Genomic DNA, 59,143 nt, shown 5'->3' on the forward strand with positions numbered 1-59,143 from the left:
CTCCCCCACACCTCCCTGGGGTGGCCAGCTCTCACGTCCACCTGCCTGTGCCTGGTCACAGTTACACGCAGCGAGAAAGGAGATGCTCTCGTCCAGGGCAGGGCACGCGGCAGCCAGACCTGTCCAGTGTGCAGAGCAGAGGCTTGCACGCGGGAGAGCTGCACCTGCACGTCTTGTACTGGGACTTGAATTCAACTCACCGTTTTTGAGACGTCTGTGCTGTGCTTTCATGGGAAGTGACAGTGCTGAGGGGGGGCCTGGCAGGGTGAGGCCAGCAAAGTGTTCCCCTTTGGTCAGGGAAGGCCCGGATCCAGGGCTGTGCCCGGTTGGACGGGGCAGGCACGTGGACCCAGGCTGCAGTGTCTGCAAGCTGCAGGGGTCATTGCAGCAGCCTGAGGGCAAGCTGCAAGGCAGGCCAGGGGGGTGCTGGGAGCCTGTTGGGACAGGGACCCCAGAAGGGCTCGTGCCTCTGGGTTTGCCTGAGCCTGGGGCAGATCAGGTGTGGCTGAGCCCTAGACTCACAGACAGTGAGGGTTGAAGGGAGCTCAGGAGGTCACATGTAGTCCAGCCCCCTGCTCAAAGCAGGACCAGCCCAAAATGCATCATCCCACCCAAAATATATCATCCCGCCGACCCCTCGGGCCTTGCTGTTAGGCAAAATGTCTCACGGGAGGGGTCTGGACTGTGAGCTTGGCCCCATGTCTCGGCCCCAGTGCTCTGGAGATCAGGATGCAGCATGACAAGAGCGTGGAGGGTCCGATCCAGTCGGCGTCACTGCATTATTGATGTTCAGACCCTCCGTGTCCAGCTCAGCACGGACATGCGCAGCGCGGATGCACGGCAGGCTGGAAGCTGATGAGAGACATGCAATGTGTGTCACCGCCCCCACATTTGACAGCCCTGTCATTGAACTAGCTGGGGAGACCAATTCCAGAGACGAATGAGCTCACGTGTCCTGGCTGTGTTTGAGTGTGCGATGGGGCTCCAGCGCACCCATCCTGTGTGGATCTGATTGCAGGATCGGGGCCCCAGGTCACTCATCCTACTCCTCACCCCCGACGAGGGTGGGGGAAGCGTCTCTATTATGTGCCAGGGGGTGGCAGGGGGTCCGTGTCCGACAAGCAGGACACTGGTAGGAGCTGGGCAGAGAGTAGGGGGAGAGCCAGCCCCAGTCCCTCCCTGGCAGGGATTGAGCTGGCAGCGGGCAGGCCACGGGGAGGGGGAGGTGTGCATCGTACATCTTCAGTGCACATGTCCTGGTGCCCCCGTGCTCTGCTGGATCAGGCCTCTGAGCTATTCCTAGCGTGCTGGTACAGTGGGACCGGAGGATGTGAGCCTTTCACCAGCTCGGTCCTGGGCCGCAGGCACCGCGCTGAGAAGAAAGGGCATTTTCCTTCGGGAGAAGGGAAAGGTTGCAAATCTCTTGAGGGCAGCAGCTTCAATATTATAATTTGAATAACCTATATTGCTCAACTCTCTGCTTATGGAGTGCTTCAGCACCTGCCGGGGTTCCTGTGCAGCTGCTTCCTCCGGCCAGCTCGGCCCCTGCGGGGCACCCGCCCGCTCCCTTCCCTTCCCTTCCCTTCCCTTCCCTTCCCTTCCCTTCCCTTCCCTTCCCTTCCCTTCCCTTCCCGGCGCTCTGCTCACGGGCACCTCGCTCTTCCCTCCTTGCAGCTCAGCTCTGCTGCATGTAGACCTTGCAGGGGTTCGCGATGCTGAGAGAGAAAGAAGATAGACACACCCAAACCCGTACACCGGTCTGCAATGGTGGGGGAAGCAGGGTCAAGAAAGTGTCTCAGTCGTACAGAGTCTCATTGTGGGGGTCCTCTTTGGGGGGCCGCGCCGCCCGGTCCGGGGCAGAGGAGCTGCAGCCCTTGTCGGTACTACAAACACCCGCTCTTGTGGTCACAGCCCAGGGCCCGGGGGGTTTCCTGGCTCTGCTTGGCACAGGGGATCTCCCTGCCCACGTCCTCTGTGAGCCCAGGTAGGTCTCACTCCCACCCCACAGGACACGGCCCCCTGGCCCTGCTCACTTCAACCTGCAACCCCTGGCACTACCAGTGCCCCGTCCCCCCGTCCCACAGTCCCCCACTCCCCTGTGCCCCTCACTCCCGACCCCCAACCCCGCTAATGCCCCTCACTCCTGACCCCCAGTATCTCACCTCCACAGATGGGGACACAGCCCGAGTTGTCAGCTAGGAGCCTTCCTCAGCTCCACACTGCGCTTGGGGACAGGAATATACTGTACCCAGTGTAACTTGGGTACGTCCTCAGTTGGATGGGATAGGTGGACCGACAATAGCGCTGTGAGAGGGAGGCTGTCACTCACTCAGGAGGCGCTACTTCACGGTCGGGGCGGCTAGGAGCTGGAACCAGCTTCCAAGAGAAGTGGTGCTCGCCCCTACCCCGGGGGTCTTCAAAAGGAGGCTAGACAGCCACCCGGCCGGGGTCGTTTGACCCCAGCATCCTTTCCTGCCCAGGGCAGGGGGTCGGACTAGATGATCTGCTTAGGTCCCCTCCAGCCGTACCTACTATGAAACTAGGGTCCAGATCCTTCTCTCCCCTATAGAGCCAGGCCAGGCCAATGCCACTTAAGTAAATACAATGTATCGATTCATAATAGAAATATAGAGATACACTGAAATATAAGAATAAGTATTTACAAAGGATAGACAATGAACAGTACTCCAAAATCATTGTTGGTCCAGGAACTGACCCTCTGCTGGGGTGTCACACCCAGCACCAACACCTGATAGGGGGACCCTATAAGCAACAAGCAAGGGGAGTCCTGTAGTCACCCAGGCACAGAGGAGTGATGGATCCTGAAATAGGTAAGCACCAGTAAGTTAACACAGCAGGTGAATAATATTGGCCCAATGGGACAATAAACAGAATATGGCAGTGCAAGGGTGAGTTCACACACAGAAAAAGTAGCAACTAACCAAGAATATATATATATATATATATATATACACACATATATGGTAAGACATAACAATAAACAATTTGGTTAGCAATGGTGTACAAAATATACAGAGCAACCTCCAAAATATTGCTTGGACACGTACCCTCTTTCAGGTGCAGCCAGGCCACGCTCCTGGCTCTGTCTGCCACCCTTGCACCCGAGGCTTTCCCCCGCCCTTCCTGCCCCGTGCTCCCCTCTGGGCACAAAGGTGGGGGGCCGGGGGCTCTTTTAGCTCTGCCAAGCCATGCTATCAGCTTCAGCTACCCGACCTCACAAGGCTGAACCCTGTAAGTGGCTCCCAAGGGCCAAGGCTCCAAGACTGGGTTGTGCACTGCAAGGTGGCCCGAGTGGTGTCGAACCTTTCCCAGGGCCAAGGCTCTGCACACTGGGTTGTGCACCGATGGAGTCTCTTGCCACTTGACTCCCTGAGCAGCATCTCCTCGGGCTCTTCTGGGCGATCACCCACTGGACAGCTCTCCCTGGCTCTTCTGGGCTCCGCTCGTCTTGAGTCCCTCGACACGTCTGCCTCGTGTGCCGAGCACGCTGTGCTTTTATTCTCTCCGGAGGCTCTGCTCCTGAAGTCTGCCAGACCTGCAAGGTGCAGTTCTCCATCAGGTCTAGGGCACTTTGCCCCTCATCCCCTCCAGGCCTGGGCAGGGCAAGTCTCTCCCTGCTATCACTTGATTGGTGGAAATACTCCACTAATCAGAATTGCCCTCCTTCAAGCCCAGCATGCCTGGCAAAGCGGCGAGCCTGACACACCAGAAACTAGCTTTGTATGGCTCAAAATACACCCAATAGATCCAGACCGTGCCATGACAAGAAATGTAAAACCTGCCAACACATCTCCACCACCCCCACAATTACTACACCCCACGACAGAGCCATCGGCATTCCTGGATCTTACACCTGCACCACCAAAAACGTTACATCTCTCTGAGGGCAAATACGTAGGAGAGACCAGACAACAACTGTGCACCGGAACGAATGCACACCAGACATCTATCGAAGACAAGAATTCCCATTACCCATGAGGGCACATTTCTCACAAGAAAACCACTCTTTCTCCAGTCTCTTAGTCCTAATCCTCAAAAGAGAATTTACAAAACACCTTTCACAGATGAGCCTATGAACTTCACTTCATCAACCTCCTGGATACAAAAAATTATAGACTAAATACAGACATTGGATGTATGACACATTATAACCTGCCTAACATCTGATCCCCCAGGTACCTCCACTATTTACCAGCTCCCTTCATTCCCCTTCCCACTCCACCATCCCTCAATTTACACCTTCACCGACCAGCTTTTTCACCTGCAGACCAGCCTCGGGCCTCTTTACTATCCACTCCATCCTGCAAGAGCGCACACCACCTGCAGATGCTTCCTTAGCCTGACGAAGGGCATTTCTACCTGAAAGCTTGAAAGAAGAATGTTTCCAAGCATTTGAGCTGGTCTAATAAAAGCCATCAGAGTTAGCAAAGAAACCTTGCCACTCTTTGGCTGGCATTCAGGTTCCCTCACTCACTCTGTGGGCTGACTTGTGGGATCTAATATTTCCTGTGTGGTTTCAGAGGAATTCATGACCACTTCAGGCTTAATGTCAGGAAAAACTCCTTTGCAGCCAGTGTGTCCAGACTGTGGAATGAACTCCCTGCAGAGGTGGGTCAGTCACCTACCCTGGAGGTTGCCAAGAGGAGACTGGACAGTCACCTCACCGGGGTCACGTGACCCCAGGTGTCTTCCATCCTAGAGCAGGGGGGCTGGACCTTCCAGTCCCTAACAACCTACAAATCTATGGAGGGAAACATAAGGGCAGGAGGATGATGCCAGGAGATGAACACGAGCCAACAGTGCGACGAGGTTGCCTGCAGGGCAAATAAAGCTCTGGCACGCATCAGCCGATGTGTGGCCAAGAGATCCAGGGATGTGCTTCTCTCTCTGCCTGGTGTTGGTGAGGCCATGGCTGGAGTAGTGTGTCCAGCTCTGGGCGCCGCACTTCAGGAAGGACGTGGTTAAGCTCGAGAGGGGACAGAGAAAGGCTGTCCATGTGATCGGAGGCCTGGAGGATAGGTCCTATGGGGACAGACTCTGGGAACTGGGCCTGCTCAGTCTGAGTACGAGAGGGCTGAGAGGTGACTTGTAGACACCTACAAGTACGTCGCGGGGAGCACCAAGATCTAGAGGAGCAACTCTTCAGGAAGGCACCTCACGGGAGGAGGAGGAGGGCCAACGGGCACAAGCTAAGGGAGGGTAAATTCAGGCGGGGCACAAGAAATAACGTTTTCTCTGTCAGGGTCGCCAGAATCTGGACCACGCTCCCAACAGAGGTGGTGCAGCCGCCCTCCTTGGAGCTGTTTAGGGTCAGGCTGGACCGGCCCCTTGTCGAGCTCATCTGAGCCCAATAGCGTCCTGCCCGTGGCAGGGGACCGGACTTGATGATCTTGCAGGTCCGGTCCGGCCCTTTGATTCTATGACACACACCCACCCACCCCCGCATCCCACCATGCACACACACACACTCACCCACCATACACCACTTCCATCCTCACATCCTACCATACACATACACACATGCCCACCATACATGCTTCCACCCCAGCACGCGCACACACACACACACACACACACACACACACACTACAAGCCACACTGTGCCACACAATATAAAAGAGTAAGGATTTATATTTGAGTTGTTCTGCAGTCCCCTCTACAGACAAACACAAACACAAATCATGACAGAAATATTTGTTGTAATACGATTAAAATAGGTAAGAGCAGGTGGTTGTAAAATGGCACCCCCCCCCCCCCCGTCCAAAGGAGTATTTCTGGGGGGCAAGGGCAGGGGCTTCTGGGCGCAGGGGCTAGGGCTGGGACTTCCAGGGCGGAGATGGTGCCCGGGGTTGGGCAGCTGTGTCTCCAGGCTGTCCGCACTTCGCCCCGTGCCCCGCGGGGCCGCGTGCGGACACGTCGCTGCCGGAGCCCGCTGCTGCGCCCAGGATGGAGCAGGGCAAACCCGCCCGGGACGAGCACCTCCCGGCACACACCGCGCTGCACGGGGGCACCGCAGCCTCCCCCCCACCCCCGCCCGATGTCCCTCCCGGGAGCCCCGGGCTGACGGCACCGACCGCGGCGGAGGCATCGCCCCTAGCGCGGCTTCACGTGCCCGACACGGGGCTTGCGGGCGCCGGAGTGTCCGGGGGGGGGGGGGGACCCGGGCGGACACGAGGGGAGCGGGGACCCCCCGGCCGGGCACGGCCGCCCCGAGCCGCGCAGCTCCCGGGCCTCGACCGTCCTCGTGCCCCCCCTCCCCCCTCCCCCGGGGGCAAACCCCCGCCGGGGCCTGGCCCGGCCCCGCACGCAGCGGGGGGAGTGGGGCAGGAAAGAGGAGGAGATTTCTCGGAAATGTTTTCACGACGAATGAACGCCCACAGTGCCTCGTCTCCTGGAGCTGCTAGTGCTAGTCAGTAGAGAACTGGTCTCGTGTCCCCCAGAAAATCCCACATTTTTTTGGCGTTGTGCCTATAGGACTACACTCACTGTTAACAAGTGATTAGTGAACACAGAACTAGACTACAGCTAATCTACTGGGGGGTTGGCCTCGACCTCTGGAGACCCCGAACCCATCCCTCCTTCTGTGCAACTCCAGCGTTCACGCTTGATCAAGGTCTGACTCGATCTTCCGTTTTTCAAAACACAGGCTCTACCTTTCTAATGGTATTTTGCCGTAACTGTGGTGCACAACAACACACAGACTGCCCTCTCATAACTCATTGCCCGTTCTTCATGAGCAGAAACATCAGTGCTGTGCTTTCCAAACCCCTGCTCTCTGTCACGGGTACCTGACCCGCGCCGTACTGTTGAGATCAGGGGATCCTGGCAAGCACTCGGACAAGTTCGGTACATTTTTGCACAAGGTTGATTAAAACGCTAACCCATCCAAAGCAGAGTTGCTAATCCAGTTTCCTTTTTTAGGAATAACACTGGCCACAGATGGCCCAGCACATACATCAGCCCAACAAACGGTAGATAGTGATGATTACAGCTCGCTGGAAGAGCCAACTTTCTGTGCTTTCCTTGAACTCACCATTTATCAGAGAGATTTCATTCCTGTCCTTCTCATAAAAGGACGAGTTTGTAATGCCACACCTGCTTACCTCTCACTTCTGCTACAGGGAAAGATAACAGTCAGGCCTCCTCCTCTGCCCCCATCCTCATTCTCCTGTGAGGGAGAGCTGTTGCTCTCCATCAGTGCAGCCCATGGGAAGGAACACCTTGAGGGGCTGGACACCTTCAGGCCAGCTGGCCCTGGCAGTTTACACCCCAGGGTACTCAAGGGGCTGGCCAGCATCATAGCCCAGCCCCAGGCACGGATCTGTGAGAGCTCCTGGCGCTCTGGTGAAGTGCCCGCAGACTGGAAGTACATCAGGGGGAACTACAGACCCATCAGCCGGACCTCTATCCCAGGGAAGGTCTTGAAAAAATCATCAGAGACCATTCTTGACAAGCCGGCTGATGGGAACATCCTGAGGGATAGCCAGCACAGGCTCCTTGTGGGTAGGTCTTGATGTCATATATCTTGACTTTAAAAAAAGCCTTTGATCTGGTGTCCCATGATCATTTCAAGGAAAAATCGGCCAACTGTGGCCTCGGCTATATCACAGTCCAATGGCTGGGGTCCAATGGCCTTGGTGAGGCCGCAGCTGGAGTTCTTCATCCAGTTTTCGGCTCCTCTATTCAGGAAGGATGTGGAGAAGCTTGAGAGAGTTCAGGGGAGAGCCACATGCATGATCAGAGGGCAGGAGCAGAGGCCTTATGATGCGAGACTGAGAGCCACGGGACTCTTCAGCCTGGAAAAGCGCAGGCTCAGGGGGGACCTGGTGGCTGCCTATGAGTACATCAGGGGTGTGCATCAGGATTTGGGGGAACACCTGTTCACCAGAGCACCCCAAGGGATGACAAGGTCGAAGGGTCACAAACTCCTCCAAGACCGTTTCAGGCTGGACATAAGGAAGAACTTCTTCGCTGTCCGAGCCCCCAAGGCCTGGGTCAGACTGCCGCCGGAGGTGGTGCAAGCACTGCTCTGGACTTCTGCAAGAGACATTTGGACGTTTATCCTGCTGATTTCCTGAGCTCAGCAGCCATCAAAATGGCAAACAAAATGTTAGGGATTATTGAGAAGGGAATTGTGAATAAAACAGAAAGTCTCATTATGCCCCTTTATAAATCCATGGTGCACCCCCACCTTGAATAGCTTGCCCATCTTTATTGCTCTTGTTTGCCAAGGTCACGCACCGGCACTCTCATTAGGAAGTCCTGCCTTTCACATTTGTAGCTGCTGTTTCCATGCTCCCTTCAATGCCTCTTTGCTTGCTAGTGCGGTCCTGCATTTTTCTTGTCTTATGGAGTCATCCAGCAGTTGGTGATATGGCTTATTGTAGCTTAGCATAGCCATGGCCTAGCACAGCTGGAACTCCTGCAGATATGAGAGCATTTTGTCAGGAAAGGGCTAGAGGTCAGACTGGACTGCTCTGCTTCCAGCTACCTGCTATTCTTCAAACGATATAGCTTCAGCATTCAGAGGGGGTGGTTTATTATGCCAGACATTGGTAACCTGTCTAAATAGACAAGCGAAAGTTAGAATTACAGCAGCCAACAAGGCACGAGACAAGTACGAGGGAAAGAGGCGATCTGTTCCATTTCTGGATCTCTGCATTAACTGCTGTATTGAGTTCACTGGAAGACATTGAAGAAGGGAGCTTAGTTGTCCTTCTCCAGAGGAAACGCTAGTTCAACACGGTCCCGGCGAGCCGTGCCTAACGTCGGGTGTCTTCTAAGGTGACTCGCCAGAGACGGGCTGAAAGGCAGTTTCAGACTAGTGCCACTAAGCACATTCTCTGCCCCCGGCCCTATAGTATAGCGCTCGTGGCAGGGAGTCCGCGCAAGGAGAGGAAACGCCGGAGCAGGACACGAGTGGTTCGTAACATTGGTCAGCGGTTTAGCGCAGGTTTCGCGGCGTGTTTAACCGCTGCGGGTGAAGCTGTGCGGGACAGCGCTTGTGCATCCACGCGTGCTTGGGCATGGGGCGGGGGCAGCCGGGCTGCGGCGGGGCGGGGCGGGGGCCGGAGGCAGCGGCGCAGGGGCCGCACCCGCTCGGCAGAGCTCGGCGGGGTGTGCACATCACTCCCCGACACCGCCCCGGGCACAGCTGGCGGCTCCGGCTCCGGCTCCGGCACGAAGCGCGTCTGGACGCCGCCTCCCACCCGGGACAGGGCGGGGCGGAGCATCCCGCGGGGGACACGACCCGGGGCAGGTTCATTGCTGGGGCGACCCCCGAGAGGCCCCGCGCGGGGCCGGGGCAGGAGGCCGCGCTCGCCCCGCGGTGAGTGCCTGCGGCCCGGCCCCGGGACCGGCGTGCGGACCCCGCGGGGGGAGGCAGGGATGTGTCCGGCGGGGCGGCTGTGCCCGGTCGTCCCCGCGGGCAGGGCCGGGGCCGGGGCCGGGGCCGGGGTGGGGCTGCAGGCGGGGCAGGGGCCGACACCGCTGGGCACCGCGTCCACACGCACGGCGCCGTCCACGCACGACACACGCGGGTTGTCGGGCTGCACAGCCACGGGCTCGGCAGGCGCGGCCCGTCCACACTCCCGGCGCCCTGCGACTCGACCGCGCTGCACGGGGGCTTGTCACCCCGGGTTGTCACCCCGTGCTGCACGGGGGGTTGTCACGGGGGGTTGTCACCCACGTGTACCCCGGAGGGACATGGGGGTTGTCACCTGCCCGCACTGAGACCAGCCCAGCTCCATCCTCTTTGCAGCCGCTGCAGGGAGCTGAGGGCTGCTATTCAATCTCTGTTTGCTCTTCTCTTCTCCAGACTAAATCAGCCCAGTTCCCTCGGTCTCTCCTCCCCAGTCCTGTTCTAAGCATTTTGCTTGCCCTTCACTGGACTGTCTCCAACTTGCCCACGTCCTTTCTGTCGTGGGGCCCCACAGCTGGACACAGGACTCCAGATGTGGCCTCCCCAGTGCTGAATAGGGGGAAGAATCACTGCCCTGGACCTGCTGGCACCAGCACCACGGGCTCACTGCCGGCTCCTGTTCAGCGCCTTGTCTCCTGTCCCCCAGGTCCTTTCTGCAGAGCGGCTGCCAGCCCGTGGCCCCAGCCTGCACCGGTGCAGGGGATTGGCCCTCCTCAGAGCAGGACCTTGCACTTGTCCTTGTTGAACAAGCCCCTCATACAACAGGGCTGGTCCAGACCCAGCTGCTCTGACCCAGCTGTTCCCCCCCCCCCCCCCCCCCCCCGCAGACACCTCAGCAGCTCACCTGTGGGGGGGGGGGCAGCCCGGATGCCTGGGTACCGTGCAGGGTAGGGGGGGCAGGGGCCTGGACACCTGGGTGCTCGGGGGCTGAGAGCAGGGGGGTGATGAGAATATTCTCCCCCTGTTGAGGGGCTGGGGCAGGGCAGGGGGCACCAGCAACCTCCCCTGGAGCCCACCGCGGAGCTAGCCACATCTAGAGCCCCCTACCCCCAGAGCCAGCCGCAGCCCAGTGCCGGTGAGGGGCTCCACTGCGCTCTGGGAGGCAGCAACGTGGAGGAAGAGCGGGGAAAGGAGCAGAGCGGGGCCTGGCGGGGCGGGAGGGAGGCTGGGATCTCCCTGTTGTGGGGCGTGGGGAGGGGGCGGCAGCCCCCCTTACCTCTCCTGTGCTGCAGTAGGGACCCAGGCAGCGCAGGACGGGGACATGGAGATGGTGCAGGTGGGCACCCAGTGCCCGAGTGGCACCAACTCCCCTGGTGAGTTCGGGGCTTTGGGAGGAAGGCGGATGGGGCTGGGGCCCGTGGCCTGGGCTCTCTCCTGGCTCTGGGGGTGAGAGCAGGGGGCTGGAGCCCAAAGCCCTGGGCTGTCTGGCCTGGTGTGTGCGGGGAGCACTCGTGCCATGGGTTTTCCTGTCTTTCTCCCACAGAGGCCCCAGCCCCCAGCAGCAGCAGGACCAGACGGCACAAGATCCATTCCTGCCTCCGTTCAAAAGCAGTTTGGATGTGCGCTGGTACGGGGCGACCCGAGCGTCGCGGTGCCGGGCTCTGCCTGGCGCTCTTCCAGGCCTGTGCTGGGTGCCCCCCTTGCTGCTGCGTGTGTCGGGGGGTTTCCTCTGCCCCGGAGCGCTGGTGCTGCTGCAGCCCAGGCTGGGGCTGGGCATGGGCTGGGCCAATGCTGGAGGGGGTGTGAGCGCTGGGGGCACTGGTGTCTTCCCCACTAGTGCTGACCCATCAGTCCCACAGGATCCCACTTCTATTGGCATTTCTACACCGGGGTGTCGGACCCCTGCCCAGATGTGCCTGGCTTCACTGCCGTGGGCTACGTGGATGACCAGCAAATTCTCCACTAGACAGCGAGAGGCAGAGAGAGGAGCCGCGCGAGGACTGGGTGCAGGGGGCTGTCGACCCAGACTTCTGGGACATGGCAACCAGGAGCTTGCAGCAGTGGCAGGACAGATTTAAACGGAACCTGGTCACCCTGTGGTATCGCTACAACCAGACCAGGGGTGAGTGTGAGCAGGCAGGTGTGAGCAGGAGTTCATGGGGGATCCGGGGCCTGAGTGTGACTGAGGAGGGCGTGGGGGAGGCACCTGCCCGTCAGGAGCGCAGGGAGGGGAGCCAGGAGTGTGTCGCATTGTCTCGTGTCTGGTCCGTGTGTCCCTGCAGCTGGCTCCTCCCTGCACTCGCCTCGGGCAGGGCCAGGGGCAGTGGTGACTGCTCAGTCGTTGGCCAGGGACTGAGGGGCTGCGGAGGGAGCCGTCTCCCTCTCCCATGTGTACCATGTAAGCGGCATCCCCTGGCCTGTGCCCAGGAGACCGAGGCTCTTGTGCATCCCCGGCCCTGCAGGTCAATGCCTCGGCACCTGTTACACAGACCCCCCACCCCCGGGTGTCTGGCTCCAGCCTGGGGGGCAGGGCTGGGCTCCTGCTGCCGTGATTCAGACAGCCCTCGCAAAGCTGGTTTGGTGCCGGGGCTGGAGCAGGGCAGGGAGGGGTTTGCAGGGCAGGAAGGGACCAGGCGATGGGAGTGGGTGTTGGTAGGTGCAGAGAAAGGGACAAGAGGAGGGAGGCAGAGACCAAAGCAGGAATTGGGAATCCTAGGGGGAAGGACCGGACCCCCAGGAGTGTGTGGCCATGGTGGGCAGTGACCGCGGGGACTCAGATGTCTGTGCGGGGGGAGATGTGGGGTGCAGGGACCAAGCCCTGTCACCCCCCAGGTGTGGACAGGGGTTGGGCTGGATGGGGCATGATCCTGGGGGCACCTCCAGGGACACAGTCCAGGACTGACTCCGGCCAGCTGCAGCATCCACTGCTCGGGTTTTGTTCCTGGATCTTGCTGCCCCGCGGGGTGGCTGCCCTGCCCCGTGCTGCTCCTGCACAGAGAAGCACCGCTCTACTTTCCATCCTGGGCTTGTCCTGGCCGGTTTCACCTGCCCCTTCCTCCACCCAACCTTGCCCTTCCACTTCCAGGGGTCATTCCCAGGTGTGCAGGGGTCGCAGTTGTGTCCCCTCCGCTGCCTTCTCCATGACCAGACCCTCAACCTGTCCCCATGCTGCCCACCATAGGGTCGGCTCTGCCCCTGCCCAGCCCGGCAGCCCTCGGGCACCTGCTCCCTGGGGCTGTGACCCTGACCAGGGCCTGGATCTGTGCTTGTTTCAGGGTCTCACACTCTCCAGTTCATGTACGGCTGTGAGGTTGGTGAAGACGGCAGCACTGGAGGCTACATGCAGGTTGGCTACGACGGGGGAGACTTCAACAGCTATGACCTGGGAACATGGTCAAGGAACATGGTCAAGGAACATATATATATGTATATCTACATATATATATATATGTGTATATATATGTGTGTATATATATATATATAGGGTGTGTGTGTGTGTGTGTGTAGAGAGAGATAGGTGTGTGTGTGTGTGTGTATAGGAGTGTGTGTGTGTGTATATATATCTATGGCTGTGTGTGTATAGATAGATAGATAGATAGATAGATAGATAGATAGATAGATAGATAGATATAGGGGTGTGTGTGTGTGTATAGGTATGTATGTGTGTGTGTGTGTGTGTGTGTGTGTGTGTGTGTATATATATATATAGGTGTGTGTGTAGATAGATAGATATAGGGGTGTGTGTGTATGTGTATATATATATAGGTGTTTATGTATATATATATACACACACACACACACACACATATAGGCTCTGTGTGTGTATAGGTGTATAGGGGTGTGTATAGAGGGGTGTGTGTGTGTGTGTGTGTATGTATATATAGATAGACAGATAGATAGATAGATATAGGTGTGTGTGTATATATAGATATAGATATATAGATATATATGTATATATAGATATATATAGATATATATAAAGGGTGTGTGTGTGTGTGTATGTATGTAGGTGTGTATGTATATATATATATAGGTGTGTGTGTGTATAGGATTGTGTGTATATATATATATAGGTGTGTGTAGATAGGTAGATAGATATAGGGGTGTGTGTACACAGGGGGTGTGTGTATAGGTGCGTGTGGATGTGTGTGTGTGTGTATATATATATATATAGGGGTGTGTGTGTATACATATAGAGAGAGATAGGTGTGTGTGTGTGTGTATGTATATGTATACAGGTGTGTATGTATATGTATATATATGTGTGTGTGTATGTGTATAGATAGGTGTGTATGTGTGATATACACACGACAGGTGCTCGCTTACATTGGCTGGGGAAACTCAGGAGTGGGGGTGGGTGGCGGGGCACAGATTGGCAGCAAGTTTTCTTGAATTGGCTGAGTTCTCCAAATTTCCCTTCAGCCTATGCCAATATCTATAGGTGAACGTTGAGTTACATCAGTCCCTACCACTACTACTACTTAAGGATAAAGCTACGATGTTGCAAGTGTGGACCATTTTAATGTATAGACTTTCCTTAGCTCCTTTTAGGCCTGGTGCTTTGTTTAATTATTTGATGGCTTCCTTTACTTGGTGACCAACTTAGCTGTCACATCTGCAAAGGTTCATGCTGCAGTCGGTCAGAACAAGGCTTCGGACCTTCTGTTTGCAGCACTTCTCCAGCTTAGCGTAGATGCCTTGAAAATGGCTCAGGCTGAGGCTGGCAGCTGGGTCATCTTACCCTCCTCCATGGTTCACGGACTGATGGTTAACAGGATGAGCATTTTCCCTCGTGTGCAAGTGTCTGATGTGGATCTTCCCTTTCTCCCAGGCCAGTCCTTGTGCGCTTGTCCTTGGAACCAGCTTAGAGGTGAGGAGGTTCAGCGTGACCATTGGCACCTACAGGCCTGGGGTTTAAGGGCCCGCGACAGCTGTCACAGCTGCAAGGATGGGTCCCTGTGTGGGCTGCTGCGGAAGAGGTGTGGAAGACATTCAACTTTGCGTTGTGGTTGTATCAGACCTGGCAGAGCCCTCCTGGTTTATTGAGAGCTACACGAGTGACTACAAGGAGGGCTCTCAGAGCAACTCTGACCTCGACAAGTTTACAAGCGTATTTATACTTCAGACAGCGAGAGAAGATGCAGGGCTCAGGCAAAGCAACCTTGAGAGAAACAGAAAGAAGTTGATCATTCGTTTGTCACGCACAAGCAGTTTACTTATTCAGAAAAACACACTGTGTTTTGGGAACAGTTGTCAGCTTCGGGTTGGAGGGGAAGGAGGAGGTTAACAGCTGCACACAGAGCTTCGTATCATAAGTCAGAACAAGGCATGAAGGTTTTTCTTATCTGAGAACATTTTGAAACACACAGCATCAGCGTGTTTTTCTCTTCTCTTTTTCTCTCGTTGCCTCTCCTCTTAGTCAAGTAAGAGACCTGGCTGAACTTATTCGCACTCAGGCCTCATTTCCTGTGCCCAACACCACAGGGCCTGCGAGCCTACTGTTTCTGTCAGCCTCGGACTCCCACTTGTCCCGGAAGCCTCCCATGAAGCCCCTTGTCCCGTCCCAGTTTGTAGCATGGCTCCACCGCTATTTCCCAGCTGCAAGCGGAGAGTTGGGAGGCCAGCGGGGAAGAGCTTTCCTTGCTCCCACGCTCTTTGTTTCTCTTATCTTGAACCTGTTTGTCTGTCCCGGTGCTCCTTTTCCGTCGTCCCGCTCACATAGCCGCTCTGTCTCCTGGGTATGCTGGGAGGTGGTGCGCAGGGACCCCTAGGAAGGACTGTTTGGTTCTGGACTGATATTGCAGCCTCTCTAGAGACCACCTTGCACAACGCCAAATATTCATTTTTAAAGAGAAAAAGAACTGAAAACCCTGTTGTTGAGGAAGCACCACAGGACAGCAGGTCAGTGCCAGGGCAGAGTTTGGGCTTGCTTGTGGAAAACAGTGTAACAGTGAGAACGGGGTGGAAGTGAGGGTGTTACTCCTTGTGTAGTCGCTCTGAAAACCTTGAATCTGTCCAGAGATGTACCCACTAAGGGTGCGTCTGTATAATACACAGCGCACGTAACACAGTGCCCCTGTTACTAGCCTTCTGTGTCCGTCTCTCTGCGGGGGTAGTGACAGAGATGTTCACCCGTCACACTCGTGTGTAACCGGCTGCTAGTGCCTGTCGTCAATACAGCCAGACTAGGTGTGCCGTGCAGCCGGGCCGCGCGTGAGCACAGTCCCGGCTCAGTGCTGCCCTCCTGTGGTCCGGTCGGGACATGCAGCCAGCACGTGCAGGCTCAGAGGCGCCCTCCTGTGGCCGCGCGGGGCAGTGCGGCGGGCCCCGCCTGCGGCCGGAGCGGGGCTTGGAGCCCGGCGCTGAGGGCCGGGAACAACCCCGGCTTCGCGCTGCTCGGGGCGGACACACGCTCCCGGCACAGGGACCCCACTGCTGTCCACAGTCGTTTGCGTCCCGACCTACACTAATGCGCGCAGCTCCCACATGTAGCACAGGGCATTGTGCACCCACGTGTAGCGCGCGGCAGAGACACACGTGTGGGCGCGGGCTGCCGTGCTCCGAGCCGGGCGCAGCCGCCGCCGGATCAAGGCGCGGAGGGGCAGTCCGTGCCGCGCGGAGGGAGCGCCGGGAACGAGCCGGCCCCGTGCTGCCGTGCTGCGGCTCCCCCGGAGGAAAGCCAGGCGGCTCCGCGCTGCCCTCCTGGGGCTGGAGCGGCGCTTGGAGCCCGCAACAAAGCCCTCCCCGCGCTCCGACCTGCGCGCTGCAGCTGGGTTTTCAAGCCGGAGAACAGAAAAGCTTCCCCCGCGCTCCTTGGCTGTGCTTCCTTCCCTGCGGGCTTCGCAGCCGCGAGAGGAGGGCCGCGCGGGCACGCCAAGCGCTGCCTTGCACGCTCAGCAGTGCTCTTAGCCGCTCGTGCCGGGCTCGGCCGTGCCCAGAGCCACGTCCCGCAGCCGGCCCGGGCACCCGGGCGGCCCCGCAGCGCAGCGCAGCGCAGCGCAGCGCAGCGCTGCGCAGGCTGTGCTCACACCGCGCCGGGTCGTGCGGGAGCTTGCCTGGCAGCCGGCTCTCTCTCGGTTGAGGTGGGTGGTGAGGCTTGAAGCCGTGTCTGCCCCAGTGCCCCTCTTCTCTCCTGCCTCGCCGTGCCGGGTGCTGGGCTGAGGGCGTGCACGCGGGCCCCCAAGAAGGACTGTTTGCTGCTGGGCTGACGCGGAAACCTCCCTGGAGAGCACTTGGCAAAGCCCCGCTTCTCTCTTTTCCGAAGAGACGTGGATATGAAGCCCTTGTTGTTGAGGAAGCACCACGAGACGTCCGTTCAGTTCTGCGGCAGAGTTTGGGATCTTTGGTGTCAGATACGGTAGCAGTGAGAACAGGGGATTCACCTGCCGGTGTCATTTATTGCGTACTCGCTTTGAGAAACCCGGCACTGTGCAGAGATGTGTCCAACCAGGACGTGTTCCCTTGTGATCCTGTTACTCTCTCTCACTGGCTCTGCGGATGGGGATGGGGATGGGGATGGGGACGTAGATATCGATGTGTTCTCCCGGGCAGCCGGGATTTCAAGCCGGAAAAAGGAAAACCTGCCCTATGCTGCTCCCTTGCCTTTGAACCCGGAGTGAAGTGTACTCTGTCCAAGTTTGCAGATGACACAAAGCTATGGAGAGAAGTGGACATGCCGGAGGGCAGGGAACAGCTGCAGGCAGACCTGGACAGGTTGCACAAGTGGGCGGAAAACAAGAGGATGCAGTTCAACAAGGAGAAATGCAAAGTGCTGCACCTAGGGAGGAAAAATGTCCAGCACACCTACAGCCTAGGGAATGACCTGCTGGGTGGCATGGAAGTGGAAAGGGATCTTGGAGTCCTAGTGGACTCCAAGATGAACATGAGCCGGCAGTGTGACGAAGCCATCAGAAAAGCCAATGGCACTTTATCGTGCATCAGCAGATGCATGATGAATAGGTCCAGGGAGGTGATACTTCCCCTCTATCGGGCGCTGGTCAGACCGCAGTTGGAGTACTGCGTGCAATTCTGGGCGCCGCACTTCAAGAGGGATGCGGATAACCTGGAGAGGGTCCAGAGAAGGGCCACTCGTATGGTCAAGGGCCTGCAGACCAAGCCCTACGAGGAGAGACTAGCGAAACTGGACCTTTTCAGCCTCCGCAAGAGAAGGTTGAGAGGCGACCTTGTGGCTGCCTATAAGTTCATCACGGGGGCACAGAAGGGAATTGGTGAGGTTTTATTCACCAAGGCGCCGCCGGGGGTTACAAGAAACAATGGCCACAAGCTAGCAGAGAGCAGATTTAGACTGGACGTTAGGAAGAACTTCTTCACAGTTCGAGTGGCCAAGGTGTGGACCGGGCTCCCAAGGGAGGTGGTGCTCTCCCCTACCCTGGGGGTGTTCAAGAGGAGGTTAGACGAGTATCTAGCTGGGATCATCTAGACCCAGCACTCTTTCCTGCCTATGCAGGGGGTCGGACTCGATGATTTATTGAGGTCCCTTCCGACCCTAGCATCTATGAATCTATAAATTAAAGCAGCACCAGAAAGACCCAGATACAAATAGAAGTAAAAACAATGCACAAATAGTTTTACTTGTCTTGGTGAGAAAAAAGAAAAAGGCAGGGTAGGAAAGGCTCCTGAATGAAGCACCGCGGGGCTGTGCCCTCCTGGCAGCGAGTCAGAGCGGGACGAGGAGCCGCTGGCGCAGGGGGAGCCCCGGGGGAGAGATTTGCATGCTGCCTGTGCCGGGAAATCATGCTGGGGGAGTCGGAGAGCTCCCGTCCTCCCATCTGTCCCGCCCCCGCCCACAACTCAGGGACTTCCCGCACAAACAAGCGGGTGCGGGCGGGGCGGGACAGATGGGAGGACGGGCGCGTGATTGCGGGGGGGGGGCTGTGCCGTGGGGGGAGCCGACATCTCAGCCCAGGGCCTGGGCACCCGCAGCTGGGACCAGCTTGGACCCAGCCCGCCCTTGGCCTGCGGCCCTGCAGCCCCGCGAGGGCCGGGCCCCTCCCAGCCCGACCCGCCCGGGAGAGCTCGCTGGGTCCGGGCTCCCGGGGAGCACGGCGCTGTTTCGGTAACGTTGTGCAGCGGTTTAGCGCAGGCTCGCGGCGGCGTGTGACCGCTGCGGGGGACGCGGTGTGCGGGGGGGGGGAGCTCAGGGCGGCAGTGGGGGCCCGACACGTGTCCCGCAGGGTCCGTGGGGGTTGTCACCTGCCCTTGCTGACAACAGCCCAGCTCCAACCTCCTTGCAGCCCCTGCAGGGAGCTGAGGGCTGCTATTCATCCCCCTCGGTCTGCTCTTCTCCAGACTCCATCAGCCCAGGTCCCCCAACCTCTCCTCCCCAGTCCTGTCCTAACCATTTTGCTTGCCCTTCACTGGACTCTCTCCAACTTGTCCACGTCCTTTCTGTCGTGGGGACCCACAGCTGGACACTGGACTCCAGATGTGGCCTCCCCAGTGCTGAATAGGGGGAAGAATCACTGCCCTGGACCTGCTGGCACCAGCACCACGGGCACACGGCCGGCTCCTGTTCAGCGCCTTGTCCCCTGTCCCCCAGGTCCTTTCTGCAGAGCGGCTGCCAGCCCGTGGCCCCAGCCTGCACCGGTGCAGGGGATTGGCCCTCCTCAGAGGAGGACCTTGCACTTGTCCTTGTTGAACAAGCCCCTCATACAACAGGGCTGGTCCAGACCCAGCTGCTCTGACCCAGCTGTCCCCCCCCCCCACCGCAGACACCTCAGCAGCTCACCTGGGGGGGGGGGGGGGGCAGCCCGGATGCCTGGGTACCGTGCAGGGTAGGGGGGGCAGGGGCCTGGACACCTGGGTGCTCGGGGGCTGAGAGCAGGGGGGTGATGAGAATATTCTCCCCCTGTTGAGGGGCTGGGGCAGGGCAGGGGGCACCAGCAACCTCCCCTGGAGCCCACCCCGGAGCTAGCCACATCTAGAGCCCCCTACCCCCAGAGCCAGCCACAGCCCAGTGCCGGTGAGGGGCTCCACTGCGCTCTGGGAGGCAGCAACGTGGAGGAAGAGCCGGGAAAGGAGCAGAGCGGGGCCTGGCGGGGCGGGAGGGAGGCTGGGATCTCCCTGTTGTGGGGCGTGGGGAGGGGGCGGCAGCCCCCCTTACCTCTCCTGTGCTGCAGTAGGGACCCAGGCAGCGCAGGACGGGGACATGGAGATGGTGCAGGTGGGCACCCAGTGCCCGAGTGGCACCAACTCCCCTGGTGAGTTCGGGGCTTTGGGAGGAAGGCGGACGGGGCTGGGGCCCGGGGCCTGGGCTCTCTCCTGGCTCTGGGGGTGAGAGCAGGAGGCTGGAGCCCAAAGCCCTGGGCTGTCTGGCCTGGTGTGTGCGGGGAGCACTCGTGCCATGGGTTTTCCTGTCTTTCTCCCACAGAGGCCCCAGCCCCCAGCAGCAGCAGGACCAGACGGCACAAGATCCATTCCTGCCTCCGTTCAAAAGCAGTTTGGATGTGCGCTGGTACGGGGCGACCCGAGCGTCGCGGTGCCGGGCTCTGCCTGGCGCTCTTCCAGGCCTGTGCTGGGTGCCCCCCTTGCTGCTGCGTGTGTCGGGGGGTTTCCTCTGCCCCGGAGCGCTGGTGCTGCTGCAGCCCAGGCTGGGGCTGGGCCTGGGCTGCGCCAATGCTGGCACCAAGCCCGCAGGGTCCTGGCAGGAGGGTGTTGGCTCCCTGTTGAGGGTCAGGGATTTGCCCCCTGCTCAGCCTGGCCTGGGGCCTGGGCGTCTCCGACCCCCAGCAGCAGCAGGATGTGGGGAGCACACCCCCACTGCTCTCCCCAGGGCTTGGGTGATGGCAGCTGTGAGAAGCGGTTAGGGGATGGGGGCATTTGGGGTGCAGGGGCCTGATCCTGCTGCCTCATGGGGGGCGTTGAGCTGGATGTGCCCTTGGGGTCCCTTCCAGCCCCGGCTCCGGGATTTGGGACGAGGAAGCCGGGTGTCCAGGAGCAGGGAGGGAGCTGCTTCTGCTCCCCTCCCTCATATGGAGCCTCCTCTGACCCCTGCTTCCCCCCAGGCTGCATCGTAGGGCTGGGGATCCTGGTGCCATGTCTGGTAGCGGGGCTGCGTGAGACACGAGAGACACCGCAGCTGAAGAGCACCGTGGTGCCTTCCTCCAGTGCCCGTAAGCAGTGGGCAAGGGGTCTGCAGGCTCTGCCCCATGGGAGCTGCTCTCCTGTTTTCTGGGGCAAAAGGAGTAGAAAGGAGGAGGTGGTGTTTGCTGAGGGGGCTCGGGCCCGGGGCTGAGCACTGCCGTGGCGGGGTCGGAGGCAGAGGGGGACGGGGCTGGGTGTGGGAGCAGCTGGAAGGAGCCAGAGGCTGCTCTGGGCTTTTCTTGCTCTTCTCTTTCGGATCTGCCCTGGTGCCCCTGTGCCCGGGGCATTGCCAGGGAAAAACGACTTGCAGAAATAGTGCGGGGGTCGGGGACTGGCTGGGGACTGCCCCAGTCTCGCTCGGCAATGCTGACTGGCAGGGCCTGGTCCAAACCCACAGCGCTGCCCAGTCTCTGCAGCCACCCCTGGGCCCACCAGCCCGTGGATGGGCACCCCGCACCTCCCCTCTCCCAGTGCGGCTGTTCCTGGATGCGGGGTGTGGGGCAGCACGACTCGGCTGTGGGACAGGGTGTGTGGCCCCTCCAGACCAGGCCTGTGCCCTGCGGGGTCGGTCCTGTCCCTCCTCCCCGGCCCCTGCCCCGACTCAGCCGGCTCTGCCCTGTCCTGTTGGCCCCACCGCTCCCTCGCTCTGCGCCTCTGCTGCAGCCTGGTGCAGCCCCGTGTCCTTCCTCTGCGGCCCCTGCGGGAGGGGGCAGTGAGCACTGGGGGCACTGGTGTCTGCCCCACTAGTGCTGACCCGTCACTCCCGCAGGCTCCCACTCCTACCAGCATTTCTACACTACGGTGTCGGACCCCAGCCCGGATGTGCCTAGCTTCACTGCCGTGGGCTACGTGGACGACCAGCAAATTCTCCACTACGACAGCGAGAGGCAGAGAGAGGAGCCGCGCGGGAACTGGGTGCAGGGGGCCGTCGACCCAGACTTCTGGGACACAGAAACCAGGAGCTTGCAGCAGTGGCAGGACAGATTTAAACGGAACCTGGTCACCCTGCGGTATCGCTACAACCAGAGCAGGGGTGAGTGTGAGCAGGCAGGTGTGAGCAGGAGGCCATGGGGGATCCGGGGCCTGAGCGTGACTGAGGAGGGCATGGGGGAGGCACCTGCCCATCAGGAGCGCGGGGTGGGGAGCCAGGAGTGTGTCGTGTTGTCTCGGTTCTGGTCCGTGTGTCCCTGCAGCTGGCTCCTCCCTGCACTCGCCTCGGGCAGGGCCAGGGGCAGTGGTGATGGGTCAGTCGTTGGCCAGGGACTCAGGGGCTGTGGAGGGAGCCGTCTCCCTCTCCCATGTGGCTCTGGTGCATCCCCGGCCCCGCAGGTCGATGCCTCAGCACTTGTTACACAGACCCCCCACCGCCGGGTGTCTGGCTTCAGCCTGGGGGTCAGGGCTTGGCTCCTGCTGCCGTGATTCAGACAGCCCTCGCGGAGCTGTTTTGTTTGGTGCTGGGGCTGGAGCAGGGCAGGGAGGGGTTTGCAGGGCAGGAAGGGACCAGGCGATGGGAGTGGGTGTTGGTAGGCGCGGAGAAAGGGAAAAGAGGAGGGAGGGAGGGAGGCGGAGACCAAAGCAGGAGTTGGGAATCCGAGGGGGAAGGACCGGACCCCCAGGAGTGTGCGGCCATGGTGGGCAGTTACCGCGGGGACTCAGATGTCTGTGTGGGGGGAGCTGTGGGGTGCAGGGACCAGGCCCTGTCACCCCCCAGGTGTGGACAGGGGTTGGGCTGGATGGGGCACGATCCTGGGGGCACCTCCAGGGACACAGTCCAGGACGAGCTCTGGGAAGCTGCAGCATCCACTACTCGGGTTTTGTTCCTGGGTCTCGCTGCCCCACGGGGAGGCTGCCCTGCCCCGTGCTGCTCCTGCACAGAGAAGCACCGCTCTACTTTCCATCCTGGGCTTGTCCTGGCCCGTTTCACCTGCCCCTTCCTCCCCGTGAACTTGCCCTTCCCCTCCTCCCCAGTCCTGGGCTCTCACGTTCCCAGGTGTGCGGTGGCCGCAGTTGTGTCCCTCAGGCTTCTTCTCCGTGACCAGACCCCCAACCTGTCCCCGTGCTGCCCTGCCATGGGGTCGGCTCTGCCCCTGCCCAGCCCGGCAGCCCTCGGGCACCTGCTCCCTGGGGCTGTGACCCTGACCAGGGCCTGGATCTGTGCTTGTTTCAGGGTCTCACACTCTCCAGTTCATGTACGGCTGTGAGGTTGGTGAAGACGGCAGCACTGGAGGCTACATGGAGGTTGGCTACGACGGGGGAGACTTCATAAGCTATGACCTGGGAACGTGCACCTGGGTAGCAGGAACAACACAGGCCCGGGTCACCCAGCAGACCTGGAATGAGGATAAGATCCTTCTTCAGCTCACAAGATCCTACCTGGAGGAGACCTGCATTGTGTGGCTGCGGCAGTACCTGCAGCACGGGGAGGCAGCGCTGCAGAGCAGTGAGTCCCGGTGTCACCGCCCAGGGCAGCACTGACTGGGGCACCCCCACCCTGGGGAATCCCCTCTGTCCACGGTGGTGAGTGCCGTGTCTTGGTCCTGCCACTGGGCAAGGCCCCAGAGCTGCTGTGGGACACGGTGCCCCTGTCCCTGCTGTGGCTGCATGTCTGAGAACTAGAGATCAGGTGTATGGGACCCCGTTCCAGCAGCCCTGAGCCCATCAAAGACATGTCTCCCATCCTGTGTGCTCCCACCCAGCACTATCTGGTCCTGCCTGAAATGGGCGCTGGAGCCAGTTTGTGTGGCCCAATGCAGGGCCCAGCCGACCTCCTGGTAGGGGTGCTGAGGGCTCAGCAGGGGCGGTCACTCTAACGGGGGTCTCCTCCCTCCCTCCCAGAGCACCCCATGGCAGAGGTGAGCCACAGGCCCTTGTCCCGGGACGGACGCACCGCCCTGTCCTGCCGGGTGCACGGCTTCTATCCCAGGGACGTGGCCGTCGTCTGGCTGGAGAACGGGGAGGCGCAGCCCCAGGAGACGAGATCTTCATGGGTCCTTCCCGGCGGAGACGGGACCTACCAGACCTTGGCCACCATCGAGATCGACCCGAGCAGCAACCACGACTACACCTGCCGCGTGGAGCACGTGAGCCTGGGTGCAGCCCTGACAGTGTCCTGGGACAAAGGCAGGAGCAGTGAATGACCCCCCCAGGGAGGGGTGGATGACTGACCCCGGGCTAAGTGGGGAAGGGATTGGGGGGTCGGAGGGTGCAGGGGGTACCGATGGGGAGGGGGCACCGGGCCCGTGCAGCGTTGGGGGCAGGTCTGGGGGTTCCCCTCGCTCACAGGCCCCTTCCCTCTTCTAGGGTTCAACCCGATGCTGATTGTGGGCACCGTGATCGGTGTCGTCGTGCTGGTCATTGCCGGGGCGGGCGCAGCTGTTCACTGGCGCAGTAAGTGCCGGGCGAAGCCCTGGGGCCGAGGCCATGCCCAGGCCTTGGGGCGGGGGAGCAGGAAGGACTCATCACCGCTGTGCCTGGACCTGGGGGGACGGGGGATTCTCCGGTCCACGTGCCCCCGGGGCGGCAGCAGCCAGACCCCAGCATCAGCGCTGCAAGGCTGCCTTGCTGGGGGCCCCCAGGGCTGGTCTTGGTCTGTTGGACTGGGGGACATCCAGGGTTGATGTGGGGGGCTAGGAGGGTTAGGGGGTCCGCCTCCCCAAGTAGGTAGCAGCTGGGGGGTGAAATAGGGAAATCCCCCCATGCTTCCTCCTTGCAGCTGGAGGGTGATGCAGTTCATGTGAGGCTGGGTCGTGCTGCGAGGTGGGGGGTATGACGGGCCAGTCGGGGGCGCTCCTGTGTTGAGCTGCCCACCTCCCTGCGCCTAACCCCCTTCCAGGCTCCGAGTGCCTCCCTGGGGTGCCTCCCGTCCGGCCGACCCCTTCCCTGGAGCACACCCGCTAGCCTGGGGTTCCCGCTGCCACCATCCAAGGCTCTGGACTCACTTCTGGCTCTGCGCACCTTGGAGAACACAGGCCTGGTCGTCCAATGGGTCCTAGACCCAATACTGGCACTTGGGGCACTTCCCAAGTCAGGGGCTTATTAGGGAAGTCTCCCTCAGTCCACAGACCTAAGGGGCCTCCTCGGCATAATTTAGACCCACCCCTGAATAAGTCTCCACACCGGTCACAAGGAGAGCTTTATTGATTCAGGGGGTAGGGTGAAAACAGGGTAAAAGGTAGAGCAATATCATAGAAATATCAGAGGAATCCCATAGAGCAAACTAGAATGGCTGAGGTAGCTGTTTAAACACGCATCTGAGTTACTGAAGCTAAATATCTAGTCTGATCTCGAGTAGCTTACTCACTTGCATCGTCCAGAGGTGGTTGGAGTTTCCTCTGGAGGCAGGCCACTCTTGGAGCATGCGGTGATGAGGAGAGAGCCCGTTTCAGATTCACCTGGATGACCGCATGGCTAATGGCTGCCTTCTTCCTGGACCGGGCCTATTTATACCCTCACTGACCTCAGCAGCTTGGTCCAATCGAAGCTGCCAGTGCTGGCCACAAGCTGACCAATCTGCCAAGCATCCCTGGCTACCTGGGCCCGCTCGCAGGGCCGGGCTTTCCCCCCTGCCCAGGTGACCAGAGCATTTGTCATGTAGACAGGGAGGGAGATCCCTGCCCTGAGGGATTCAACACCAGCCTCTCAGGCTGGCACAGACAGATCTCAGGAGAGGGGCACCGACGGTGGCATTTCTGCCACAGGGGGCAGCCCCTGTCCTCCGGCGCCTGTGGGAGGTCACCCCACAACTATTCCACTCCAGCCCAGTCCAGTCTGATGGCGGGGGGGGGGGGGAGGAGGGGGCAGCGCTGAGTCCAGGCTGGTTCCAGCTGTGTCTAAACAGGCCCTGGGCTGACCTGGATTCCCCTGGGTTTAAGCAGGGGTGGGGCAGGGGGTGTCACAGGTTGGTGTTTCCCTGGGGGAGGGTGCTGGGGGTCTTCTCCCCTTTTCCCCCCAACACTCACCCCTCCAAAACTCTTCCCCCCCATCCCCGATATCTTGCTCACCAAGGACGTACCCTTCACTGAGGAGGATTGATGTTGCTGCTGCTACGTGGAAAAAGGAAACCCCCGAGGAGCAGCAGAGCTGACACCACACACTGCTCTTGCCGGGAACATCGTCCCTGCTCCCAGCCGCGCAGGCGTGAAGGCTGCCACCTCGGAGACGTTTCTGGACATCTTGCATCGCGGTGCAGCTGCTGCTACGCAGTGGTGACCGGGGCGCCATCCCGGGTGGGAGGGGAGGGCACTGGCTGGCGTGACGATGCCGCAGGGCATCTCTTTCCAGCCAGGGCAGTGTTATAATTGATGAGCCCTGCTTGCTTCCTTGGATGTCTCCCCTCCAGCTGCCCCCTGCCAGGGGCCTGACCGCAGCGATGGTATGAAGTGCACACAGATTTTGTGATGATCTAATAGTCCTTATAACTTATTGTCCCATTTTTACATTGTGCTTTTAGCATAAGCGCATCTTTTTGCATCAATTACACTTGAATTACGGTTTGGGGTGGTTTTAAAATGGTATTGTTTTAATGGAAGCAAAAATAAGAATGAATGGCTTGATTTACATGATTTCTACAAACAAACTGAAGATGAGGCTTGATAAGACCAGGTTTTAGATTTACAACTTTTTATTTGTTATTTTCATTCAGGTTTAGATGAATAGGTTTTATTACTGACCTGTATACATTGAGTTTAATTGTGATGCCCAGGATTTGTTTTGGGTGTAACACTGCAATGAGGGAAGCCTGGAGAACTTTTTGTAGTCTGTTTAAGGAAAAATGTCCTAATTTTTACCATGCCTGCATTTTTTTGAGTAGTGTTACCTTTACAGAGTTTTTTTTTAGCTCGGTAAGACTTGACTTCTTTTGTTTCTTATTTAATCATTTTTTATTAGTGTCATAACTAAATCGGTGCTTGACTAGCAAGGAAAGTTCAGGCTAGACTTGACTTCAAACATTTTTAACAGTTTATTATCAATTGTGTGGCATTTTTTAAGTGGGGTGAGTGAAGCTATTTTTGGGGTTTTTTAATAATAATTAAATTAATAAATAAACAAACAAATATCAGGCCTCCACGAGGGGTGCAGGCGCAGCCGCCCTGGCTCCCCTCAACGAATAGCCATGGGGGCTATCGCCTCAGAGCCCAGCGGCCGTTCAACTCCGCACCGACACCTAGTGACACGTGGTATTTCACAGCAGTAATTTGAAAAAATGCCACAAGCTGAAGCAAGGTGGACACCCAGGGAGAGGGGATCCCACCAGGTCCCTCCTGGCTCCCCCGTGCCCCGGGCAGGCTCTGCTGGGACAAAGCCCCTGGACCTGGAGCTGCGGGAGCTCTGCCAGCGCTGACTGGAGCCCCAGCACCGCAGCAAGGAGCAGGTGCTGGAGCTGGTGGTGCTAGAGCCGTTCCTGGCCATCCTGCCCTGGGGATGCAGAGGGATGCCTCCGTCCCAGCAGGGTCAGGTAAAGTGCTCCGTGCAGGGCAGGGGCCTGGGCCTGGGGGTGTGAGGGTTTGTTTTTTTTAAGGGAAATGTTTCTGTTCCGAGCCAAATCAGCTGAATCAATTTGACATCTTGGTGGCACAGAAGCGGAAAGGGATCTTGGAGTCCTAGTGGACTCCAAGATGAACATGAGTTGGCAGTGTGACAAAGCCATCGGAAAAGCCAATGGCACTTTATCGTGCATCAGCAGATGCATGACGAACAGGTCCAAGGAGGTGATACTTCCCCTCTATTGGGCGCTGGTCAGACCGCAGTTGGAGTACTGCGTGCAATTCTGGGCACCGCACTTCAAGAGGGATGCGGATAACCTGGAGAGGGTCCAGAGAAGGGCCACTCGTATGGTCAAGGGCCTGCAGACCAAGCCCTACGAGGAGAGACTAGAGAAACTGGACCTTTTCAGCCTCCGCAAGAGAAGGTTGAGAGGCGACCTTGTGGCTGCCTATAAGTTCATCACGGGGGCACAGAAGGGAATTGGTGAGTATTTATTCACCAAGGCGCCCCCGGGGGTTACAAGAAACAATGGCCACAAGCTAGCAGAGAGCAGATTTAGACGGGACATTAGGAAGAACTTCTTCACAGTTCGAGTGGCCAAGGTCTGGAACGGGCTCCCAAGGGAGGTGGTGCTCTCCCCTACCCTGGGGGTCTTCAAGAGGAGGTTGGATAGGCATCTAGCTGGGGTATGGGGGCCTGAGTGCCTGTCCTGCATTTGCCGGGAAGGGATTAAAGGCTCCTGCCTTGAGAGGAGCTGCCTCGACTTCCCAAAGGACTAAGCCAATATTCCTTGGGGAAACACAGGCCTAATAGTCCTACGGGTACTCGACCCAATACAAGCACTTAGGGCTCCTCCCCAAGTCGGGGCCCAAAAAGGATAGTTTCCCTTAGTCCCCAGACGTAAGGGGCCTTCTAGGCATAATTACACCCACCCCTCAATAAGTCTCCTACACCAGTCACAAAGGAGAACTTTATTGGTTACAAAGGGTAGGGTTAGACTAGGGTAAGAGGTAGGGCACTATCAAGGGATTACCAGTGAGCAAACCAGTCTGGCTGAGGTAGCTGTTTGATACGCAAATGCATCACTGGGAGCTGACTAGCTCGAAACACAAGTATCATCCAGAAGATGGTAGAGATCTCGCTTGGAGATTTCCAGAGAGAGAGCATTTAGATGGATCAGACTCTCTCCCTTTGTCCTGGTGTTTGGGCCATGCTGGAAAAATGGCTTCTCCTCCTTCTTCTTGGACCAGGCCCTTATATCGCCTTTCTGACCTCAGCAGCCCAGTCCAACAGAAGCCAGCAGTGTTGACAATTAGCCAACCAATTTACAAAGCATCACTGGTCACCTGGGCAGAGGAGCAGGGGCTTTTCCTCCCCCACTCAGGCGACCAGAGGGACCACACCTCGGCACCAAGCTTTTGTCGTGTAGGTAGGGAGGAAAATCCCCCCTCCCTCAGAAATTCGACCCCAGTGTCCCAAGGTGACCGGGACAGGTTTCTGGAGAGAGACACAGACGGTGGCATTTCTGCCACACTTCCCCCCGCTCCTTGAAAAGCTCGGGCACAGGGCTTCTCAGGGCCATGTGCCCGGGCGTGTTGGGTCGGGGAGTTCACATGGGATGCCTAAAGAAAAAGAATGCCTGACACCTGAAACGAGTTATAGCAATACCATACAAAACCCATACAACATGTTGGGTAGTCCCCACGCTAGAGATCACCAGAGATCTCTCCAGTAGTCCGGAGTCCAGAGGAGCCGCTACCCAGAGTCCTTTCGTGACAGGGCATCTGCTATCACGTTCCGGCTCCCCTTGATGTGTTCAATGGTGAAGTTGAACTCTTGAAGCTGCCCGGCCCATCGCTGGAGCTTGGTGTTGGGATTCTGCATCGTTTGCAACCATTGAAGCGGGACATGATCCATCAGGACAACGAACGGCTGCCCCGACAAGTAGGGCCGTGGCTTGCTCAGCACCCAGACGATGACCAGGCACTCCTTCTCGCCGGATGACAGGTTCTGCTCCCACGGGATCAACTTCCTGCTCAAGTAAACCACGGGGTTTTTGTTTCCCTCGTGTTCCTGTAAAAGTACGGCTCCCAGGCCCGTGTCAGAAGCATCCGCTACTACGGGTGCCTCGGTGGAGGTTAAGGCAACTGCCACCGGGTACCGTGTCGCAAAGTCCCCCAGAGTCAGGACCCCTCGGCGGGTCCGATGTCTCAGCAGGTCCGCAATGTCTACACCCACTCTGTAGAAAGGTTGTTTGATCATCGGGAGGGGCTGTAGGGGAGCTCTTTGTTCGTCCCCGCTCTTGCCCGTCCGCTGACACGTCCCACAGGATTTGCAGTAGTCCGTCACGCTCTGGGCAATCCTGGGCCAATAAAAGTTCACCTGCAGCTGCTGGCGAGTCCGGTCCCTGCCCATGTGACCGGCACACAGTAAATCATGAGCCATGGAAAGCAATTGTTGCCTGAACTTTTGAGGCACTATGAGCCGGCGACAGGGCTCCCAGGTCTCGGCCTGGTTCTTCGGTACCCACAACCAATAAAGGAGCCCCTTGTCCCAGACCGCCTGTTCCCCCTTTTCTGGGGTGGACTCCGTCTCTGACTCCCGAGCCCTCTGCCCGAGTTCTTCCAAGCTGGGCTCGGCTAGACCCTCCTGCTTGAACTCTGCTTGCCCTGCTAGGCCATCGACAGGGAGTTGGGGTGCTCCTGCAAGGAGTGCACCCCCACCCTCAGGGATTTCCTTGGATTCCTCCCTGGGAGTCTGTTTCCTCTGCCACTGATTGACCCAACTCCTCCCTGGGACTGTCACTTAACCCACCCTCGAGGTCACTGGTTTCCTCAATGGCCGGGGCTGATTGCAGTCAGAGGGAGTCAGAGTCTCTCCTTCCTCCCACTCTGCCTCTGTAGCCAATTGGGTGACCAGGCCCTGGGAAGTTTCCACTCCTCCCATCTTAGCCTTTCTGCTCTCTTGACGAGTCACCACGTTAACCCGGAAGGGCTCTAGCTCTAGGAGGTGGCCCTCCTCCCTGTGCAGGTATTCCAGCTCCATAATATCACGTCCCGCCAGGATGGGGACAGGAGCCCCTTCCAGCACCCCCAGTTTTATGCACATCCCGCAGCCTCTCCACTCAATGTGGGGGACAGGTTACTGGTAACTCAAATGGCGGGGCCCCCACCCCTTGAATGGTAAGGGTCCTCCCCGGCACTATATCTGCACGTGACGCAAGGTTGGCATTGATTAACGACACACTGCACCCCGTGTCCAGTTCCCCAACAAGGGTTCTCCCGGTTACCGTTATCTCAGTCCGGTGGAAGGCCGTCACTTCCTCTGAGTTTGTAATCCTGTAGCAACAGGCACCCCCTTCAGAGTGGCTCGGGTCTCCCCCTCACTGCTTACAGCTGTGGCATGTCTGACGGGCTTGGGTTCAGTGCTTAGCTTTGGGCAGTTGGGCTTGATGTGGCCCGGCTCCCCGCAGTTATAGCACCCCCACTTTTCCAAATTGGGTGGTTTGTCCAAATTTGGGGCTGCCTTGTGCTCAGCAGCAGGTGGCCCTCTTTCCCCTTTTGGACCTGGCCCTCCCTTCCCCCCTCCTTGGACCCCTTTCTGTGCCTTCCCAAAGTAGGAGGGCTTCTGGGTCAGCCCCTGTGCCTGTCGGTGTAGCAACAGCTGGTCTGCAATTTGGGCAGCCTCCCAGAGGGTTTCAGGTCCTCTGTCCTGGACAAGGGTTTTAATCTCCCTCGGGCACTGAACATAGAACTGTTCCAGCACAGGCAGCATGTCCATCTTCTCCACCGTATCTGCTGAAGCCCCCTTCCTCCACTTTTGGAGCAAGTCCCATATCAGGGACACAAATTCATGCATGGACTTTCCCGACTGGGGAAGAGTAGTACGGAGCCTGTTGTGGAAGAGCTCTGAACCCAGGTTAAACCTCAACTGCACCGCCTGCTTGAAGGTCTTGTAGTCATCTGCTTGCTCCAGGGGCAGGTTATTCAGGACCACGGCCATGTCGCCTTCAACCAGAGCAGCCATGTGCATCATGAGCTCTTCCTCTGGCACCTTCCACCGTCGGGCTTGTTTTTCGAAGATGCTGAGGAATATGTCAGGATCGTCTCCGACTCGGTAGTGAGAGAAGGCTGAGGTGTTCAGTTTGGGGTGTCCCCCGGGCGCTCACGGAGGGCTTGCATCTCCCGCATTGGGCTGCAGGTGGAGTACCTCTAGTTCACGCTTGCGCTTGGCCTCTGCCTCCTGGCACTCCGCCTCACGCTGTGCTGCCTTCTCTCTCTCCTGGCGCTCGGCCTCTACACACCGGGCCTCCACCTCCATCCTTTTCAACTCTAGCTGTACCTTCTCATGCTCACGCTGGGCCTCCAGCTCCATCTTTTTCAACTGTAGCTGCAGCAGGAGTCTCCGCAACTCCCCCTTACAGGGTGGCCCGTCGGAGCCCTCAGGAGTTGCTGGTTGGAGGTGTGGAGGAGATGATGAGGCCTGATCATCATCACACAGGAGCTTAATCAGGTCTTCTTTCTTATCCTCCTTCCTCGCGAGAAGGCCTCTCTCTTTTGCCAGTTCTCTTCATTCGGGCACGGTCATTTGGACATACTTGTCAGCCATCCTGGCTGTCTGCACTGTCCAGTCGACCCGATACCAAATTGATAATTGTTTGCTCAAGGGTTTCCAGGGACTCTATTCTTTTTCCCAAATTATGCCTCTAATACAGCAGAGTATTTGGATCCCACCACCGCCACCACGTGTGGCGGGCCAGTAGGGGGAGCTCCTGCATTGAGCCTCCCACCTCACGACGCCCGTCCACCTGCCGGACTCCAAGCGTCTCCCCAGGGGCGCCTAAGCCCTGGCAGACCCCCTTTCGAGCCCCACCACAGAGTCCGGGGCTAACGTGCTGCCACCACCCCGAGAGGGGACCTTCTAGGTCCTGTGTCCTCAGGGAAACACAGGCCTAATAGTCCTACGGGTACTCGACCCAATACAAGCACTTGGGGCTCCTTGCCAAGTTGGGGGCCAAAAAAAGGATAGTCTCCCTTAGTACACAGACCTAAGGGGCCTCCTAGGCATAATTAAACCCACCCCTCAATAAGTCTCCTACACCAGTCACAAAGGAGAACTTTATTGGTTACAGGGGGTAGGGTTAGAACAGGGTAAGAGGTAGAGCATGTGGCAGAAATGCCACCGTCGGTGCCCCTCTCCAGAGATCTCTCTCTGCCAGCGTGAGAGGCTGGTGTTGAATTCCTCAGGGCGGGGATCTCCCTCCCTGTCTACATGACAAAAGCCTGGTGCCTGGGAGGCGGATGCTCTGGTCACCTGGGGAAGGTGCGGGGAAAGCCCCGCTCACCCGCCCAGGTAGCCAGGGATGCTTTTTTAGATTGGTGGGCTTGCGACCAGTACTGGCAGCTTCGATTGGACCGGGCTGCTGAGGTCAGAGAGGTTATTTAAAGGCCTGGGCCAGGAAGAAGGCAGCCATTAACCATGCGGTCACCCAGATGACTCTGAAACGGGCTCTCTCCTCATCACCGCATGCTCCAAGAGTGACCTGCCTCCAGAGGTTAACTCCAACCACCTCTGGACAATGTGTGTGAGTAAGCTACTTGAGATCCGACTAGATATTTAGCTTACAGTAACTCAGATGAGTGATCAAAAGGCTACCATCAGCCACCCTGGTTTGCTCTATGGGATTCCTCTGATATTCCTCGGATATTTCTATGATATTGCTCTACCTTTTACCCTGTTTCCGCCCTGCCCCTTGTCACAACCCAAGGGTGTGATTTTGTGTGCGCGCGCTTCGGCACTGCTAAATTATTTCCCGCCACAAGGAGCTTTCTTTACAGGGTGCATTTCTCAGTTGCAAAGAGAAAACCCCGGTGCAAAGGAGTTCCCGCCACCCGCATGCAAATTTGTGTCCCACTATTGGCCAGTTCTAAATTATTCCCACGTGGTGGCTAGCGATTGGTTTGCTAGCCGTATAAGAGGCTTGAGCGGTTTCCGCCCAAGTTGGAGAACTCCAAGGAGAACCCCGCAAGGGAGGACTCCACAACCATCTGGAGGAGGAGGAGGACTTCACGTCTCGTGAAGAATTCTAAGTGCTGCGGAGCCTAACGGACCCAGCGTGTACCTTAAGAAGGCTATAGGGGTCTGATCAACCTCTGGCCTCTCCCCGTCGCCGAACGATCCCTCGACGAACCCCTTCCCTGCGTGCAAGTTCCACGGAGCCTAGCAAACTTCGTGTGAGTGTATCCAGAGCTCTTCGAGTTGTTTTCTTCGGTTGACATGACAGGCTCGCGTGTTTAGAGCCTTCAGCCGGATTGGGCTAGAGTTTGCGAGTTTAGAACTCTTGTCCGCTCTTCTTTCCTGTCTGTAACTGCAACTCAGGCAAGCTTTCCTGCCTGCACCGCGACCATCTACGGTGTAAGTAAAATAATCTTTAATCAACAGCTATGCGTCCATGCTTAATTCTAGTCCACCGTGCCACATTCCCCGACCCACGTGCCAGGGCTGCTGGCCACAGCCTGCTCCGTGTGCCCCCGAGGGCCTCGGACCTCTCCTGGCCCGCACACCCCTGAATCAATAATGTGCTCCTTGTGACCGGTGTGGGAGACTTATTGAGGAGTGGGTCTAAATTATGCTGAGGAGGGCCCTTAGGTCTGTGGACTGAGGGAGGCTTCCCTAATAAGCCCCGGACTTGGGGAAATGCCCCAAGTGCCTGTATTGTGTCTAGCACCCATTGGATGATCAGGCCTGCGTTCTCCAAGGTGCGCAGAGCCAGAATTGAGTCCAGAGCCTTGGATGGTGGCAGCGGGACCCCCAGGCTAGCAGGTGTGCTCCAGGGAAGGGGTCGGCCGGACGGGAGGCACCCCAGGGAGGCACTCGGAGCCTGGAAGGTGGTCGGGCGCAGGGAGGTGGGCGGCTCAACGCAGAAGCGCTCGCTACTGGTCCGCCACAGGCACCATTAAAAAATAATCTCATGGCACCCTTTCCCTGTAAGGGTCACCAGAATCTGGACCACGCTCCCCGCGAAGGTGGTGCAGTCACCATCCCTGGAGGTGTTCAGGGTGAGGCTGGACCGGCCCCTTGTCGAGCTCGTCTGAGCCCAATAGTGTCCTGCCCGCGGCAGGGTGTGGCAGAAATGCCACCGTCGGTGCCCCTCTCCAGAGATCTGTCTCTGCCAGCGTGAGAGGCTGGTGTTGAATCCCTCAGGGCGGGGATCTCCCTCCCTGTCTACATGACAAAAGCCTGGTAACTTGGGGAGGGGGCGGGAAAAATAAAAAGCCCGGCCCTGCGCACGGGCCCAGGTAACCAGTGATGCTTTTTTAGATTGGTGGGCTTGTGGCCAGCACTGGCAGCTTCGATTGGTCCGGGCTGCTGAGGTCAGAGAGGTTATAGAAAGGCCCGGGCCAGGAAGAAGGAGCCATTAGCCATGCGGTCATCCAGGTGAATCTGAAACGGGCTCTCTCCTCATCACCGCATGCTCCAAGAGTGCCCTGCCTCCAGAGGAAACTCCAACCACCTCTGGACGATGCGTGTGAGTAAGCTACTCGAGATCAGACTAGATATTTAGCTTCAGTAACTCAGATGCGTGTTTAAACGGCTACCTCAGCCACCCTGGTTTGGTCTATGCGATTTCTATGAGATTCCTCTGATATTCCTCTGATATTTCTATCATACTGCTCTACCTTTTACCCTGTTTCCGCCCTACCCCTGTCATCAATAATGTGCTCCTTGTGACCGGTGTGGGAGACTTATTGAGGGGTGGGTCTAAATTATGCTGAGGAGGCCCCTTAGGTCTGTGGACTAAGGGAGGCTTCCTAATAAGCCCCTGACTTGGGGAAATGCCCCAAGTGCCTGTATTGGGTCTAGGACCCATTGGACGATCAGGCCTGCGTTCTCCAAGGTGCGCAGAGCCAGAAGTGAGTCCAGAGCCTTGGATGGTGGCAGCGGGAACCCCAGGCTAGCGGGTGTGCTCCAGGGAAGGGGTCGGCCGGACGGGAGGCACCCCAGGGAGGCACTCGGAGCCTGGACGGTGGGCGGGCGCAGGGAGGTGGGCGGCTCAATGCAGGAGCGCCTCCTACTGGCCCGCCACACAGGGGACCGGACTTGATGATCTTGCAGGTCCCGTCCGGCCCTTTGATTCTAGGATACACACTCACCCACCCCCGCATCCCACCATGCACACCCCCCACCCCCACCATACACATACACGCACCCACCATACACACCTTCACCCCCACCATACGTACACAGACACACACACACCAACCATACACACACCACTCCCACCCTCCACCACGCACATACACACACGCACACACACACACACACACACACACACACACAGGTCTGTGTGGCTGCGGTTGGTGTCAGGGTCCCCGAGCAGCACTGACCGCAGTGCTGGTGGCGGAGACAGGGACCCCCGGCCTCCCCACGTGCCAGGCTCCCGCGTCCACACTGCCGGGAGTGGCTGGGGCGTGTCTTGAGGCAGGAGACATCGGGATGACTGTGGGCACAGCAGTGTCCCCGGGGGACGCGCCGCTCGCAGGGTGGGGGCCGTTGCGGAGCGTGTCGTGGCCCAGACCCGGGCGGACTTGAGGGGAATGGGGACTCCCCGGCCGGGCACCGCCGCCCCGAGCCATGGAGCGCACAGCTCCCAGACCTCCACCGTCCTCATGGCCCACCCCAGCGGCAAACCCCCGCCGGGACCCAGCCCTGCCCGGATCCCGCCCCGGAGGGCAGCGCGTGGGCGAGATGGGTGGCGATGATCACCCACCGGGGTGGGGGGGAGGGGGACGAGGCAGGTGATGGTGATGGTGATCCCCCCCCGAGCTGCGCGTCCCTCATGCGGGTTTTTAAACCGGGGCCGCTTTTTATCACGCGAGTCCAGCAGGCTCTGCCACCCCCACCCCGGGGTGTTTGTGTCCGGACACAGAGCGGTGCAGGGGTGGGGGCCGGTGTCCCCTGTAGATGCCTCGGGTCCCCTGTGAGTGCTGGGGTAAGAGAGACATGGGGGGATCGGGGCAGGTGTTGCGGGGTTGGGGCAGGGGGCTCTGGTTGCAGCCGGGTCTCCCCGCCTAGGAGGGGCGGGAGGCGCCCCAGGCTGCTCTGTGCGGGACAGCCGGGCCAGGGGAGTGGTGGGGCAGACCCGGGGGCAGGGGCAGGTCAGGGTCACCTGTCAGAGTCCCGCAGGCTGGGGGGCCGGGCAGCGAGAGCCCCAGCCCAGGGGGAGGCCTCTCCGGGGAGACGCGGCTGCTGCGCTGAAGCCCGGGGCAGCCGGGGGGGGTCCCGTCCCGTCGCAGCCCTGCTGCAGCCGGAGGAGCAGGACCAGGGGGGTCCAGGCAGGAGCTGCAGGGGCAGGAAAAGTCCCCGGTGTGGTCCTGGCTGGGACCGGGGGCGTCCCCACAGTGGCCGGCACCAGGCCAGCAAAATTGCAGCTGCAGGAGCGGGTCCAGCGTGGGGAGCCGCGGGGCAGGAGGTGATGCAGACCGTGCAGCCCCTCCTCAGGCCGAGATCCCCTCAGGCACCCCCCAGCTGGCACCAGGGCACGACCCCCACCCCACAGACCTGGAGTCACTGCCCCAGGGCCCCGCTCCCTGGCAGCCAAGGGGCCGCGGGAGGTTTGCAGGCTGGAGCGCCAGCGCCGCAGCAAGGAGCAGGTGCTGGAGCTGGTGGTGCTGGAGCTGTTCCTGGCCATGCTGCCCCGGGGATGCAGAGCTGGGCGCGGGGGAAACCTGCACCGAGGCCGTGCCCTGTCCAAGAGGTTTCAGCCGGGGCAGGAGCAGAACGAGAAGCCCCAAGTGAGAGTGTTTCCCTCTGACGTGGATGCTGCTGTCCCCATCGCCATGTGCTTGGGGGATGTTCATGTTCCCTCCCAGCCCCGTCTCGCCCACGTCCCAGCTCCCCCGTGACACACTGATCTCGTCCCCAGGTCGCAGTGAGCGTGCAGGTCGAGGAGGTGTCCTCACACAAGATGCCGTCCACTGCAGTATTGCAGGACACTGGTGATTCCTGGCCAGGGGAGCCAATGGCCCATCGTGTGGACAGGCCTGTGGAGGAGTCAGGAGAGAGGAAAGCCCCAGGGCCTTGGGACAAGCCACCTCCTGTCCCCAGAGAGGAGCCCCTGCCCCCCCAGGACTCAGGTGAGGGACCAGATGTAAGGCCTGGGTGTGGGTCCGGGTGCCGGAGTGGCTGTGCTGCACGCAGGGGGAGAGGATCCAATGTCTGCCCCAGCCGGGACAGGGCTGCAATGTTGGTAACCCCGGGGCTGGGCTGGGACTGAGCTCTGATCTCTGTGGCTGGGCAGCTCCCAGGCTGGGCCCTGATCCGTCTCGCTGGATGTGTGCAGCTCCCAGCACAAAGGGGCTGTGTCTTGGGCCTTGTCGTGCTGCCATAGTACCGATCAATGACCTTATTCATGGTCCAACAGTCACCGTTCAGTCGCCCCTGCCTGTTTCTCTTATCCCCATGAGCCCTCTGTGCCCAGTAAAGGGCTGGTGCAGGGGATGGGGAAATGAGATTCCCCCGTGGCCTTGGCTAGTCTGGGTCCAGCTAAGCCAGGGCTCTGGCCTGCTGCAGTTTCCCCCGAAACTGAAGAGACTTGGGAGCTCTCGGCAGACAAAAGCTCCTCCGGCTGGTGCCCCAGGCCAGGCCCTTCCCCAGGGGCAGGTACGGAGCGGTGGCTCGACCCTGTCCAGAAGCGGGAGGCACTGTCCCTCCGTGCAGAAATCTCTGCCAGAACATGTTGGTCCAGTCACTGCTCCCACAGGCCAGCAGCTCTTGTTCTCCCAGCGGTCCTGGAAGAATTTTCCCTGCCCTGGAGAGGACTGACCTTGCATTTCCTCTCCCCTGCCCTTAGCCTGTGGATGTGACACAGCTCCAACATCCCTCAAGGTTGTTCCCAGGGAGCCGTGTCCCTGCCGGCTCTGACATGGTGTTCTGATGACCGCCCCAGACTGGGACAGAGTTACTGGGGCTCATCTCCAGCCTCATGCCCTTAGCAAGAGCTGTGGGACGTGGAGTCTACCTTCTCCCCCATCTTCCGAACATCAAAGCCTCCGTCTGCCTTAGTCCCAGGCCACTGCAGGAGACGAGCAGGGCTTTCCCCGTGCCCGCAGCCCCAGCGCTGCCCTGTGCGCTCTTCCCCACACACAGGTGCTGGGACCCTGAGCAGCGCTGAGCAGAAACCTGCTGGAGCAGAGCCTGTGAAGCTGGAGCTGCAGAGGACTTGCCCAGGGGGACTGGAGGAGAGGGGCTTCCTGACACCTGAGCCTGGCCCAGTGCAGGAGGGGCAGGGCAGGCCTCCAAAGCACGGGCAGAGCCTGGAGGTGAGCAGGGCACTGAGTGCAGTTGTGGGGAGCACAGCTGGGGTGGAGCCAGGAGAAGCCACAGGGGGCTGCAAAAAATGTGGGGGCAGAGAGACCCGAAGAGTGTCAAGCCTGTGATGCCAGACTGCAAACAGCCCAAGCTGGCATTAGCAGGAGCTCCCTCCCAAGTGCAGATACCAGGGGTGCTGGCACGCGAAGGCCTGGTGACAGTGCATGGAAACGGGGCTCCCTGCCTCCAAAAGTGCTGACCCAGCTTCAGCCATAGGACCGAGCTGACAGACCATGATGAGCTGGGCTGAGGCCAGCACATGAGCCCCCATGTCCACAGCTGCATCCACGTCGCGTGTCAGCTGAAGTCTGGGCAATATGGCATGCCTACCTATCCTGGCTAAGCCTGCAATGAGCTGTAGTGCTGAGTGATTGCAGACAGGGCTGTGGGGCTGGGAGCAGCTGGCCCAGGAGACACTGATGGTGCAACGCTTGTGCCCGCAGCTCCGGGAGGTGTTTGAGGCCGTGGCAGTGTATTTCACGCGGGAGGAGTGGGAGCTGCTGGAAGATGAAGACAAGGTGCTTTACCAGGAGCAGATGCTGAAGACTTACCAAGCCCTCGTTTCCCTGGGTAAGGCTCTGGTTCTTGCTTCTCTGTGGAGCTGTGCGGACTCTGATGTTTTTTATTCATCTCCTTGTGTTGCAATAGTCTCATCCCCATGCACTTTTGGATGGTGGTTTAAATGCACAAGGTGGGGGTGACTGGCTAGACAGCAGAAAAGGACCTGGGGGGACAGTGGACAAGAAGCTGACTAGGAGCCAGCAGTGTGTCCTTGTTGCACAGGTGAGGCCACATCTGGACTATGTCCTGTTCTGAGCCCCCCACTATAGAAAGGATGTGGACAAATTGGAAACTTTGTACGTGTGTGGGTGGCAAATTGGCTTAGCGGTCACACCCAGAGAGTGATAGTAGACGGGTCGGTATCGACTTGGAAGGATGTGGGTAGCTGGGTCCCACAGGGTTTGGTCCTTGGACCTATACTCTTCAATGTCTTCATCAGTGACTTGGATGTGGGTGTGAAGTGTACTCTGTTCACGTTTGCGGACAATACTAAGTTGTGGGGTGAATTGCACACCCCGGAGGGTAGAGAATAATTGCAGGTGGACCTGGAGAGGTTAGAAAAGTGGGCAGTGCACAATAGGTTGCAGTACAATGAGGACAAATGCAGAGTGCTGCACCTAGGGTGCAAAAATATCCAGCACATCTACTGGGTGGGGAGTGACCCTCTCAGCAGCACAGAAATGGAAAGGGATCTCGGAGTCATAGTGGACTCCAAGATGAACACGAGTCGTCAGTGTTGGAGGGTCTCCTACAGTGCCTTATGTTTCCTAAATACCCATCCTCCCTTGTCCATCAAGGCTCCAGGAAAAACCTTGAGTTCATTCCCCAAATCCTGGTTGGTTATTCTGCATCCAGTATGCAGTCACTAACCCTCCTTAACCACTGCTCCAAACAGGATATCGAGGTCCTACACCTGCCTTAATCAGCAGCATGCAGCAAGGACAGGTGGAGCTCTGGGTCTGTGACGATGAGGCCTGTGGAAAAATCTCAATGTCAGAGGAGCTGCTGCTGGGTGAGTTGTGTCTGTCCCCTGCACCCCACTCCGCTCTCAGAAATGCTCCATGCCCAGAGTGTCAGGGGGGCCTGGGGACTGCAGCCCTGCCCTGCGCTGCCCTTGCAGGGCGCTGACCTCAGACACGGCACATTGCCCTGTAATGTGTCCAGGCAGATGTTGTTCTCACTCTCAGAAATTCAACCATGTGGAGACAAGCGGCTGTTCCCTTCTTCTCCCTCTAATGGCAGATGTTAGGGGACAATGATTTTGCTGTCTTGATTTTTTGGCACAGATCTGGTTTCCCTGGGATATCATGATCTTGAATTTCCATCTTTGCTCAACAGTCTGAGTTCATTCCCCAGCCCAAGGCAGCTATATGTCTCTACTACCTTCTTTCAGGGCATGATGGGATTTGTAGTCCCCCATGGAAAAACAGCATGGTACGCAGAGGCTCTGTGTAGCTGTCAGTGTTGGAGAAAAAAGAAGCCGAGTCTGTCCCTGGCTTCTCCTGATCAGGCTGACCTGGAACCCAGAAGTGTTTCATCCTGGTCTCAGGCTGCATGACATGGCTCCATGGCATGGGTGGGATTCAGAAGCTTTCAGGTTGTGGGGGAAGTGGATCCCCTGTGTTTTGCACCAGAATTTCCCCCTTTGTATTTCATCTCCTGAGGCCCTGAGTGTCAAATAGCAGTGTTTGCCCCTTGCCAGCAGAGTAGGGGCCAATCTAGAGTTTCTGTTCCCTGTGCAGGAGGTGCCTGGCTGCTGAGCAGAGCCGAGGAGCAGACTCCTGCGGAGGGGCCTGCAGACCTGGAGCCATCATGGACTTCTCCGGGGAGTGTACATGACATGAACCCCCTGAGACCCAAGAAAGAGCACTGGCACAAGAGCACAGAGAGGCCCCAAAAGCAGACAGTGAATGTAGCAGTGAACCAGGTACCGTCTCCAGTTGGGTGTGGGAGTGAAGACGGGGCAGATCCCAGAAATGGCCCTGGATGCAGGGAAGAATTTATGGAGCTGAGAGATGTAAAGAGCCACTGGAAAGAGGCACTGCATCCAAACCAAGGCAGTGGGGAGGGCCTCAGAGGAAAGCAGGAGCTCACTGCTATTCACTGGGGCAGAGCCCAACCCTGCGCTGAAGTCAGGAAAACCCTTGACTGCCCATCACTCCTGGCTCTTCACAAGGTAAGGCAAAGTGGGGGGAAGCTCCACATATGCTTCAAGTGTGGGAAGAGCTTCACCCGATTCTCCAACCTGACCCGACACCAACTCATCCACACCGGGAAGAAGCCACATCAGTGCTCAGAGTGTGGGAAGAGCTTCCACCTGTCCTTCTACCTGACCAAACACCGCCTCATCCATACAGAGGAGAAGCCACACCAGTGCTCAGAGTGTGGGAAGAGCTTCAGACAGCTCTCCGACCTGGCCCAGCACCGGTATATTCACACACAAGAGAAGCCACATCGGTGCTCACAGTGTGGGAAGAGCTTCACACGATTCTCCAACCTGACCCAACACCAGCTCATCCACAGAGGGGAGAAGCCACATCAGTGCTTAGAGTGTGGGAAGAGGTTCAATCTGTCCTCCACCCTGACCCAACACCAGCGCACCCACACTGGGGAGAAGCCACATCAGTGCTCAGAGTGTGGGAAGAGCTTCACGCGATCCTCCGACCTGACCAAACACCAGCGCACCCACACAGGGGAGAAGCCACATCAGTGCTCAGAGTGTGGGAAGAGGTTCAAGCTGTCCTCCTACCTGACCAAACACCAGCGCACCCACACAGGGGAGAAGCCACATCAATGCTTAGAGTGTGGGAAGAGGTTCAACCTGTCCTCCACCCTGACCCAACACCAGTGCACCCACACCGGGGAGAAGCCACATCAGTGCTCAGAGTGTGGGAAGAGCTTCACCCGATCCTCCGACCTGACCAAACACCGCCTCATCCACACAGGGGAGAAGCCACATCAGTGCTCCGAGTGTGGGAAGAGCTTCAGACAGTTCTTTGACCTGGCCCGGCACCGGCTTATCCACACAGGGGAGAAGCCACATCGGTGCTCAGAGTGTGGGAAGAGGTTCAGACAGTTCTCCGACCTGGCCCGGCACCAGCTTATTCACACAGGGGAGAAGCCACATCGGTGCTCAGAGTGTGGGAAGAGGTTCAACCTGTCCTCCACCCTGATCAAACACAAGCGCACCCACACAGGGGAGAAGCCACATCAGTGCTTGGAGTGTGGGAAGAAATTTACCCGATCCTCCTATCTGACCAAACACCAGCTCATCCACACAGGGGCGAGACCACATTGCTCATAGTGTGGACAGAGCTTAACCAGTTTTTCCCCCTCGTCTCTAGTGGGCAAACTGAGTTATGCTCAGGCTCTTAGTGTAACCTTAGGCCTTCCTGGATCTAAGCAATTAAATTGTATGGAATGCCTCACTGGGAAAACTGAGTGCTGTGATTGGTACAGTGGGCTAACCAAGTACAGTAGTTTCCCTAGGAGGAAAGAAAACCAAGACCAGAACAGAATTGGAGTACCTATCTAACAAGGTGAGGTAAGAAACTCGAGGATTGGGCAGTTTGAGATGAGAAAGTTACAAAAGTAGTGGACAAACAAAGAGACTCTGTGTGTGTGTGTGTGTGTGTGTGTGTGTGTGTGTGTGTGTGTGTTTCCACCATGGGGAGGCTGGAGCATCCTTGGACTTCTGGCTTTGAGTAACAAGGAATCCATCAAGTAACATCCCACACACCCAGCAGAGGATCTGAGGCCGGTACCACTGAAGGTCAGTGATGTAATGTCTAAGGAACCGCTTGCCCAGTCGTATTGCAAGGATAATTATCTTGTAATAAGCCTAGGGGTTACTAATAAAATTCAGTTGATACCAAGTCAGCTGTGTCAATCCTTGTTGGTCTCTGGTAAAAGGAGTCCTGGGGCATATGGTCCAGGGCCAGGTCGTTCACACAAAAGAGTGAGGGCTGAGACGAATGGGGAAAAGCTCCACCCAATCCTGTGACCTGATTTGGCACCGGCTTGTCCACAGAGGTTAGAAGCCACATCGGTGCCCAAATCAAGGGAAGACCTGGGGCGGGCCAGTAGGGGGCGCTCCTAAAATGAGCCGCCTGCCTTCCTGTGTTTGACCAAAACCATGCTTCAGGTGCCTCCCCTGGGGTGCTTACGTCCGATCAGGTCCCTTCCTGAAGAACACCCGCAAGCTTGGGATAACCGCTGCCACCACCCAGGCCCTGGTCTTCGTTAGGGCTCTGTGCCACCCAGGTTGCACAGACCCTGTTGACCTGAGGGGTGTTTAGCCCACCGTGATATTTTGGGGTGCTTCTTTTAGCCTGAGGCGTTCACTAGTAGCCTCCTGCACAGGAGGAAAGTAGAAAAGCCATTCCCTCCTTAGCCAGCCGAGCAAAGGGGCTAAACAGGCAAGTCTTGGTGTCATCAGGGGTTACAGCAAGGCGTGGCATGACAGATAGCTTTTTTGCCCAAAGAGGAATACAAAACAAGAATATGTTGAAAGAAGACCAACTTGCGCAACACAGAATGGGCTTGTTGGCCATATTGATAGGTGTCTAAGGATACATAACTCTAATTTACTGGCTAAATTTAAGGTAAGCTACTTACATATACATCCAGGGGATTCTGGAGGCCCATGCTTCACTTTGTGTTTCCAAAGATGCCTCTCTAGAGGCAGTGCCCACCTAGACCAGGTGATCTGACCCTTAAATACCTTTTCTGACCTCATCGCTTGGCTCCAGCCAGAATCAGGCAATATTTAAACCCAGCTGAGACAGACCAATCTTTAAAAGACATCACCATCCCCAGGCGTAAGGCCCAGCATCACCAAATGGGCCTGGCAGGGAACTGAGACAAAGGGCCTCTGCACCACAAGGGGGGAAAGGGGAGGTCTCAGGCCTGGGGACAGAAAAAGCGGAGGATTCCTTCACACCTTCAACCTGTCCTCCAGTCTGACCAAACACCGGCTCATCCACTGATGTGGCAGGGCAGAAGCCACATCAGAGCTCGGAGTGGGGGAAGAGCTTCCCCCAATTCTCTCACCAGTCCTGGCATCAGCTCAGCCACACAGAATAAAAGCCACATTGGAGCTCGAAGTATGGGAAGAGCTTCCCGCACTTCTCAGAACTGGCCCAGCACCAGTGCATCCACTTCTGGCAAAATCATGGATGCTCCCAGAAGTGCAGGAAGGGTTTGGCGATGTCTACCTGCTCAGCACCCACCAGTGTCTGCATCCAGGCAAGAGGACTCATACTTGAGGATTGCAACCATGGTTCACCTATCGTTCAGCCCTTGCAGGCCACTGCACAGCCCAAAGGATGCAGAGGCTGGCCCCCAAATTTGACGAGGGGGAGGGGTTAAAAGGAAACCCCCCAGGCAGAGGCCAGCGTAGGTGTTGGGGGAACCTGTGAGATGATCTTTGCCTTGGACCTTGTGCCATCTCCATCCTTCTCTGAAAGCAGTCAGTGCTCCCAGGAGGAGAAGAAGTGCCTCTCCAGAGCTGTGCAATGGGAACAGACCAGGGCCCAGAACCCCTCCCAGGGCTGATGCGTCTGTGATTTTCCAACCCCTTCCCTTGCCAGAGAATTCACCACGATCCAGGTGTTGTTTCTAACCCTCAGGGGCAGGAGCTGGTCACACTCGAGGCATTACACCCATGACCTGCTGTGCAGCGAGGACCCTGCCCTTTTGGATGAACCTGTGGCAGGGGAGCAGAGTCTCTTTTCTTGGTCAAATGCAACAGCAGGGGTAAAGGAGGTGCAGCGTGTGACAAATCCTGCCTCTTCGGTGGAAGGGTGGAGAAGGTATGATTGCATCCTGTGGGTCAAACGCAGCAGGTTGTCATCTCCCATGGGCAATACTGAAGCTTCCCCGCTAGTGCCAAAGCCATTTGTCCTGTGGGGGCTACTCCAAGAGGTTAAATACAGGCAGTCCTCGACTTACAACATTTCGCACTTACAACGGTTATAAGTGGACACCCTGTTTCAACTTTCTGATGTCAGTTTTGACTTTCCAATGCTTGGTCTGATGCGACGCTGCGCCAGCGAACAAGTTCGCTGCGTAGCTCATCTGCCTGGAGAACATCTGTCCAAATGTCCTTGGACACTTTCTTTAAGAAAGCAGACAAGACTCCAGAATAACCTGCAGCCAAGACTCCTGAGAAGACTCCAGCCAAGAGTCCTTCAACAAGTCCAGCAAAGTCACCTCAGAGAAGTCCTTCGAAATCAATATGATTGCTATTTTCAATATAAATACATGAATGTAGCTATATTACTCATCAGTAACTGATCGAATACAAAATTCTGGGTTATTTTTAGTAAAAATATATCAGGCCTTGGTTCTGGAATCAATCTCCCATTTACAACATTGTTTCTTATGAGAAACTTGGTTCTGAGTTGCAATGTTTCGACTTAAGACTTGGTTTTCAGGAACCACTTGTGTCATAAGTCTGAGGACTGGCTGTACTCACCCTGGAGCATGTGGCAGGAAGCCACCTTTGTTTCTCCCGCAAAAACTCTGCTCTGTGACAATTGTGATTGGGATGATACATGCCTTTATGCCATCTCTTTGTGTAACCTGAGCTGGATACATCCCTGAGGGAGGGGGAAACCTGCTCCCTCTGCCGACGTGACTGGCATCACATACCTGGGTGAGGGGCTTCCTTCCTGGCGGGCTACAGTCTGCCCGGCAACCAGTGATGTATTTCAAATTGGTTGGCTCACAGCCAACGGGTGCTGGCCTCCATTGGACCAGGTAAATAAGGTCACAAGGGCTATATAAGTTAAGGACTGCCTGGGAGGAGGGGGGCAGCAGCCATGAGGGATACTCAGGAACAAAGAAGAGCTGGACCATCTGCAACTGGCTCTCTCTCTCAAAACTCATGATCAAGGAACTGCTTGCCTCCAGAGGGAATCTCCAGCTGCCTCTGGATGATCCTTGTGAGTAAGGTACCTGAGATCCAACTAGATATATAGCTTGCAGTAACTCAGATGCGAGATCAAAGGCTACCCCAGCCACAGGAGTTTGCTCGATGGGATTTCTCTGATATTGCTCTCCCCTGGACCCTACTCTAACCCTACCCTCTGTAACCAATAAAGTTCTCCTTTGTGACTGGTGTGGGAGACTTATTGAGGGGTGGGTTTCATTATGCCTAGGAGGCCCCTTGGGTTTGCGGACTAAGGGAGACTATCCTTTTTGGCCCTCAACTTGGGGAAGTTCTTGTACTGGGTCCTATTAGACCTATGTTTCCCCAAGGACACAGGCCCCAGACAGCCCCTTCTCGGGGTGGTGGCAGCACACGTTACCCCCGGACTCTGCGGTGTGGCTCGAAAAGGGGTCTGCCAGCACTTAGGTGCCCCTGGGGAGACACGTGGAGTCTGGAAGGTGGATGGGCATAGTGAGGTGGGAGCTCAATGCAGGAGCTCCCCCTGCTGGCCCGCCACAGAGCACACAGATTCATTTCCATAATTGTCCTTTCTGCTGATACCCTGCAGTGTATTAAACTGCTTCCTCCCTTTTCCTGTAGAACTTAAATCTGTCTTCCAGGAGTTTATGGCCATTGCTCCTGGTTCTCCCCTCGGGTGCCCTGGTGAACAGTTGTTCACCGAGCCCTTGAGGCACTCCCCTAGTGTAGCAGTAAGCTGCTACCAGGTCCCCTCTCAGCCTACTTTTTTTCAGACTGAAGGGTCCCAGGTCCTTCAGCCTTTCCTCGTATGGCTTGCTGTGTAAGACTCTGATCATACGGCGGCTCTTCTCTGGACTCTCTCAAGCTTGTCCACATCCTTGTTAAAGTGCGATGCCCAGAACTGGACGCAGTACTCCAGCTGCGGTCTCACCACTGCTGAGTAGAGCGGAAGAATCACCTCCTTGGTTTTGCTGGAGATGCATCGATTGACACATGCCAGTGTATTATTTGCCCTGCTGGCTACAGCATTGCACTGCTGGGTCATATTCATACTGTGGTTTATTAGTACCCCCAGGTCCCCTTCATTCGTGCTGCCAGTCAGTTTAGTGCTGCCAAGCCTGTAGGTGTGTTGGGGATTGCTCATCGCCTGAAGGAGCACTTTACATTTCTCAACATTGAACTTCATATGGTTCTGATCTGCCCAACTTGCCAGCCTGTCCAGGTCCACCTCTATCTGCAGCCCATATTCAAGTGTGACCACACTCCCTCATAACCTGGTGTCGTCCGCAAACTTGGCCAGTGAGCTCTTCACCCCCCGCATCCAAATCATTGATAAAGATGTTGAAAAAGCACTGGACCAGGCACTGACCCCCAAGGGACACCACTGGCCACTTCTCATCAGGATGACACAGATCCGTTCATTAGGACTCTCTGGGTCCTGCCCCACAGCCAGCTTCCTACCCACCTCTCTGTCATGCAGTTGAGCCCATAATCTTCCAATTTTCTTGTGAGAATATCATGGGATACCAGATCAAAGGCCTTTTGGAAGTTGAGGTTTGCACTGTCAACCTCCTCTTTCTTATCTTCCTCCTCTCAGGCCCCCATCCATGACTTCACCTTCCTCATAGCCTCCCTCACATCCCAACTCCACGCTGCGTAGTCTGCGGTTGAGTCTGGTTCCTGTCGCCTTCTCTGGAACCAGGCTCGCCTCTTTCCAGCTTTCTGGAAGAAGTCCCTCGCTCTCTGTTCAATGCTGGCCCCCTGCTCTGTGTGATCTCAGTATCTGGATCAGAAGGTTTTCCATCCTGCCAAGTGCTGCCTGAGCTCCCGCTGTATCTTCTCCTCTTCCAGCAGAATCACAGTCTCCACACCCCTCACCTTTCATGGGCTGCTCTCCCATTTCTGCTTCCACTGTTAGGAGGCAGTGGTCCAAGATGCAGACCAATGTGCATTTGGCCTTGGCTACTTTCCACCCTTTTGGGAGGAGGATGAAATCTGTGCATGATTTGGACTGTCCTAGGGGGTCTACTTGTGTGAAATTTCCCGCTCAACCGGTGGCCTCTTCACCTGCATCCATGAGGCTGTGTTCACAGATGAGCTACTGCAACAGCTTGGAGGATCTGCCCGGTCCTTTTGTTTGGCCTCCGCTTACTGTGTCACCCACCTCAAGGATGCAGTTCTTCGCCCGTGATCATCACTGGCTGTCACTGGGCACCACTACCATCATGTTCTTGAGGAAGACATGTTTTGCTGTCTTATTTGCTGGTGCATATGCATTCACGAGCTCAGAAGTCCCTTCTTCTGTTTGCAGGGTGACCTGCAGCATCCTGCCTGCAATGATTTCTCTGTTTCCCATCAGGAGCACTGTGTCCCCCGTTGCCCGGTGCTCACTGTGCCCAGGCCAGGAGGGGCCGTGTTGTACCTCTTCTTGCAATCGGCACAGTGTCTAGAGCTGGGCCGGGCACGTTCCTGCAGACAAAGGATGTCTGCCTGCAGTGGTCCCAGGACCACCTCAGTGGTGTCCCATTTCTCCTCCCTGAGCATGCTTCGCACATTCGCTGAGGCTATCAGGACCTCCACGAGTAGACGAGTCCTGGGGGATTGCATCTGGAGCTTTCTCATTTCCATTGATTAGGTTTAGGGGTTCCTGGGCTCTTTTCCTTCCCTGCCCTGTCTGTTCTCTCCATTTGTGTGGCTCTTTTGGGGCGCCGTTGCTCTTCCTGCAGTCTGGGCTGTGTGTGAGGGGACCTGCCTCTCTTCCTTTGGGTGGGGGGGACCCAGGGGTCCTGGTCCTCCTCGAGGGGTCTGGGATTTCCCCCTCTCCTGCCTGGACTTCCACATTGGGGCCTTCGCTTCTTTCCTCCCCTTTTGGGGTACTACCCAGGTTCCCCTCTTGGGAGTTTTGGGTCTCCCTTTCTCTATCCTCCTTTTCTATCCTTTTCATTTCTTCAGTCAGCTCGTCCTCCCCCACCTGTTTGTTCAGTTCCTCGATCATCTTTTTCGAGAGTTTCCCCACCCAACCTTGTATGCTTCAGAGCCTCCACCCCTCTCCCCTCCAGGAACAATGTGGGGAACAATCCACGACAGATTTTGGGTGTCTGGGGGGGGGAGGGGGCGGTAATTGCCCACTGGCCCTCATTGTGCATGGGAACCTGGTGAGGTCTGATGGGCAGCACTGTGGGGGCTGCAGGGGTCTTGTGGGGGTCCTCCCTTTTGGGCCATGTAGCGATAGTGGGGGGTTGGTGTATTCCCCACAGTGCCCCAACCCTGGGTGCAGGGGAACCTGGGGGTGAGCTGCCATGTTGTGGTGGGTGGGCTGCTGCAGGGGGCGTCAGGTGGCTGGGCTCTTTTGTGGGGTGATTGGTGGGGGTGGGGGCTGGGGTAGGAAAGGGGCTTGCCTGGGAGGCTTGCCCACCATGCATTGTGGGGTGCCATGTGCCAGTAGATCCTCACTGTGTGAACACCCCCTCCTTGCTCTGGCTCTGGGAAGCAGATTGGAGACCACAGAAGCCCTCTCATGCCACTGGGTGCAGATGCCCTTAGGGATTTGTGAATAATAGGGTGGGGGGCACTTGCCCCTCCATCAGGAGCCCCCACCTTGTCTTGCCCCCTCCAGCACAGCTCCAGATGTGCTCACTGGGATGGCAGAGTCTGCACCCCCTGCCTCCGTCACTCCCTCCCTCCCTCCCTCCATGGACGGTACTGTGTTGTGATACAAAAAGATGAAAGATTGACCAAGGTGATCTTTATTCTGTTCCTTTATTTGTTCTTTATAACAAAGGAGATGGCACGCAGCAATCACTCGCTCGCCCACTCCCTGGTAACGGTGACTTGGATGATGCCGTGTCTGGCTCCCCCTGCCACCGACTCCACTGAACCACAGCAAGGTGTGAAACTCCCATAAAGCCATGGCCCATGTGTTTATATAAAGCATGTTAACCTAAAGGGCTTTAAATAAAGCACTAAAGGTAAAGCACCTTTGTATCTGCCTGCTGCATGTGTGTAGACACCCCCAGTACCTGTTTCAGCAAGTCCTAAGTGCCTGTGCAATTACAACGGGTACCGTGCAGTCCTGGTGGCACACGGGTTGTTCCCACTGAAGCTACATCCCCATCGCTTTTCACTACGGCGATGCAGCACTCACGTGCATGCACCCACCATGCGGGAAATCCACCGTGTGTCTTTACACGTAGTAAAACAAAGGTGCAGTAGACTAATCTACAGAGAATCTCCTGCGCAGTAAAGCATCTCATGCAGACACACCCTGCGAGGAGGCACAGGCAGAACAGTGGCAGGGACCTGAGAAGAGACACGTCCCATCAATGTGGGCGAGGAGGGAGGCTTTTGCCAGGCTCTGTCAGGCCTGTGTTACTTGTTCAGAGGCAGGGGGGAGCTGGGCAGGAGTCCCCAGGGATCCCCCTCCTGCACCTGGAGCAGGCCAGAGCGCCCTGAACAGGGGCAGGATGGCCATGCCCTGATGTGTCCCTTGTTCAGTGTTGCCCCGGGGAGGGGAGGGAAGAGGAGGGGTGGACATGAACAGCAGCCATGGCTTGCCCATGAGGGGATAACTGAGGCAATCAGCCCTATGGAGCTGTCATTATGAGTGCAGAACAAATCTTAGAAAAACAGATCTTAGAAAAGTTTATTAAGGAGGCCATCCTTAATGGACCGGCCGACGCCAACATCTTAAGGGATAGCCAGAACGGGTTTGTTGAGGGTAGGTCTCGCTTGACCAATCTCATTTCCTTCTACGACCAGGTGACCTATCACCTGGACAAGGGAGAAGAGATTGATGTCATATATCTTGACTTCAAAAAAGCCTTCGATCTGGTTTCCCATGATCACCTCTTGGAAAAAGTGGCCAATTGTCGCCTTTGGTCCTCCACTATCCACTGGCTGGAAAATTGGCTCCGGGGTCGGACCCAGAGGGTAGTAATTGATGGAAGTCACTCACCACGATGTCCTATGACCAGTGGGGTCCCCCAAGGCTCTGTCCTTGGACCCATACTGTTCAACATCTTCATTAATGATGTGGACACTGGAGTCAGAAGTGGACTGGCCAAGTTCGCCGACGACACCAAACTTTGGGGCAAAGCATCCACACCAGAAGACAGGCGGGTGATCCAGGCTGACCTGGACAGGCTCAGCAAGTGGGCGGATGAGAATCTGATGATGTTCAACGCCGATAAATGCAAGGTTCTCCACCTTGGGAAGAAAAACCCGCAGCATCCTTATAGGCTCGGCAGTGCTACGTTGGCTAGCACTATGGAAGAAAGAGACTTAGGGGTCATCGTTGACCACAAAATGAACATGAGCCTGCAGTGCGATGCTGCGGCTAGTAAAGCGACCAAAACGCTGGCTTGCATCCATAGATGCTTCTCAAGCAAATCCCGGGACGTCATTCTCCCCTTGTACTCAGCCTTAGTGAGGCCGCAGCCGGAGTACTGCGTCCAGTTTTGGGCTCCACAATTCAAAAAGGATGTGGAGAAGCTTGAGAGAGTGCAGAGAAGAGCCACGCGCATGATCAGAGGTCAGGGAAGCAGACCCTACGACGACAGGCTGAGAGCCCTGGGGCTCTTTAGCCTGGAAAAGCGCAGGCTCAGGGGTGATCTGGTGGCCACCTACAAGTTTATCAGGGGTGACCACCAGGATCTGGGGGAACGTTTGTTCACCAGAGCGCCCCAAGGGATGACGAGGTCGAATGGTCACAAACTACTACAAGACCGTTTCAGGCTGGACATAAGGAAGAATTTCTTTCCTGTCCGAGCCCCCAAGGTCTGGAACAGCCTGCCACCGGAGGTGGTTCAAGCACCTTCATTGAACACCTTCAAGAGCAAACTGGATGCTTATCTTGCTGGGATCCTATGACCCCAGCTGACTTCCTGCCCTTTGGGCGGGGGGCTGGACTCGATTATCTTCCGAGGTCCCTTCCAGCCCTAATGTCTATGAAATCTATGAAATCTGTTAACTTGCATGAAACCCCATGTGTGGATCGTTTTCTTCCCAGGGAAAGTGGCTTCCCTGTGCTCGAGATTAACTTTCTCCCAGAGTTTAATCTGGGTCACTTTAATGTCGAATAAGAATTTCACACAGGAGGGATAGGGGGTGGGGGGCAATGGCTGCTCACCTACCATCACCCTTCGGATACAAGGCAGGTTCTCAGAAGCCAATCACTTCTTCCAAAATGTCCTCTGTCTTCAACATCGGATGGAACAAACCTCATATTGGAGGTACTAAACATAATGTGCATCAGGAAAGTGCATTAATGCAGGTGTAGACATTCTCACATCTTGGTCTGGGAGCTGTTTCCACCTGCGGCTGGGCTAGTCTTCACCTTGTACCGCCACCTCCCCCTTTCGTCTCGAGACAGGAGCTTTCGTCTGAGCGACATGGCAAGTTCTGCTTCTATAAGGAGCACACTTCTATAAGCACTGCACACTTGTGCTAATCAGGCCTACTTCAGCCAATGCTTGTGTGTGAGTAGTATATATATTGATCAATGTTTCAAGGATGCAGAGGTCAAAAGGGAGGATCTACTGGCTTTATCCCTCCTGGTGGCAATGCCATCAGCCAACAGGAACTGGAGCCTACGATGGCTGTGGCCATGGGTGTCAGTGGAGACCTGAGTAAACCCCCAGGCTCCCAGCGGGACTTTCCCATGCTCTCAGTCACTTGCTGGAGCGGGTGTGGGAGAGAAGCCGGCAGCAGGGGCCTTGGTGGACTTAGGTGCCTCCCTGAGCTCCTGTTCAACCCTGCTCAGGCCCCGGCAGCAGATCCTTATGCAGCTCTTCTGTAACGCGCCTTTCTCTTCTGCATAAGACTGTCACAAAAAACAGTGGGAACTGCATTCGAGAAGCCGGCTTTGGAGTCAGGCCGTGTGAAGAAACATCAGGAGCCCTGAACTGCCTTGCAGGCATGCTCCCCTCTTGGGAAGGGTTTGTCAGGATACTCTACTTGCCCTGGCAGAGGTTCATCCAAAAGGGCAGGGTCCCGGCCGCACAGCAGTCCGTGGGTGCAATGCCTTGAGTGTGACCAGCTCCTGCTCCCGAGGGTGAACAACACCCCCTGGGTTGTGGGGAATCCTCTGGGAAGGGAAGGGAAGGGAAGGGAAGGGAAGGGAAGGGAAATCACAGAGAGATTCTGGGCCCTGCTCTGTTCCCGTTTCACAGCTCTGGAGAGGACATAGAGACCAAGCACAGGGATACCGTGCTGAGTTGTGGGGCGTGATTAGCAAAGAGTCTGTTATGGAGACGGGGATGAAGAGAAGGGGTGGGGAGCTGGCGCCTGGTGGTGCAGGTCTGACGAGGGGCTGAGAAACAAAACTGCCAAACTGGGTTCACGGGGCGGCAGTGGGAGCTTCTTGCAGCAGGTAATGGCCATCTTCTGGTGAGGCTGCAGTCTGCATCCCACCGTCTCAGCCACCTAAACCACAGCCTCTGCACTTTGCAGAAGTGGCTTTCAGGCTATACCTCGAGATGGGGGGGGAGTGGCACAGGGAAGAGGGAGAGATTACTCATTAATTTTCCCATGATGAAAGAACGCCCGCTAGTGCCTCGCCAGGTTGGAGGCCTGGGCTTCCTCACGCAGTACCAGGCTCGGTCCGCTCCTGGACCCTCCATGCAGCACCTCCTGCACCGACCTCCGGGCCTCATGCTAGGGGCTGAGGACCCGAGCCACCCAAGCGCTCCAAAGGCCCTCCTCCGTGCACCGTCCTGTGCACCGTGTCTCCGGCCGCATGCCAGAGGTCGCAGACCTGTGCCACCTCCCACCACTCTCAGGGTCTGGACGCCGTGTGCCGTGCTGCACACCGAAAGCCTAGCTGCTGGATCTGTCTGGCATTCCCCACAGATGAAAATCTTCATGGGCGCTTCTGGGCTACTGACTTGCACTGCTGAGCAGCTCTCCTCAGCCCCGCTAAGCCTCTCTCTTCTCTGTCCCGGGTGTGTTCCCCTCATGCTGGGCACCCAACTCCTTTCTATACTCCCTAGGGCTCCGCCCCTGAAGTCTTCTGGACCTGAGTGTTGTAGTCTTCAATCAGGTCCAGGAGGAGGACTTCTCTCCCCCTCCTCTCAGGAAAGGGGTGTGACTTAACTCCTCTTGCTGCCTCCTGATTGGTGGATGGGATCCACCAAACAAAACAGCAAGATTTCAAGCCTGGGACTCAACCCAAGCTCCAAAAGCCAAGCCTGCTACACTCTCCCCTGTGGAAATCTTCACCATCCCCGGTGAAGATCACATCCCCAAACCCAGCTCTCACTGGGCCCGTGGGGCAGTGATGGGCACCTCTCCTGGTGTCCCAGGGGCATCATACGTAAACCACCTTTCAGGCCTGTGGTCACGTCTGGGGCGACAAGTGTGGTCAGGCTCTGGGCTCCCAGGAGGCCCAGGCAGTGCGGGTCTCATGTCACCCATGGTGCCTTCTCTGCTGGTGGACGGTAGCAGTGAAGACGTCTCTCTGCGTGAGCCTGCAGGTGGATCGCCCGCCCCAGCAACTCCCGTGGGTGGGGCTACAGGCACATCAGGCCCCAAACCCAGTTCATCTTCTGGAGCGGGGGGCTCCAGGCTGGGGTGGTATTCAGGATACGCCAATACGGGTGCTTCCATAGGGCACAGGATGATTTCGTGGAAGGCATCCTCACAACGAGCATCCCACCACGACCCGAAAGGCTCTGTAGGGCTACACACTTCCTGAACCTGTTTGGTCGGGTCCCGGGCCTCCCACTTCTTAGAAGACTTCCCTATTTGGTACTCTTGGGTAAGTTGGTTCAGGGGCCTAGTGATGGCTGCATAGTCCAGTACAAACCTCCTGTAAAACCCCATGAACCCTAGAAATCTCTTAAGTTCCCTGTAGTTGGAAGCACGCGGCCAAGTGGTCACGGCCTTGACCTTTTCCGAGTCAGTGCTAACTGTTTTGGGAGACGATGTGTCCCACGTATTTGACAGAAGCCTGGCAGAATCTGCACTTGTCAACCACCAGCTTAAGTCAAACAGCTTCAAGGTGGTCCAGCGCGTGGAGAAGCCTTTCATCGTGCTCCCCAAGGGTTTTCCCAAACACTGTGAGGTCATGCAACTACACCAGCACCTGGGTTAGATGCCTATCTCTGACTACTCTCTCCATTAAGTGCTGAAATGTGGCCAGGGCCCCTGAGATGCCCTGCGGCATGCGCTCAACTGGAAAAACCCCAGTGGGCAGATACTTGTGGTTTTTCTCTTTATCTGCCTCTCTCAATGGGATCTGGTAATATGCACTGTGGAGATCCAGCATGGTGAACCATTTGCTGCTCCCAAGACAGTCCAGGGCCTCTTGCACTCAAGCGACAGTGTATTGATCAACCACCATGCGAGCCTTCAACACACGGTAGTCGATACACTTCCACAGATTCCCATTCTTTTTGGGCACGATCACAATTGGCGAGGCGTAGGGAGTTTTAGATTCAGTGATGATTTTGTGGTCGAGGAGCTCCTGCAGATGACACCGGACCTCCCCCATCTCAACCAGTGGTATGTGACACGAGCTTTCATGAAAGGGTCTGTGATCGCGAAGGCATATCTGGTGCTCAAGTCCTTTTGCCTCCCCTACATCCCAGTCATGCAGGGAAAATACATTGGCTCAGTCCTGGAGTTTATTCTGTGATTGGGCCTTCCATTCCTCAGGCGCAGGGGAATCCCCGAAGATAAACCAGTTAGGATCGATGTGCAGGGCACTGTCCTTTTTTGCCAGATTCAGCACACCCGCTTCCCATGCAGTGGGCACTTTTTGCCCCGGGTGCACGACTACATCTCTAAGGGAAGGATTTACCACCACTACAGTGACCTGCTCCCCTTTCAATTCTTGAGCCTCAAAAACTCCATTGGGGACTCTTAAAGTCCCCAATCCCCTTTTTCCAGAGAGGGGAAAGTTTGTCTTAAGTTCCCCACATTTGTGATTTGGGTGGAGAAGCAGGTGAACTCTTTTGCCCTAACGTGCCCAGACTGAGGCACCACAACGGGCCCCAGCTGCTGGGGCTCTCCCCCACACCTGCATGTAGTGGGTAGGGCCCACTGGCTTTGGGCAGGGATCTTCTGGCGGGGCATCCCAGAGAAATGCAAAGCTCCCAGTATTTGGAGGGATTTCCCCATACTCTTTCTCTCCCAGCGGGCATAGACCTCAGAACATAGAGCATGCATTGGTAACCACTTCAGATAGTCCGGGCCAACCTGTTGCCTACAGTATCAAGCCAGACTTGGAATATACTGGAGTTGTTCCCAATGAGGAGGGAGGCCCCCTTTATCCAACCTGGGTCTGGGTACATAAGGGCAATGGAGTTCACCTCCTTCTCCACCCAAGTCACAGATGCGGGGAACTTAATACGAATTTCTAAGTACCCATGGTATGGGTACGGGTTGTGGCTAAGCCCACATAGACCCAGCCCAGTAAGAGCATGCAACACCACGCTCTGTAGATGTGTTTTATAGAAGGACCCAAGTATGATGGTCACTTCCGACCCGCTATCCAGAATGGCCGTACACCTTTGGCCGTTCACCGCCACTGGGACTTCTGCCCTAGGGCCTATTAGTCCTTCAGGCAGGGAGTTTGAGACCAGGGCTCGGGAGTCTGGCAGGCTCCGGGGCAGAGCCGACTCCCCTGCTCTGCCCATCCCTCATGTCCTGTCCCCCATCAGACCTTTAGCCACTGAAAAACTAGGTTGGGGTTGTCCGGCTGTGTACACCCTTGGGCCAAGTGCCTGTATTCCCCACATTTAGAACAGATCCCCAGCATCTTAGTCCCAGCTTTGGTCTTGACCTGGGGTGGGGTAAAGGATCGGGGCTGGGGCTGCCTCCCAGGAGGAGCGCTGGAGACTGCGGCCACCCACACTGGCTGGGAGGGATCTTCTTCAGCCTCTGGTGGGCCCTCTTCTTGTGGGGTCACCGCCATTACCTGACTAACAGGTCCCTGATGTGAGGAGACTTCCTCCCAGACCCACCTGGCATCCCAGAGGTGAAGGATCTCCTCCTTCTCCCCCATTTCTTTCACTAATTGGCTGAACCTAGGAGGGTTGGTTTTCCAACCAGCCAGATTCAAATCCCTAATAAGGGCCAGGCTGTATCAGGTCTCTATTTGGACATGCCAGAGCCTCACGTGATCCACCTCGCTCAGGCTAATGGACCGTTATACAACCACTCTTTGCAACACCTGCTCCAAGTGTAAGAAATATGAGGACACAGCCTCGCCTTTGTGCTGAAATGTGCTAAGCAGTTTGTAGTATGCATCCCCGCCCTGGGATGGCCGTCCAAACGCGTCCCGTAGGGTCTGGAGGCGCTGCTGTGTGGTGATACCAGGATTCTGGAGCTTAGTGGTCTGGGTGACTCCAAAGTCGGGCCCCCTTAGTACGCCAAGAAGATGCCGCTGCTTCTCTTCTCCGGTATCTGCCATGTCATCAGAGTTTCCTGTATGTGGGCAGTCCAGGCCTCAAGCCCTTCCTCTCCCGCAGGGACTGGGAGGTTTTCCTGAGAAGTTCCTCAGTCTTTTATATGCAGCTCGATCATTTGAAGAATTTACCACATCCCTGATGACCTGCTGCAAAGCCACAATCCATTCAGAGGTAACCCCGGGGGAGGCTGTCGCCCTTCCTTGCTCCGAGGATCCTTGCCCATCCTCCCCACCCGATTGTTGAGGACTAGCAGGATCTGACATGATTCCCTTTCTGGCTCTCTATAGAGACACACACAGCACCTTACAATATCAAATTACCTGCTAACAAATCCCGGACGAGCCCCCAAAATGCAGGCCAGGTAACTCGGGTATAAACCCCACTTCTCCAATTGAAGGGGCTTGTTAGCTGGCAGGTGTGCTGCGGGGGAATGCAGAGCGCTCAGTTCCCTCCGTCCCTACAGAACCAGGCCAGGACAGTCAGGAGACTTAACTATACTCATATTCACATTAACTTATCACAAGGGAAAGGAACATGGATATAAACATATGTACAATATATATGTATATATTTGTAAGATAGCTAAACCAGTAACATAAACAATAGCCTCTGGGTAAATGCTATAAAGCCTTGTACCAGTGCTCCAGATACAGGTAAGTCCCACCCAGGTAAGTATCTGATCTGAAACAGATGAACCCCACCAGAACCAGGGCTGCTTTGGCTAGCGTGGTGGAGGATCCCCAGGTACAACTCAGAACAGATATGAGGCCCTGGCAGCCTTGGAGGAGAAGGACAGTGGGGAAGGTGCCACTCCACGTACGACACAGACGGCGCAGAGAGGGAGCACCAGGAGGAAGAGACGCCGGGTCCTAGTCATCGGGGACTCCATCCTAAGCAGAACAGAGCGTCCCATCTGTCGACCCGACCCCATGGCACGTGAGGTCTGCTACATGCCTGGGGCTCAGATTCACCATATCACAGAAAGGGTCCCGACCTACTAGTACCCCATGGTCCTTATCCATGTGGGAACAAATGATGCAGCCAGGGGCAACCCAGACTGCATCATGAAGGACTTTGAGGCCTTGGGGACCAAGCTCAAGGAGACAGGGGCGCAGGTGGTATTCTCCTCTATTCTCCTGGGAAGTAGACGTGGACAGTGACATGAGGCCTGCATCAGCAAGGTTAACCAGCGTCTAAGGAGCTGGTGCTACCTGGCAGGCCTCGGGTTCCTGGACAAGGACCCACCCTTTCGTGCAGGGGGCATGCTTGGGAGGGATGGGCTACATCCTTCCCCTAAAGGCAATCCTGTCATTTCTTCCAGGTTGGCTGATCTCGTACGGTGTGCTTTAAACTAGCTTCGTCGGGTGATGGGGCCACAGGAGGCCATGAGGACACCTCCCAGCCAAGACAGGTGACGCGCACATGGAGTACCCAGGTAAGTGGCATGGGTCCGGATAGTCCTAAGAGTCGAGGCGGGGAGGGGGGTGCATGCACCAATACAGGGCCTTAAACGCTTCTACACTAATGCTCATAGCATGGGGAATAAGCAGGAGGAACTCGCCCTCTGGATAGCTAGTACAAACCTGCACATAGTAGGGCTCCCAGAAACCTGGTAGGATTCATCCCACAACTGGGCGGTAAACATTAGGGGCTGCAGACTGCTCAGGCAAGATAGAACGGGGAGGAAAGGCGGGGATGTGGCACTCTCCATCAAAGAGCAATACACGTCTTCAGCTAACAGGATGGGGTCAGAGGAGGGGCAGGCTGAAATGCTGTGGGTCAGCATACAGCGGGGTCATGGGGAAAGGAGCATAACAGTGGGGGTCTACTGCAGACCACCCAACCAAGGGGAAGAGCTGGACCATGAATTCTTGGGTCAGCCTGCAGAGGCACTTAAGGCAAGGGATGTAGTCGCCATGG

At 57.2% G+C, this 59,143-nt stretch overlaps 2 protein-coding genes across 2 annotated transcripts; both read left to right on the top strand.

Moving 5' to 3' along the window:
* Positions 1-19,258: 19,258 nt before the first annotated feature.
* Positions 19,259-23,622, top strand: LOC132250365 (major histocompatibility complex class I-related gene protein-like). The gene is made up of 6 exons (XM_059727154.1): positions 19,259-19,602; positions 19,773-19,856; positions 20,407-20,514; positions 21,255-21,518; positions 22,653-22,925; positions 23,321-23,622. Exons 1-6 carry the CDS (start codon positions 19,551-19,553, stop codon positions 23,620-23,622), a joined length of 1,083 nt encoding a protein of 360 aa, XP_059583137.1. The 5' UTR covers positions 19,259-19,550.
* Positions 23,623-34,401: 10,779 nt separating this feature from the next.
* Positions 34,402-42,774, top strand: LOC132250707 (zinc finger protein 436-like). The gene is made up of 6 exons (XM_059727762.1): positions 34,402-34,496; positions 36,894-37,104; positions 38,117-38,289; positions 38,782-38,908; positions 39,795-39,911; positions 40,642-42,774. Exons 1-6 carry the CDS (start codon positions 34,440-34,442, stop codon positions 42,201-42,203), a joined length of 2,247 nt encoding a protein of 748 aa, XP_059583745.1. The 5' UTR covers positions 34,402-34,439; the 3' UTR covers positions 42,204-42,774.
* The last annotated feature ends 16,369 nt before the right edge of the window (positions 42,775-59,143 follow it).

Source organism: Alligator mississippiensis, chromosome 1, assembly GCF_030867095.1.
Source record: "Alligator mississippiensis isolate rAllMis1 chromosome 1, rAllMis1, whole genome shotgun sequence".
NCBI classification, from domain to species: Eukaryota; Metazoa; Chordata; order Crocodylia; family Alligatoridae; genus Alligator; species Alligator mississippiensis.

Coding starts and splice junctions, on each gene's coding strand:
- LOC132250365 (XM_059727154.1), top strand. CDS start 19,551: ATGGAGATGGTGCAGGTGGGCACCCAGTGCCCGAGTGGCACCAACTCC. Junction 21,519..22,652: donor TCGCTACAACCAGAGCAGGG/GTGAGTGTGAGC, acceptor TGCTTGTTTCAG/GGTCTCACACTCTCCAGTTC. Junction 22,926..23,320: donor GGAGGCAGCGCTGCAGAGCA/GTGAGTCCCGGT, acceptor CCTCCCTCCCAG/AGCACCCCATGGCAGAGGTG.
- LOC132250707 (XM_059727762.1), top strand. CDS start 34,440: ATGCTCCAAGAGTGCCCTGCCTCCAGAGGAAACTCCAACCACCTCTGG. Junction 34,497..36,893: donor ACCACCTCTGGACGATGCGT/GTGAGTAAGCTA, acceptor TCTCGTCCCCAG/GTCGCAGTGAGCGTGCAGGT. Junction 39,912..40,641: donor GTCAGAGGAGCTGCTGCTGG/GTGAGTTGTGTC, acceptor TTCCCTGTGCAG/GAGGTGCCTGGCTGCTGAGC.